We start from the raw sequence: 72,089 nt of genomic DNA, 5'->3' as shown, positions 1-72,089 counted from the left end.
TAAGAGCAACCCTGGCGAATAAGGTTTCAACACCATAAATAAGTGCAAAGCACGTGTTGCTATAGCCATATGCTGTTTTAAATGCTAAATTTGCCTCCTAATGTTTTTATCTCATTAAAAAATATTTGAAATATTTTAATCTTGGAGAAAAGCTTTAATCTTTTTTTAAGATTTTATTTATTTATCTTTAGAGGGGAAAGGAAGGAGAGAAGGAGAGAAATATCAATGTATGGTTGCCTCTCATGAGTCCCCTGCTCGGAACTGGCCTGCAACCCAGGCATGTGCCCTGACTGGGAATTGAACCACCATCCTCTGGTGCACAGGCCCACACTCAATCCACTCAGCTACACCAACCCGGGCTAAAAGCTTTAGTCTTTAGTATGTTTCTTAATCTTTTATATTTCCCCCTAATAAGAATCAACGCATGAAATGCTGATATATAACCAGCCTCAGATGAACTAATTTCGATAGACATGGCCCTTACTTCTCAATAGCAACATCAAAAATGTACTGTGTTTTTTCATCAAAAATGTCACATGTACTGTGACATCAGATACCTGGTTGTCAAAGGTAATGTTTTTCAAGGTGAAAAATTGTTTTATGAACATTTTATCCTTCTTGTAAATGAATCTAGGAAAGACAGATGAAATCAACGTGTAAGGGCATTCCTCATTGAAAACAAAACAAATTAGCTGTTAGAAAAGGACAGTAAAGGAAGATGCTGAACACTCACAAAGGCCCATCTTTCTTGGCCTCAATGTCATTGCCCTAAACTTCTTACTACCTGTCACTGTTGTTACCTCCTGCAATCAACATTTGAGATGAGCAATCCAAGTTGGAATGCAGTTAAAAATTTCCCAAAGTTATCACCATTGGAAATAATGAACACATATATCTAGTTTACACATAGCATGAGTAGCTTTCAAAGCATCCTAAAGAGCTTTGAGGATGAGGAATTGAGATCTGCGCTTCTGAATACAAACCCACATTTTTCTTGCAAGTATTTCTCATCATGATGAAGCAGTTTGATAACTCTGTCCCCTCACTCTCAAAGTTGCACTTGCAGGCTTTGATTTCTCTGAAGAACACTAGGAGAATTTAATGAACAAGAAGGTTAGGGACCCACAGCATTAAATAAATTATGAAGATCTGAGGACTGAAATCATAGGTCCTACCTTTCATTTCTAATAAAAACCTTTAACTCCTGGAAAAGAGGATATAGCCAAGTGGCACCATGAAAGCTCAAAGACAAGGAAAAGACCATAACATCCGAATGCAGATGACCTTCATCCCAGGATCTGGGTTTAGATATTTCAGTGCTCACAGGAGACACAAATGGCATTCTTTCTCGATCTAGCCAATCCGTACAGCACTGCTACTTTGGTCTGCATATCTCCCAAATGAATGAAACAAAGAGCAAAAAAAGCCATACATTAGTTTACTTACTATTTGAAATCTAATTTCATCCTGAAAAAAATTTTTGGAAGTTAAGTATCATTAACCTCATTTTATTGATGATGAACTTGGAGTCTAGAAAGGTTAAATAACTTACGTGGGGTCAGACCTCTGATAAAGTCGTGAAGCTGAGTCTTAAACTTTGAGCTTTAAAACCCAAGTTCAGTGACTTGTCCCCTTACTAAATTACAGATAGTGAATGATAAATGAGCAATGAACATGTCAAAAACTTGGCTAATTGGTATCGTGACTTATATAAAGGACAGTCCACTCGATTATCTGTTATCTAATAATTGATTTAAATAATGATTAATAAGTACACTCATGTTGTCGATTGTGATTCATAGAACAGAGCCTGTGCCATAAAATATTAATCACAGGAATATGACGGAAGAGACAGGGGATTAGTCAAAGGCGTACTAAACCGCTCTCCCCTAAGACAAAAGTCAACAACATGGAGACTATTTAACGACACTCTAGAAGCTTATCTCGGGGACAGGTCTACTGTCACATCCCTCTCCCCCAAAGCTGGCTTCTAAAGGTAGGAATTTAAAGGATCTCCCATGGCCCTAACAGAGACCCATCCCATTTCTTGCTGTTTCCAGGTCAAGGAGAAGCACACACTAGGCAGCCCATGTGAAACCAACCCCTTTCGCCCCTCTTGACACCACAAATGCAGCATCTTTAGAAGTAAATAAACTTCATTGTAATCAGTACATCCATGCCGAGAAATTTGAATAAAATGTGCTTTTGCTAAAAGAAAGAAATCGAGTGCTATTTTTTTCATTTATTGCCATAGATAGCTAGTTTAAAAAAACACTGCTGAATGCTTTAAAACAGTGTCAAATACTGTACCACAAAGCTCATGGCAAGAGCACGGAGTTTTCAGAGAGAAGACCTGGATTCAAGTTCTGCCTTTGCCGCTTGCTGTCCGTTAGCCTTCAGCAAGTGACTGTCTGAATGCCGATGGTCTTATCCTCAATATTTCAGAAGTTTGCTTTAAGGATTTATTAGCAGAATTTGCATTAAGATACAATATAAGCTATAAATTTACTATGCAGTCTAAATTATAATCAGTAGTTCCTAATTTAAGATTTTCATAAACACAGATTTTTGCAATTATTTTCTTCTTTAGAAATGAAATCAAGTATCCTCAAGGTCTGGAAAAACCAAGATGTCTTGTCTAAAGCTACTCTCACGCCAATCTGAACTAGAATCCCTGTTACGTTTTTTTGTACACTCAGTAATTTACAGCACTCCCTGAAGCCTTATTTTTTAAAGTAAGGAAATAAGGAAGAAAATTATAGACTATTGGCTTCAACTGTCAAGTTCCTAGCATGTAAGAACCCAGAGTATTCCCATATTTTTCTGCTAATCCCAGAGCCCTTCTACCCCGCTGTGCAACCTTGATTTAAATTCTCACACATCTGGGCACAAAAGGCAGCTCTTTCATAGTTTTTTCATAGATGATACACTGTGTTAAGTTTGTCACAAATTTGAAGGATCCCAGAGTACCTCCCAGTCTCCTTCCCATTGTTCGATTCTACCTCCACTAAGTCGCTTCTCTCTCCCCCTATCAGGACAACCGGTAAATCCATGCCCCGACCCTGCCCCGGGTACTCAATGAATGGTTCCGACCGTACTCAATGCCATTGGTATCTTCACTCTTCCCCAACTACACTCATTTCAGTATTCTTTCAAATAATTATGGTTCCATTCATAGAATAATTTCTATTGTCAGCTCTTAATACAAACTTTTCCTTCTTTATTATATGTATATTTAATTGTACAATTATTTGTTGCTTGTATCCCTATTTGGATTATCTGTTCTTATGAGAGACCATACCTGTTCTTTTCATCACTGAATTTCTAGTGCCTATACATAAATTTTCAGTATTTATTGGTTGAAACTAATAAATGAGAAAGAATAGGATCTAAAATATATGGGAAAGCAGAATATAATGCAAATAACTAGATCTACACTGAGTTCCAGGGACGTTCTCTTTAGGTGTTCATGCTTCAAAAGTGGGTTTCTCCCCATTTTCCACACTATTTACAGGAAGAGGGAGAAGAGGGGAAAGACGAGGGGGAGGAGAGGAGAAACCAAATACTTTAACGGTCAATATTTAGATTGCATTGGATGCTTTAATGAAATGCCTATTTTCCTCAGAGAATTCTTAAATGGTATTCCTATTTAGTATATTTAGGGAGATAGTCAATCAGTAGAGACTTCATGACAGGTATACATTAGTGAGAAGTCACCGAAAAAAATTTCTAAAAAATTTTTCTGAAACTAGAAATTTCTGAAACGGTTTTCAGATACTTTTATTAAGCTTGAACAAATAGGGACACTATTTATTGGCCTGAATGTGGAAATCAATAAAGCCCATTTGGGTCCCTGTTAAGTTTCAAAGAATTTCCCAATTTCTGGCTGGAATGAAATCAAAGTTTTAACCAGGTGGTGTATGCTTTTTCTCTCTAGATGATAAGAAAATCTACCAAATGTCACAATAGACTTTAATATTATGGGAAGCACATCTGCCACTTGGTCTACTTTCATTTTGATGAAATGGTTTGGGGTCAGCGCACAGTTGCAGCTCCTAAATGCAAATCACTGCGTGATCCTCGCACATGGGATTACATCAGTGCTTTTGATGAGAGGACAGAATCAATACAGAGGTCAAAAGTGCAGCATTGGGAGGAGAGCCGCAATCAGGCGCAGGGATTCCCCAAGCTTGCAATTCCCCTGACAGCGCGTGGCTGGAGCGTCCTTAATGTCCGGGGCGACCTACCGACCATGCAAAGCCCCGGCTCCTGAGGGTTTATCTCGACCCACACTCATCTCTGCACTGACTTGATTAGATTATGTTGTGAAGTTTGCCAACAAAATGCTGACATGTAAAACCAAACTTTCAGAAAATCAATACCAAATAATTGCCCAGGTCTCGCTGGAAGATAAACTGATCCTGTACATTATGTCCCTTCAATTCTAGAGTGTAGGAAGCCAGGGAGCGAAGAGAGCTAAGCTGTCCTTATTGCGCATAATACACCTTTATGTATCAGCAGGCAGCACAAATCATTCCCTTCCCTGCTGCTCAATGCCCAGTGATTCCATCTCTTCTATATTCATTTTTTGTACCAGGCTGATGCCCTTAAATGCTATGCTGCTGTCAGTTCTTGAATATCCCTTACCTGGCAGCCAAAGGGAGTGCTTAGGAATGAATCTCTTGTCCCCACAGTAAATGTCTCCTGGTGGTGATATAGTTTGATAAGTTTAAGAAATAGACCACGATATCAACCACACTGTATTTTCCATAAAATTATGCCCCACAGAATGCACTTTTCAATTTATTTTTATACTGAATGGATAAGTGATGAGGTGAAACAGATACCAAAGGCTCTTTGTTATTGCCATCTTTCGGTAAAACGGTTCCTGTACCAAACAATATTAAAAGTCCAGATATCAAGCCAATTATAAGCAGAGCATATGTGTTTGCTTATACTTCAGTGGCCAGAACTGTTCTGGTACAGAAATTGTAGCAAGAGCCGTATAATCCTTCACATTCTTAAACTTAATTTCCCCTCCCCCATTAAAAAAAAGATTTATCTTTTGGGTCATAACTGTGTGTCTTCTATATTACTGGTTCCAAAATGTGATTTCAAACTTAGACAACAAAGCAATGACCTAGGAAAAGGCAATTCAGCTGCCAAATGTATGAACTCATAATTCCTACTCCATACTGTCTTTTTTTATTATTGTGTAAAGAAAAATAAGTAGCTGAAAATATTTCAGTGAAAATAACAGACATGCCTATTCAAAATTCTTTGGATGCTAAAGTCCCACCAACCTTGTTCATCTCCAAGATATTGTATTCCCATTTATAGAAAAATCTACCAGATAATATAATTTGGAGATGCAGACAGAACAGAGAGGAAATCAAGGAATAAAAAGAAGCTATGTCAAGGTACTTTAGCATGAAATTGGCTTGAACAGGAGAAAAAAGAGGAGAGATTTTATAACTGATGCTGGAATGCATATTCACCTCCTTAGAAATATATTAATTTTACATGATTGCTCCTTTGCACTTTATGACAGAAAGAAAGACCCTGTTAACATAATTCCAGCTCCATAGTCCAGCTTCATCTTTAATCACATTAATTCAGTAACATGTTGTAATTGGAAGATGAAAGAATAGTGCTTATTTACATAAATATAAACGATAAATGAGCCATTCCTGAATTGAACCAAATCAATACACACTGCATTGTCATGTTGACCTCACTAGTATTGAGGTCAATAAATGTGTGAATCCTGAGAATAATATCCCATCAAAACCAGAGGCAAATCTCCAAGTCTCCAGGGATGTTTCCATCACTCCTTTATCCACTAGTCTGAAGCAAGCCGATGAATGGGCGACAGTGGTAGATAGATGGAATGCAATATTTGCAACAGAGAAAAGAAAGCCTGCCATAGGGATCCACGGGCTGACATCTCGCATACACTGTTGGCTGCAGCTGGGAAGGGTTAGTTAGCATGCTCTTACTCACCAAGTAAGTGAAGCACAGAATGGTGTGTTCACACGGACGTTTCAGCTGAGCATCCTGACTTGAAGATCAAGACTATAATTTATTAACAATTGGAAATCTGGTGCAGTCATGCCATATTTACAGCAACCCACTAGAATGTCCTGTGTTGCTACCCATTTGTGCCAGGTTATTGCAAATTGTGAAGACCATGTTTCTTGTTCTTATTAACAACTCTTGATGAATGCAATTACTTCACATTATCTAGAATTGCCTTAAGAAATAGGACTAGCTTAGGATTATAGAAAAGGAAAAAAACACCCTGCAGCCTATTGAAAAAAGAAAGACAAGATTGCTCTTATATAACTAAATTAAGATTATGCTTATACAGCAACTCCTAAATTACTACCAAAATTATGCTATTCCTCAATATCCAAATATCAGAATAAAGTAAAATCAATAAATACTTATTGATGATTTACAAATGCAGGCTATTCATTAGAATGGAGTTTCAGGACCATTTACTCTTTGAAGGCAATTTATCATCTGATGGAAGATTAACAAAACGAGGAGACTGAGAGAAATTAAAAAACTGGAAAAAGACACCAAAAAAAAAAGGATGGTGTATAAGACAAGACAGTTTGTCTATCTTATTCCTTAAGCAACTTGAAGAGGAGTTCACTTTTGAAAGCTAAAATATTATCCAAGTTAAGGAAAAGCATAGCCTCTATTTCTAACTGTGGGGAAGCTAAGACGTAATGGTCAATTTAAAAAGAAGAAGGGATGCGAAAGAGTTTACAAAAAAATATTTTAGATTCAATTTTTTTAAATATGCACTTTGAAAACACTATATACTTAACATATTAAAGCAATATTATTAATAGTAGGTATAATATTGAAATTATTGCTGCTTTATTTTTGATTACACATTAAGATTTCAGAAAGAAATAGTGTGTCTGGAATTTACTTTAAAACAATCCAGACAGAGAGAGAAGTGAGGGGCACTGTCTGTGAAGCAAGATTAACTATGAGTTGATAAGAGTTAAAAGCATTGATAGAGCCATGGAGAAGATTTATGACATTCCTCTCTAGTTTCATACATGCTTGAAATTCTGTATGATATTTATATGTATATAAATAAATATATTTATGCCTATCTTAAATACATACAAATTATAAGTAGATGTGTCCCTATATACACAGGTAAGCTTCTATGTATATCTACATATATATATATAAATTCAAATGTATATAACACACATTCTTATTAGTTAGACTACCAAGTAAGTTTATCTCCACCCAGCACTGAACACTGGTTCTCCAGTTTATTTGTTTTTTGACGGAAACTTCGATTCCTTCCGTTCTTGCTTGTAGAGTTAACCCCCCACTCTACATTCGCTCCATGACAGGCCTGTTTAGGTTTTGAAGACACGGTGATCACTGACAAGGCGTCTGCCTTCATGAAGTTTACATCCTGGAGAACACACTCATTTTTTAAGCACACAAATAATAGGCAAGAGAACTACAGATTGTGATCAATATTCTGAGGAAAATAAACAGAGATGGAAACTTGAGAAAGCCACTTGAAGGCAGGTGGCCAGAGAGTTCCTCTTGTGAAACTCTCTGAAGGTGGCACTGGAGCCAAATCCTCGATGATGACGCTGGGCCAAGCACATAAATGTCGGAAACTATGTACAACAGCGGGGTTAGCTCGAGTGATGACCTTAGATGGGAATAGGCATGGTATATTTAAACAACCAAAGAAGGTCAGTTTGGTTGAAACACAGGACTGACAGCCTAGGTGGGGAAGGAGAAAATATAGGCTTTGTCTTTATAAGTATGTATCATTGAATAATGTATATCCTTTATACAAATGAATATATAGGCCCCAAAACTCCCCACTCAGAGAGAAAGCCACAATTACCATACTATTCTTTCTATCATTTTTTTTCAAACTTTTGGATAACATAACGCAAAAAATGATAATATATATGTACAAATTTTAATCTCATTTATTTCACTTAGCAATATGGTGTGCATAGTTCCCTATCTCAACTATTTATTATACATTGCATTGTGTGGGTAATATATTTAGTCCATTTTTCAACATTTGGCATGTAGATTATTTCTGGGGTTTTTTTCACATTAGCCATAACACAAGATGAATACTTTCAGAAAGTTCTGTGTAAACTTTTAATGATAAAATTCTTAAAGCAGAATGGCCTAGCCAAAGATCACGCACACTATTCAAGACAAGGGGCTTACTTTTCCTAGAAGAGATATACATCAAAAGAAAGGTAATTGTTCCCACATTCCAGAAAACTAATTCCTGTTTTATTTCAATCCTAGATCTTCAAACATCTGTCTGCTGGCTTAAATCATTGCATAGTAATAATTCCCCCCAGGATGGCACAGAGGTACAAACTGACATGGATGGATCTTAATAAAATGTGCTGAATTCATCCCTCATATACAGAAAGAAAAGACAAAGAGGTGACAGGTAGAGAACAAGGTGTTTATTTTTCTCTTTTTTTACTTGGGGACCATATTTAACTTATGGGATAAAGCCTAAATTAACTTAGAGTCCAACAAAGTTGGAAGAAAACTTAAGAGTTTTCTTATTTAGATTCTTCTCTATCTGATGGAATTTGTCATTGTCCTAGTTAAATACAGTACTGTGAAATGAACACAACTTTATTTCCCAGGATCAGAATGTTGTATTTTGGTGCTGCATACAATTGGAAACTTTTTCTTCATCTTGTCTTCAAAAAGTGAAAAATTCATTTGTTGTTTTACTGGTTTGCCTTCAGTTTTCTCCCAATAATTTCATTTTCTCAGGTTTTGTATCCCTGGGTCTATGGGCCTCACACCCTAAGCTTAGTGTCTCAACTATTTTAGAATTCTTTATAAAGTCAATCCTTTGTTCCTCTCTCCTTTCTTGTTTCTTTGTTTTCCTTTTTCTTTCTTCTTCTTTTTTTTTTTTTTTTTTTGCTGCTACTCTCATTTTACTTGCATTAAATGGATATTTTCCTGGCCCTGCTCTTCTGAAGGGTAGAGTAAATAGGAAACTGCAGGAAGAGAGTGCTCCATCCATTCTCAAGATGGGTTCTTGACTCTAGCACTTGCTCGGAGAAACTTTCCTTTCACTCTGGGTTAAGCAGCCCTGGTACTCGCTTAAAAGCCAGGAACACATTGATTCTTTTTATCCCCCAATTTTTTTTATTTAATTATTTTTCAAGTACAGTTTTCTGTCTATTACTCCCATCCTATCCCACCCCCCGTGATCCCCCCTCCCTCCCATTTCCACCCTTCTCAGTTGTTGTCCATGTATCCTTTATATATGCTCCTCTAAATCCCTCCCCTATTTCCCCTGAAATTTCCTCCCCTCTCCCCTCTGGTCACTGTCAGCCTGTTCTCTATTTCAGTGTCTTTGGTTATATTTTGCTTGCTTGTTTGTTTTGTTGTTTAGCTTCCTGTTAAAGGTGAGATCATATGGTATTTGTCCTTCAACACCTGGCTTATTTCACTCAGCATAATGCTTTCCAGTTCCATCCATGATGTTGCAAAAGGTAGGAGCTCCTTCTTTCTTTCTGCAGCACAAAATTCCATTGTGTATATGTACCATAGTTTTTTGATCCATTCATTTACTGACGGGCACCTAGGTTGCTTCCAACTCTTGGCTATTGTAAATTGTGCTGCTATGAACATTGGGGTGCATATGTTCTTTTGGATTGGTGTTTTAGGGTTCTTAGGATACAATCCTAGCAGTGGAATTGCTGGGTCAAAAGGCAAGGTCAACATTTTTACTGATATGTCCTCTAGAGCAAGGAATATAAAGGAAAGAACAAACAAATGGGATCTCATCAAAATTAAAAGCTTCTGCGCAGCTAAAGAAAATAGCATTCAAATAAAAAGACAACCAACTGTATGGGAAAACATATTTGCCAATGATACCTCAGACAAAGGTTTAATCTCCAAAATATACAAAGAACTCACACGACTTCACTCTAAGAAGACAACTAACCCCATTAAAAAATGGGCAAAGGACATAAACAGACACTTCTCCAAGGAGGACATACAGAGGATCCAGAGACACATGAAGAGATGCTCAATATCGCTTGCTACCAGAGAGATGCAAATTAAAACCACAATGACACACCACTTTACACCGGTGAGAATGGCTATCATAAACAAAGCAATAAACAACAAGTGCTGGAGAGGGTGTGGGGAAAAGGGGACTTTGGTCCACTGTTGGTGGGATTGCAGACTGGTACAACCATTATGGAAAAAAGTATGGAATTTTCTCAGGAACACATTGATTCTTAAAAGAAAACCGAAGCATTTTGTTAGGACCAAACCATCTAAATATTTGTCAAAGTTAATTGAACTTCTTGGGCAGGGACTAAGGATTTAGTCGTGTATTTACAGAGACCCCTCTCTAAATAGAATGTGAGGGTGGGAGCAGGGGGGGGGCGGGGGAGCTGGGGGGAGCTACCTTAGGGTGACTGTAGTTCGGAGCCCAGGGCGCGGAAGAGGCACCCTATCCAGGGCTGGGTCTGCAATGCAAACCTGTCCAAGAGCGGGCTGGACATGAGTCAAGGCTTTGTGCACCACACCCAGTGGAATCAGCTTGCCCAGAACAGCTAGGACAAGGAGAAGCAGGCAGCCAAGGACAAAGTGAGGAGGCAGTACACGCCCTCAACAAGGCCCTGCAAGCCTGACCTGCAAGTGTACCTGCGGCGGAGCAGAGACAGTTCTACCCACCCAAGTAAACCAGACTGTGAGGAGTCCAGAGAAAGCAGCAGTAGTGGTGGCTAGGAGCCAGAGCCTTCTGGCCATCAACTCTTTTGTGTAGAATGGGAGGCAGACGGCAGAGAGGTCATATCAGTCACCGTGTGTCAGGACAACATTCCAGGAAGGGTGAGTGAGGAGGTGCCAGCACACAGGAGTCTGGATCCATCCATGCCAGTGGCCCTCGAGATGCACTTCAAGGAGGAGATTGAAAAATGCCACAGCTGATAAGGACCAGACTGAAGGCATTCCCTCCTGAGCAGCATCACTGCCCAGGGAGCGCACCCCTAGACTGGGGGTGCCAGGACCATTCTGGGCTGATCCTGAGACATGCGCACAAATACACACACGGCCCAGAGCTGCTGGAAAAGGGAATTACAGGGACGATGCCTGACCACTTCCCTTGAAGCCAGTCTTTCCTGAAAATTAGCCTGTTTGACCAACTTCATTTGGACTTTGTGAGAATTTTGTTTGGCTAAGGTGGTATTCCAGAAGCAGGGCCTTCCACAGGACTGAAGGTTTATAAGAGGCTATGCCAACAGAGTGCTGCATTCTAAGAGTTCATAGGCCCTGGGGATGCCTGGCCACTGCTACTTCACTCAGCTCCATCAGCCATGTTTGTTTCTTTCTACTGTGCTTCTGCTCATTTTTTTCATGTTTTCCTCAATCTTTTTTTTCACCTCTCTTCCTTTGTTCTTTCCTTCATCTTTTTGTCCCAGAGTCCATCAGTTCCACCCTGCCCCCCACTGTGGCTATGCACCTCCAGCTGCTCAGGGCCTAGGAGGTGTGGGGTCCTAGGGGTCTACTTTTCTGTCAAGCTCGCCCGGTAATCCTGATATCAATGCAGTGAGAGATGTCCATTTCCAGGCTGACTTGCAAGCATGTCTCCCTCCCTTTCCATGGCTTTTCAAGTTTCTGTCAGGCCCCACTGCTTCACACAGTCTAGATAAGGAGACTTAGGAAGATGACGCCAAAACTAAATTTCAAGGATTTCTTGCAGCAGAACCTGCCTTGGTTAAGGCTATAGAATTCTAGCTTTCAACCTCATCCTTAAAGGGGAATTATCAATACATGCTTGAAAGTGCCCCTCCAAATGTGATTTAACATTCTTAAACAGTTAAAGAGAAATTCAACAGCAATAATTGCCTGTTTGAAACCCTAGTTGCAAAGAAAAAAAGGCACAACACCACAGAGGAGGTGAAACGAACCTTTCTTGTCTGCTCTTCCCCTGTCCCATTCTTTCTCCTTCCCTGTCTCCCAAGAGTATTATCATCTCCCAACAGACCCTTGGAATAAAGATCCCAGAGAGATCAGTACTTTCAACTCAGTGAACATTTTTCCTAGTGCAAGGTTAAGCTAAGGTCTGAGAAACCCACAAGGCACCCTGCTCCAAGCCGCTTCTGTTTACCAGCACATTAACCTAACCTCAGTGACTTGAAATTGGGGGGGTTACATGAGCCCAGGAGTGCTGAAACTTCTTGAAACCAAAATCTCCTTGTCCCAGGGGATTCTCCCCATCAGGGTCTCAACATCAGTCTGTCTGGTCCATCCCCGCAGCTTTTCTCTTAGAGGGCACCTGAGGACACTCTTAAAGTACATTATTAAAATGCAGCTAGCCACCATGTACAGTGTCAGAGGAATGCTGGGAAGGTGAGTGAGGTGGATAAGTTAGAAGGACCTGCTTTCGAAGGAACCAGAGTGCTCCTGACCCACAGAGATGGCCAAAGGTTAAAAGGAAGCCTTAACCTTGCCCCTCTTGGGCTCAGTTCTACTTTAAAGGAGAAAGTCTGCCCTTTATTTATGCAGCTGGACTCCCAAGTGCCTTTTGACCTATAAGGTTGACTACCCTCCAGAGCTTCCTGGGTCAAAGAGGCTATACCGTCATCCCAATCTCCCTGCAGATCAGAGGACCAGTTATTTTAGTCTTCCAGCTCTGCAGTCGACTTTCTGACTTGGTCAGAGGCTCTCACTGGAACTCTTGGAACTCTTCCCAGTCTGGAAATGCCTTTGCGGTCCATCCTCTCACAGCTGGGTGCCCTGCTTCCTGGATTTATTATAAAATTTAGAAACAAGATGAGATGAGGAGGTTAGAGACAGATTTTGGCCTCCACTGCTGTTTTGTGAGAGGGGAAGCATGTACCTGTTGTCTTTATGTGTTTGTCATGTAATCCTTACACTCAGCCATAAGCATCCACTCCAAATTTCCCCAGTGATTGGAGTGATGCTGGAAGTGAACACCCGAGTAAACGCCTCCTCTGCCTTCTCACAGCCACCAGAATGACAGACTGGCTGCACTGGATATGTTGTGACATTGAATGTATAAAAGCCATATAGTCTTCTGTTTTCTCATTTCAATGTTTCTGCTATGTGGGTGAAAATAAAGTGAAGTATGCAAAGTACTTGAAAACACTGGAAGGAAGTTCCTTTTCAAAGACAGTATCCTTTCTAACCCATAAATATAGTTTTCACAGCAATAAACAAATAAAATGCAGTGAGTTCCTCAAGGCAGGGGCTGTTATTTTATTGATTCTTCTTTCCCCAGCCCACTGAAAAGAGCCTGGCACAAAGGTATACTAGAGATATTCATTGAATAGGTGATTTTTAAAAAATAAATGAATGAGTAGAATTTGTGGCACTATTTATAGTATTTATAAGGTATAAAGATTGATTTTCAAATTTGTGGTTTCAGATTATTGTATGTAAAACTGCCTGAATCTACTTCTGTCCTAGTGAGCTAGGCCTCATTGACCCACAAAGATCCCCCAATTATCTTTATTTGGAACTGTTTACATGCAAAAGCCTATGCTTATTTGTTAGTGACTATCTAAATTTCTCTATTAAAATATGAAGCACTGGTGGGGGAGCAGGGCTGGGAATCTAAGACAGAAAACTGTACTTGAACAAGAATTAAATTTAAACAATAGCTACAAAAAAACAAAAAATAAAATTGGTTGTTATCCTAAAAATGAATCCTTGTTATACAAAACACATTTACAATTGCTGCCTTACTACTTCAACAATCTACTTTGAAATCCAAAAACATTTCTTCAAATATAATATGCCATAAACCATTTGACTTATTAAGCATTAAATAATTTGGCTTTCTTATTTCTCAAGTTGAAATTTTTTTGACTAAAGTAGATAGAAGCCTTCCATATTAATTTTTTCTCAAAATGTTAGGTCATATGGCAAATGAGAATGAAAATAAATAACCCAGTTTGCTTTTGGAATTATTCTTACATCCTTTTAAGAACAGTCAAATAATTCTACCTTTTGTTAGGTAGAAATTTTTATTTGACTCAAGGGGATGCCTTCCACACTTTAGAAAGGGTTAGTTTGGTTTATTTAGCAGGCCCTCTTTCCACTGAGCATTCTTTCACACGCAGGAACAGAGTCTCTGGTCTCTTTACAGCAACCCCTTCATCTCCCTACCTCCACCCTGCTCCCTTGCTGAGAAGTGCCCTCCTCACACCTCCGATAAGTCTTTGCTTTGAGTGTGGTATTTCCTTCTCCCAGAAATCTTTATTCTGGACACAAATCTCTATTTCCCAACTACAAAAGATTATCTTCATTTGCCATTCAAAGAAGAGCCTGTCTCTGTGCCCCCATTTTTAAAATTATGAGCACGAGAAATGCCATCTCATCTTTAATTCACATTTTAGAAGTTTAAGGTCCAAAGATGAAGGACGCAACAGGGTATATAGGAGGATATTATCACTCTTTGTAGTTGCAGGAACAACTTTATTATGTTTATAAATGTGACTAAAATTTGAAGGTTGGCTTTCTATTTTTTCTGTAGTTAGCAGAAGATAATAGGTTTACAGTTGAATTATACCACCCTCATCAGGAATGTTCACAATTCTAAACATTGCCGTATGATCTTAGTGAAATCCTATTCAACCTGCGAAGTCCAGCTCACCGTGAGAGATGTGTCAATCATCGATTGCTTGTACTGTCAAGGAGCTCATTTGTCAGTTTAGCCATCTTGATATCCCTGCTTTTTTCTCAGGACGACTGCATCCTGTGTGAGCATGCTCCTTCTCGCTTCTTCCAATCCACGTGGTTCTGCTGGAACCCATCCCATTCCTTCATCAGTTTGTGACACAGGCCCCAGGAATCAGTGTGTTCCATTCCTGGGCCTCCATGGTTGATTCAGGAAGGGGCACCAGATCTAAACCAGGCCAACGTGAATCATTTCAGGAACTTTTATTGGAACTCTTGGGAAAGATGTGTGCTTTCCAATAGGATTGCTAAATTGAGGATGATAACCTTCTGGGGCTGCTGAGAATGCTAAAGAGAGCCAGCTGGACGAAGAAGCCAAGATAAAGGAAAAACGAACTGAGACGGAGACAGACAGAGAGAGACCAGAAACTGAGTGCTTAGCAGCCCTGATACTGTAGCAGTTACTGGCAATCATCATTAATGTTATTTGTTGGCAGGTCCTTGTTATACGCTGCACTGTGAGTTTCCTGAGAGTATCACTGATGTGCATCAGGGTTTTAAATTTGGTGTTCTCACACTTTTCTCAACTATCAACCATAAACACACACGTGAAATGATTTGATGTCTATTTTTTTCAATTCATCCTTGATGAGTGAGGTTTAATTTTATGTCTTAACTTGACTGGATTATGGGATGTCCAGATATTTGGTTAAACATTATTTCTGGGTACATCTATGAGAATGTCTTGGAATGAAAGTAGCTCTTGAATCAGTAGATGTCATAAGCAGTTTTCCCTCCCCAGTGCTGGTGGGCATCATCCAGTCTGTTTAGGCCCAAACAGAGCAAAAAAAAAGGCAAAAGAAAGAAGAATCCATGCCTTCCTGCCTGTTGGCTTGAATTAGCATATCAATCCTCTCTTGCTTGACACTATTGGTTCTCAGACCTTTGGGCATGGACCGAGTTACACACACCGCTGGCTTTCCTGGGTCTCCAGCTGGTAGGTGGCATATCATGGGATCTCTCAGCTTCCATCCTAAAGTGAGCCAATTCCTTAAAGTAAATTGGTATTTATAGACCTATAAATAGATCTATATCTATCTATCTATTAGATCTATAGATCTATCTATAGGTCTAATATATATATATATATATATATATATATATACACACACATATATACACTTAGTATATATATCTATATACTAAGATGTGTGTGTGTGTATCCTGTTGGTTCTGTTTCTCTGGAGAACCCTGACTACTGCAAGTTTTAGATTACTAATGCCATTCTAGAAGCAGAGAAATGAAATTAATTCATTACATACATGGATGCCTAAGGGCACTCAGGATGAATTTTCTTATAGACTCTCCCCCACCCCGAAAAAGGTCTTAATATTTTGCTGTGATTCCTAATGATTTCTATATTTTCATATACAAAAAAATTTCATTTCTTCCTATGCCACCCAGACCTTGTTTCTATACTCTGAACCCTAATAAATTGGCCTTCAAGCACTATATGTGCAGATGTGAGGTTATCACACGTTCCCCCAGAAGCACTCCTCTCCCTGGTTTTCCCTGCGGTGAATGTCACCAGAAAATGGCAGTCATTGTAGACCTCCTCCTCCCATAAACCTCCACAGTACTCATTCCTGTAGATTCTAATCCCCAAATGTTTCTTCATTCTACACTTCCAACTCAATTTCTATTGCCATGGCCTGACTTGGGCTCATTATTTGATAACCAGACTGTTTCAAAATGTCCTACGTTTCTCCTGCTGCTAGCCTCTATTCTTTCACACCCATACTTCATAGCCACACCAAGACCTTTTATCTAAAATATAATTCTTAATATGTTTTTCTTACCTCCCCCTACTCTGTCAAAGCCAAAAAGTTAGGATTCAAACCAGGTTTTCCTGTTCCAAAGCCTGTCTTCCTCTATATGCTATAGTATATTCCGAGTTCATGAAGAACAAGAGTTTTCAAACATGTTTTTAGCTATGCAGTCCTTGGTTTAAAAAAATAGGCAAGTTAAAGATGGAAAATATCAACTGGAGTTATTTTAGTTCAAAGTAGAGAACAATACCTAGGAACCATGCAAATAGCCTCTTGCACCCTCAACTCTCCATGGTATATTTGCAAATCACGGTCCCATTTTACAGATGAACAAACAAGGCCTATTGAGATTCAATGCCCTTCCCTGTAACCATCATTCCCACCTGTGATTCAGCTCTCTTCCCATTCTTCCCTGTTGACAGATGGCATGTAAACTATTATTTTGAAAATCTTGTATCATACGTATGTTCATGAACAGGGTGAAGTAATAATTTTTAAGTTGAAACTGCTGAAAACTTTTTAATAAAGCATATAATTCTTTGGTGATGTCAAATCATCATCCTTTTGATTCACCCTTTTTGGAAGTTTTGTTAGCACTTATTAAATTTTCTTGTCACTAGATTTCATTATCACTTGGTCTACCTAGAGCTTGCCCTACGTTGCAGTCCTCTGTGACAGCCTGATTATTTGTGATGAGCTCATCTGGCCTCTGGCTATATTACTTCTTATGGATAAGTATCCTGGAAAAAGGAGAATTTATTAATGGCATTTACTTTTAAATCTCCTTTGGATATTTATAATTTTGTATTGAGAAAAATTGACCTATAAAATTATTTAGTTTCAGGTGTACAACAGAAGTATTTGATATTTACATACACTGTGAAATTGTCACCACAGTAAGTCTATAATTGTGATCATTTTAATGGTTCCCCATTAAAATTAGACCTTTTTCTAAATTCAACTAAGTTTTTTAACTTTTACTGGAATTAGACCTTTAATGGCATCAGTTAATGAAGTTATATAGGTTTCAGGTGCACAATTCCATCATAAAATACATCATCTGTGTATTGTATAGTGTGTTCACCACCCCAAGACTACTTGCATCACTAACTATCCTTCCTATACCCTCTTCTCCCTTCCCGTTGCCTGCTTTCTCTCCGGTAATCACCACGCTGTTCTCTATGTCTATGAGGGGGTTTTTTCTTCACTTAACCCCTTTACCTTTTTTTTACTCGGCTCCCCAGCCTCCCATCCCTGATAGCTGTCAACTTATCCTCTGTATCTAAGAGTCTATTTTTATTTTGTTTGTTAGTTTCTTTTGTTCATTAGATGCCACATATGAGTAAGATACCACATATGGTATTTGTCTTTCTCTAACTGGCTTATTTCACTTAGTGTAATGTTCTCCAGGTCTTGATATGGACTATGTGTGTGTAGACGGATAGGTAGATGCCCCACCTTTTCTCTCTAACTCCCCAAATTCAGTTTATATGCATATTTTTCTGTGTTTAAAATATGATCTCTGTTCAGTAAAGGATGATGGTGTCATTTGAGATATATAACATAAATGCAAGACAGCTGTGATTCGTCTGGAGGACCAAGGAAAGGAAGACAAGCTCCCAGAACACAGGACCCAGGACAAAAAACAAGGAAATGAGGGCTGCAGACCAGGAAAACTAGGGAGGCTTCTTAGGAGGCAGGGATGGTGTCAAGGAACTTCGAATCCAGGGTCAGAGAGCAAATGAGAAAGAATCGTTTGTGCGGGGCTAGATTAGGATAAATATGTGAGAAGACAAACTTGGCAATGACAATGTAATTGAAACGTTTCTCTGATGTATAGCATTGCTGCATTACCAGCATAGGCTTAGGCTAGTATAAATGGCTACACATTTGTCTCATCTTCCTTGCTCCTCCAGTTCCAACCTGCTGACTCTGTGGGCTGAGTCAGATAGGACCCACCACTCACTCAAACTTGCCTTGACTGCGAAGTCACACATTCTTAGGTAAAATCACCATTTCAGCCAGCAATGTAATCTCATGTCTAGATGTGACTCTAAAATAGTCTTTAATTAAAATGACGTTCCATTCTAATCCTGGGTTCTGAAGAAATTTTAGTGGGTTTTTCTTACAAAAAAAAAACTGAACAATTTTTTTCAGTTTCTACCAGAAACATTACACGTAACAGTATTTTTCTAAAACATCAAATATCTATCTTAGTTTTTATACAGTGAGGTAGAGAATATTTGTTATACATTTTCCCTATTACCAATATTAGCTATGATATCCCTAGAGTGAACACAGAGGAGGTGCTGTGATAAACAATTCAAACACTTTTTTGGTCTGTGCCTTTTGTGTAAGTACCAAGCCACCATCCCTGCAGTCCAGTCATCACACCAATTCCAAACATTGTATGACTACCCTTAATAATATACTGTCCCGTATTTTCCATACAGTGCTCTCAGACCCAGAATTAAACTAAAAACCCATTGAAGGAAAGACAGCCCTTGAGTGTTTGCACAGTCCAGGAAGTCACTGTATCTTTTTGAATCAAAATTTAAATTAATTTGCTTTTTCAAGACCTACCAAAATCAAATGAGAGAGAAATCCAAGCTATAATTTAATCCAAGAGGAAATCTTAAGCTTTTTAAAACCAACAAAAAGAGCATTTCATAAAGAGGCTTGGTACTAATTATATTTTGCTGACATATGCCAATTATATTCAGCAATATTGTTCTCCCAGCCGGTTGGGTCACGTAACAGCCTGAGAGAACAATGATGCTGAATTAACAATTGCAGTGAAAGCTTTCAAGAATCTCTTACTCAATTAGATGCTGACAAATTTACCTGTAAATCATAAAAATTATATGAAATTTAAATAGTTTCATAAAGTGCATGTACTTCACACAGTTAACACAATAGCTCTGAGATATGGAGTCCATTTTTATATATTTATAATGTTCCTTCCTTATATTTAAGTGACTTAGCAATCATGTTTCTTTAGCCATTTCATCATGTAATGTGTGTATTAAGTTGTCTCTGCCAGACATTCTAAAGTAATATAGAAAATATAATTCAATAATTCAATGGCTTCCCAGTGATGCCCAGTTGTTTTATGATTACGGACAAATCATTTAACCTTCAGAAGACTAGTTGTGTTATATGCAGAAGCAAAGATTAACCACAAATGCCAAAATTAAGCAAAAAGATAAATGTTATTATTAAGGATTCATGACTGATAAAGTATTAATATTTCTGGTGAGGTACCAGGACTGAGCCCTACCATATGCATTATAGCTTCATCAGGAATGCAATGCTTAAATTTATAAAACAATTGCTTTTTATTAAATGATTATTTAAAAAAAATAAAAGAATGTCTCCATAGCCATTGTATAGACAGAAAAGTTGAGGCATAGAGTTGGGATTGCATGATAGCAGTATCTCATAGAAAGTTCCACACAGACTGAAATGGACTCTAAGAGCTTCTTTGGACCCCATACTAATCACTCTCCTTTAGTAGGAAGTTCAAAGTTTGTTTAACTGTTGAGAAGACACAGTGACAAAAATCTTAAGGAATATAAGGTCAGAATCTCACCCTGGCTGGTGTAGCTCAGTGGATTGATCGAGAGCCTGCGAACCACATGATCGCGTTTCGATTCCCAGTCAGGGCATATCCCTGTCTGGGTTGCAGGCCAGTTCCCAGCAGGGGACTCACGAGAAGCAACCATACATTGATATTTCTCTCCTTCTCTCCTTCCTTTCACCTCTAAAGATAAATAAATAAATAAATCTAAAAAAAATAAAAATAAAACAAAAAAAGATCAGAATCTCATATACCTATATCTCACTCATTTGATGGACTGATTTAATAATCTCTCTCTCTCTCTCTCTCTCTCTCTCTCTCTCTCTCTGTAAGTAGTTGTATAATACATCTATAAATGACAAACTTCTTGAGAATAAGAATTATACAATTGTAAGTCCTTAACATTGTCAATAGGTTCTTGAAAACTGTGACTTTAAGTGAAAAGTCATATAACTAAACCAAATTTTGCCATATCCTAAGTGACAAGTGTTAGTAAGAGTTTCTATAGCATATGTAGCCACAAAGACATCACCAAACTTTGAAATAAAGACCCAAAATATTTCTAATATTAAACATCGATAAAAATGTGAGCTATATATACATTTAATAAATATGAATAAAACTAAGTAAGATTATTTTCCAGCTACTTATTCCATCACAAGGCCACTCACACCCACTCACGCTCACGCAGATGGGGACAATGTAGACACACTGATTCGCCTCACATGCACACCTTTCAGAGGCAGGAGGAAACCCGAGGATGAACCCAGAGGAAACCCACACAGACGTGGGAGGGTGTACAAACTTCACACAGACCAGGGTCCTAGCCTGGAAACAATTGTTTCCTCAGCACGGTTATAATGGAACAATGTTGACTGAAATGACTTTATTCAAGAACCTGCTATATGTAGCTTGCTTAAATTACAAACCGTAAAAATATTATCATCTCTAATTGAGGCAAACTTTACTAATTCCATGTGAAGATGGTTGTGGAAAATTTCTGGTACTTCACTTTTAGGCTGACTTGATTTAGCATAAAAATCAGATTGAGCAAGACAGATTCTGATCTTCCTTAAAATTTTATCTCTTAATTATTTTTCTTTTGACATTATCAAAGTCAACCACATTTCAGATCATTTTTATGTACTATAATATATATTTCAAACAAGAATTATTAGAGCAACATTATATATAAAGTCTTCAGAATAGCACGGATTCCTATCTAAAGCACTCCTGGGCTACACCAAGAGAAACCGAATAATTTAACAGGAACTTTGGGGAATTCCAAGCTAGCGATGTCGTTTCCCTTTGAAATAAGCATATCTCTATATTTCCCCATCTTATAAGCCCTTGTGAGTTTCTCAGGATACTTTCTATTTTAAAAAATATGTCAAATCCAGATCAACAGAGATTTCCTGTCTATAATCATTTCTCAAAACACAGATTCTGGCTACTGGTTCAGAAGTCAATTAGAATGCTTATGTGGGTTGTGGGTACCCTACACTCCATCTCATTTACACGATCTTTTGGCATTCCGGTAGATAAAAATGGCTCTGGAGCCTTTACTTGATTTTGCATCTTGACCTTGACCACTGTGGTTTTAGAGAAGCCCTTCTTCCTTGTGCTTCCAAAGCAGCCATTGTGCTGGCAGATCTTTTGTGACTTGAGGAGACTTAGGTCATGAGGTAGGACCCCTTTTCTGACCTAATATCTTTGTCTGGCTTTTTCTCTTAAAACTACCTTATGCTGACTTCCATATTTGCACTATCATTCATTTTTTCACTCTCATCACCCCCTTCCCTTACTTGCACACACACACACATGCACACGCACACAGAGGAAAATCTATATGTGTCAGACATTCAGCAAGGGAAAGACAAAGGCACTGAGTTAATTACCCATCATTTACTGCTGCTGAGAAGAGCAGATGGCAGCAGACGATATGTAAATGGCAAGGGGCAGTGAATTATTCGATTTTTTTAGATTAATCGCCGATGACAAAGGAAGTGATTACAGGCTGTGACATTTATACAAATGTATACAGTACATCACACTAAAAAATAGAGCTTAATATTATTATAAGGATGTCAGGCATATGAACACTATTGTCACAATACAAAGAAACAAATTTTACAATAACCCAAGAATATGCTCTCTCTTCGCCTTAAAATTTGAGGGACCCCTAAAAAACAAGATGAACTCAAGTCTAAATATCATGAAGTAGTCTCCCAAAACCTAAACAAATTAAAGAAGGTACCAAATATACTGTTTATTGGTTCATGAAACATAACTGTATTGTTTGCTCACAACAGATCTGGTGCCATATTACAGTAAGGAGACTGTAAAACAGAAAAGGTGCTAATAAAATACAGACTAGAAATAAAAATTAAAATTAAACATGTTGTTCAGCTGTGAGGCCCATTTGTGTGATGGGGAGGAAGAACCCACTAACAAGGAAAAGAAAAAGGATTGTGTTCCTATTACATTGAAATTCTACCCTGTCTGATATACACAGAGAAAATCTCCCAATAATATTCAGGGTCAAAATGAAGAAATGTGTGTCCAAGTTGTCCTTCTAAGTGATGTACACATACGTATAAACATGAGCCCAAAGCACAGACGACAGGCCACACACACACACACACACACACACACACGCCGCCTCCTCTTTGCAGGAGGGAAGCACAGTAGCCTGTATTTTCTGTTGCTTAAATAATTAATTGGTACATGAACAAATCAGATGCTTTCTTTTGCAGATCAGAGAAACTGCCCCATCATCAAAATGTTTTCCGTCCCCCTGTTATTAAATCGATGTGGTACTAGTATTATTGAAAAGAGAGAGAGACAGCCATTGAGCCACATATTTGTTCCCAGAAAACAGTTCCTCTCCCAGGAAGAGAGGTTAGCCCCACGTATCAGCACAGAGAAAGGTGGGGCAGGGGGAGCTTAAGGCACGTTTATTTATACTCTTCAGAAATATTTTCCAAACATGCAAAGCAAACATCACCAAAATTACTGCTGAGTACGTCACCATTATGCATTCTGTGTGGACAATAGGGTCATTCGTGCCTGTGAGAGAGAGAGAGAGAGAGTATGTGTGTGTGTGTGCGTGTGTGTGATAGAGAGAGAGAGAGAGGGAGGGAGGGAGGGAATCATCCTCCCAGTATGGAAGGGTGGGAGTGCGTGGGGGAGGGGCATTATTAGTCAGCAGCAGCAGCAGCACTAGATAGAGCATTTAAGTCTGCCAATCCATTTTGAATGAACGTGAGTTCAGGAATAAAGTGCAGGCAGAACCAATCTGCCTGAAGAAAAGAAAAGCATAAAATATTGCACAAAGAAGGGAGAATTTCTAGGGCGGCTTTAATAACAACCCAAACTGGCAGGTACGCAAACCAAGACATTAGCTTTGTGTGCTCGTTTTAGAAAATATTATTATTTTGTTGTTTTTTTCTCATGTAACCATACAAAGCAATACTCATAGATGCAAATAATGCTGATCTCTGCCTTGCTGAGACATGGTGGGGAACACCACTCTACAACTTTATTTTGAAATTTTACCTGTATATACATCATAAAAAAGCATGCTTGGACATAAGTAATTGTTATCTTTCGTCAAAATGGAGCCCAAAATGTAACATTATCCTTACTCAGCATTTCACATGTTGTTAATGTAAGAATAAGAACTTTGAAGTATTAATAAAGGCTGACCACTACCTGGAAAAGTTATGTAAATCGCTAGGCCCATAACAGAACAGGACAATTATTGTAGCAAAGGATGCTGTGGAGGCCCTGCTCCATGTGCACTCTGCCCTCTGCACGCTGGGGCAGGGTGCCTGTAAACCGAAGTGCACCACGGACAGGTCAAAACAAGCCAAACAAAATAGCTTTCCCTGCATTCGAAAGGGGAAATAGTCTAGAAGATTTTACACGTAAGCAAGAATGTTGAGAGTACACGTCAAATTTTGCAATTTCAAAACCGTAGCCCTATGAAGTCAAAGTTGTTAGCTGTGGAATCTTGAGCAGGAAACCCCTGAAAAGTCACCGTGTTCCAGTTTCATTTTATACAAAACTTAGAACACACATTTATTCACTATGAAAATTATATCAAAAAAACCTTTATTTAAAAAATACCTAAAAAGCCTGTAAATAATTTTGGTTGAATTTTCTTTGGATTTTATTAGAAGCCTCTCTTCCCCAATTAATACAAAAAGAAAGTAAAAGATTAGTGATGATCAAACTGCTCTACATGGACACTCAGGTTGTCACTGTGTCTAAAGTACTGTTTTAGCAAAATGTTTTATAAGCAACAAACACTGAAAATGCTCTTAGAGATAATCACACCAAATTTTATTTGCTTGATACCAGATTATAGTAAGGACACATGTCATGAACATGTTATTCAAAATAAACAACAATTTGTGTATTCATGTTATCAAAGCAAAGCAAAATCTTAGCAGGTAAAATCCATTATAGTAAAAACAATTACATACCTTTTGAAGAAACATAGATTATAAGTACAGACTACGTTAATACAGAATTACATAAAAACAGATAGATTAAATTAGTTCATTATACAGAGTTTATGGACTAATGGCTTACTCAGAATATTAAATTGTAAGCTGCATTTGTGTCTGAGAAGATCTAGAAGGAAACAATTTTTTGATAGTTAGTACAGGCATTTATTAAAATGCCAGCATTTCTCAGCGACATTTAGGGAATATTTTAAAAGGATAATTTTGGAATTTTAGGTAAATATATTTCAGAAAATATATCTAAACTTCAACATTATTTATTTAAAACAAACGTTCGTTAGTTATACCATTAAAGCACCTCTGCATCAAATGAAATAAACGTCTCCAACTGGCCATCATACGAGTCACATTTTTAAAAGCTGTCTGCTCATAGAGTATGATGACCCCATGCATTCTGAAGAGCATTGAAAGAAATCACACAAAATACAACGTTCTTTAAAATCAGAAGACTACGATCTATAGTCTAAAAATAACCTATGGTTTTAGTTTATTTTTTTCTGTAACTTTAATGAATATATCGTAAGCGTCTCTGACCTGAAAACAGAATTAACAGCTAGGCCTAACATGAAAAGGAATACTACACAGTGTGCATAGGTAGAGAAATGAATTCCACTGGAGCTTATTCTAAGGCCTTTGTACTTCACTTTTATCAACAGTATCACTTGCTTTTGTAAAATATTTTAGTAATATTTTGCATGGTGCACACATACAAACATATATTTTCTGTATTAAATATTTACAATGCATTTTATGTACATAATACATCTCCCTATATCAACACTAAATTATTTGCCAACAGTGAAGATGAAAAGTCTCAAAGAGAGTATGAATGCAGTAGCTCCTTTTGTCTTATAAAATGTAACTGAATGAGGTAATATTAATAGTACTTCAATGCCTGCAATATCTCTAATTTGCCTACTTTCTTATTTAGAGATGGTGAAATGTACTTTGTCTTTGAAAAGAACATCAGTCCAAAGAATTATGAAATCTTGTCTTGTAAGAGTAGAACTTCCATTTAATCTTTGGATGATTCTTCCAGTTCAACTTAACTGACTCCATTTTTATCAGTTCTATTTTTAAGGATAATACAGAATTGACTATAGCAACCTAAACCCAAGTAGTTTTCTCTCATTTTCTTTTTGCTCTATCTCAAACCCATAGAGCCCTCTGTTGGAAGGATTTCACTTTGCATCCCACTGCCCCTTTTTGGAGGACAGAGCATGCTCGGAATGCTAACCTTTTTTTTTTAATTTTATGCTAACAATTTTTATTTTAGAAAGCATGGGACATGAGATTCCATGTCGCTTCCCAACACAACAGAAAATCATTTGGTGTCAAAATAATAAAATATGCAAGCACATGATACCTTTGTTCCAGAAACTCCACTCTGCTGCGTCAGTTCGGGGAAGGATGTTAAAGTAGCAAGCCAATCCTCGTGCACCACGTTCTTCAGTCAGTGAAACACTTGGATGCTGTTTTTGCAGAAGGGAGTTAATACAGGCGTCCTTTGGTTGAGCCCGTGAGAGCGATCTAAAGACAGGAGATGTACTCATTGGGCGAGTAATGATTTAAATGGGATCTAGAAGCTTTTTAAGTGTTAAAATATTTATACATTCATTTGCAACAACAATATTTTCCTATATTTAAAAAAGATGTCATCCAGAGGGAAGATTCCTGAACTCCTAAGGGTTATTTTTTTTTTAAATATGAGGCTTCTTGTTTAACACATTTTTAATATCAAATCGAGGAGAAAGACTGTTGACATATGAGGGTGCCAACTTCCTTGGACAGCTCGAGGCTCCCATATGCTACAAACATCCCTGTGGGTCTCCTGTAGCTTTCCTCAACTTATCCAGACTCCTATTTGGTTTCCACAGTGGTGGGTTTCTCAGCACTTCCCACCATCCTTATGGCTGCTACCCTCAGCTTCAGCCACTTCTCCTCAGAGAACCCCACTGATCCAGCACAGCCCTGCTTCCTCTCACCAGAACACGGCACATTTAACTTTATCCTTTCTACAAATCACTGTGGCTCTACATGCTAATGGAATGACTTTTATGGATAGTGTGGCTGACTTCTTGGCTGGGTCAGGAAGCATCTTAGCTGGCATCGAATAAATAATTTTTAATGCGCTGTCTTCATGGAAGCTCCCTGTATGTGCAAGTGGCAGATCACCAGATTTAGAAAGCCCTAAAAGGTTACCCAACAATTTATAGAATTTGCAAAGTATGAAAATGCATATTTCAATCATATTTTGGGAAAATTTTGGCAGATCATCTATCAAAAAAAGGGAGGGTATGTATACATTGGCTTGTCTTCTCCCAAAGACACTTTGCTTATGTGATATAAATTTTTATTTTACATCAAACTAATTTACCTCCAAAAGTGCTTTTTTTTTTTTTGCTAGCCTCAGGCAAAGGGCACAAGGTCTATTTTTTAAAAGATTCAATTATCCCACATTATTTAAGAAGATATTTGAAAGCAGGCTTCAGAAACCTTCCCTACATGAAAAAAAAATGCGGATCTTACCCCTAAGTCAAACTAAAGCTTTCCTTTAAGACAGAGCCAAGCATATGTAGCCTTTGATAAAACTAGTTGAAAGTTTATATAACACCTATCTTTCTTCCTATATATTTTAGAGGACGTGAAAGAAGAAGCATAAGCCAAGGGGACAAATCTGAGGTAGTCATGAAAACAAACTATAGCCCATAAGTCAAAATTTGGGAAGGGAGTTTGGGAACAAGCTCAAAAAGACCACGGTGACTGCTCTGCTCCATCTGTTCGGCAGAGACTCTCATGTTCATCTGCTACAGGCATTTACGTGCATTACCTCATTCTGTACAAAGACAGGGAGCAGGTAGTGGGGATAACTGGTGAAGGAGGATTTGACATTGGTAAATACGGGCAAAACCCATCCAAGGTGTTTCAGATGATGAAATTGGAGTGAAAAGGTCAAAAGAGTATGTGGCATTTTAAAAACGATTCCAAGACTAATCTATAGAATTAGAAATGGGATTTGGAGGAAAGGCTAGTTTTCCTAACCTTGAAATCATTTGCATAGTCCTGGATTGTTTTTTTCAGTAACTGTAAAGCAAGGATTCCAGCTATACAGAGAATAATACTCAAAATGGCAACCATTTAATTTAACGGAGGAAACCTCAAAAAAATTAGACTCTAAGCATTTTTATATGTGTGTGTGCATATACACACAGGTATACACCTATGTGTATGTGTATACATGTATCTACATATGCACATGCATGTAAGTATATGGGTTATGTGTGTACAATACATGTGTGTGTGATGTGCATGCATGCATACACATCAGCTGATTTGGCTACTTGGTCCTGAGTTCCTGAGCTCAGAGCACATAAACTTGGAAAGGCGTGTTTCCCTGGTGAGCAGATTCCCCTCTGGTCTCCTGGGTGATGAGAGAGGCACGCCTGTGGCTCGCATTCAGCAAAGGCCAGGCATTGCAGCAATTGGACTTGCATCATCATCTGGACAGACCCGGGTGGCATTTGTTACCTAGACCTACATGCTGAACTGGTAAACCCTCTAGATTAGTTCTTTAAAATGGGTCTTTAAAATTCCATGTTCTGCATGGAATTTCTTTTTTTTACTGGTTAGGCCTCCTGAGTTGAGTTTTAGTTCAAAAATCAAATGGAGATGCCTCTATCATTTGCATCTTTGCACCTGAAAGTCATCATTTCAAGAAATAACATCACTTTTGGAAAAAAAGTAGTTAAAGAATAATGTCTCTTTTGGGACACACATAGAATGTTTATATATGAGAGAGCATCACATACTGAAAGCAATTTGCTTACCACCACCCTGAACTCCTGATACAGAGGAGCATCAATGATTACAATCAATGATTAGAATGAGGGGCATATATGAGTGAGCTCATATGGTATTTGTCTTCTCTGACTAGTATTCTCATATGTGGAACTTAATGAACACACTGAACTAACAAGCAAAATAAAGACATACTTATAGAGAGAGAGCAGGCTGACATCTAAGTGAGGGGGGCACGGCATAGGGGGAGGAGGGATTGAGCTAAAGGGAGGAAGGACTCATGGACACAGACCATGGTGGAGTAATTGTTGAGTGGAGTATAAGAGGACTAGATGGTAATGGGAAAGATACAATTAAAATATATAAAGTAATACAGTTGGTACAAAGGAAATAAAATAAAATTAAATTAAGTCACTGTGTCTAAAGAAAGAGGACAGTGGTGATATGCACTTACTGTCTCATTAAAACGTTTTGAGATAAGATCTCAACTGACTGTAGTATCAAAGTATCTGATACCAACTTCTATCTATTCTTGTACCAGGTGGCAAAGAGGAACACATGGGTTATCTACATCATTAATAAGGTTTTGCAAATATGTATTTTAACTTTTTATCTAAGTAATGGGAACATTACTTTATACACATACATATGTATTTTCAGCATCCTCTGAAATCAGTTTCAGGATGGGAGGAGTTGCCTGGGCCTCTTCTGTTTCAGCGAAAGTATTTGGTGAGATCACAGGAGGAAATAACCAAAGCATTGATAAGATGTATGATGGTATTAGGTTTCAACAGGCTAAGTTTTAGCAAATTAGATAAAATTTGATAAAATTAGATAAAAAGAGAAATATCCATTTTGAAAATTGTCCTAAAATCATGATCTTAAAAATTTCTTTATCCAGAAAAAAAACCTAAGGATTTGTTTTTTTTTTACTGAGAGAGTAAATAGACGTTCAATATAGAAACCTAATTTTAAGTGGCAACCAGATAAATTTCTAAAAATGAATAAAAAGCATGTCCTACTGTTTTTCTAAGTTTAGCTAAAGAAATATCCAAGGAGAACATTACTATTCAAACTTCTTTCTTTTCTTTGTAGACTCTACATAAAAAGAAAGCAGTAGTGTTCCAGGAAACATGTTCATCGCTAAGATTTATCCGCAGAATTCTAGAAAGTGCTGGGAGTTGTCCCCCTCCACTGATGATGTATAACATGATATAGTCCTAAAAGCCTGGATTAATGTTCATCAGAAACACCTTCCTGTTAGTCACTAAGCTTTTATCCAGCATCCTCACACCCCATTTTTTTAATTGCAGGGGGAAAAAGGCAAATATATCTTTAGCGCATAAGCTGTTAGAAGAATTCTGTCTGTATATGTGAGCACAAGGGTTTAAACTAGGAAAAAATATGCAAGGGCCCGTCTTCCTGCCTCTAAGCTCTTTTTCCTCAAGCCATGCTGGCATTTCATCAATAATCTCTGTTAAGATGCTTTATGCATCAGTTCTCCCCTCTCTTTAAAAGTCTCAGTGATGCGAGGTCAAGGGCAGAATCCTTGGCTTGGCGTTCTAGGTCAGGTTGCCAGATAAAATGCAGAATACCTGGATAAATCTGAATTTCAGAAAAACATCAAATAAAATTTTCTGTTATAAGTATGCAATATTTTTGACATACTTAGACCGAAAAAATTACCCCTTGTTTACCCAACCTTCACATTTACCAGCACATCCTAAATTATTTGCTAAATCTGGCCAAGACCCACTGTCCCTACACCTCTTGTCAGTTACTTTTCCCATGGTCGGAGAACAAATTCTCTGCTCCTGCTAAAAGAGGGCCCCATGTTCCCCACACACCTGCACGGCCCAGACTCCATGCATTTGTTCATTGTTGCTTCTCATCAGCCTGCCCACCTTTCCCCACTGTCTACTCATCTTCAAGGCTCAGTTCAAATTACATCATTTCCATAAAAATCTTTCTTCATTATTCCAGAGTAAAATGCTCTAGCACATTAATGAATCAGTTTTGCTTTGTGGCTTATATCCCATGGTTTGCTTTCAAATTTGATTCAAAATGCCGATGAGGTTTTAACTTTCTCTGACTTGGGTTCACAGCCTCAAACAGTTTGTAGGCCCCATGAGGTAGGGTTGCTATTTCTATGGTACATTTGCGCACTGATCCCAAACACTCGTTTGAGCAGAGTTTACGTTCTGGAAGGAAAGCAGAGGTGAAAACTGAGGTAGGAGAGGCCTACTATGAACTGGAAGTTTTACTTGTTGTTTTATTTCAGACTGACATTACAATGACATTATCTTCTCCATACAATTGAAAAAGTGGAGAGTCTAGGAAGCAATCGGTACTGGTTGCTTACCGCACGAGTAACAGAAGCAGAACATGAACCCAGGTCTGACTTCTGAGTCAACACCACACCACCGCCTCCACAATTGCTGCTGTCACTTGCTGCTGCTGCTGCTGCTGCTGCTGCTGCTGCTGCTGCTGCCACTAGATTTTGAGTGTCGGTTTGGAAGGCTCAGGAAATGAAAGCGCTAGGCAGGGCAGCTGAGGTCAAGTAGGCAACAGGCACATTGTGGGAAGCACAGATTGCAGCTGGGGCGGACTCTGCCATCCTGGGAAAAGCAAGAACAGCTGGGGCAGCAGAAGAGAAAAACTCATTGCAGGGGGTGAAGAAAATTAAGTGAAACAGGAGCAGAGCTGACTCCACATTTGCTGGTAACTAAATGTTTGCAAGCAAACAGCGGTCCGGAGCCAACCCGGGCAGAGAGGCTGGCCTCACGCTTTCCCTGTGGGCTGAAGCAGTTGGGGTCTTGGAGAAAGGATGAAGGAGAGAAGCAGCAAGCAGAAGCCCGAAGTTGAATTCCCAGCAGAAGCTAGGCATTTATGTGCAGTAATTGCCTGTAGGTCAGTGGATTCTTAGGCAGCATGAAAGCTTCCGAAAGGTCAGTGAACATTTAAAAAAATTCAGGGCACATTTATGCCCCACTACAGGCTCCGGGCTCAGAAAGGGAGAAACGTGGTGACTCTCGGGTCTGGGACACCCCCGCCCCCCCCCACCGGTGCACAATGGAAAAGACCATTTACCAGAGAAAGACACTTGCTTCACTGGCCTAGTCTCCTGGAAGGCTTGCCTAGTGATAAATTTCATTTATGCCTCCCTACTGCTCGGAGACCTGCACAGTCAGCATGAGTTGAGTAAGATAAGAACAAGGGCACTGCATCTCCTCCCTCTTGCTTTTGCAGGTTTGTGATATGGAGGCCTATCATTTCACCATGTTTTGTATAACTAAATAGGAAACATTTGGAAGAACATTCCAGAGAACTTCGACCTGCCCATTTAGTAGCCCCCGCAGCTAAGAGTAAGTGCAAACTGTGGTTGTCAGGAACAGCAACGATTCCCCCACACTTCCAAAAACATTATTATAAACTCGCGATCAGCAGACATTACAAAGCAGCGTTGTTTTATTGTCAGCTTTGAGAAAATCAAGGCTTCAGACTATCAAATTGGAAAAGCACACCAGTGATTGCTGACACAGCCACAATTAGGGCACCCAGGTGCAGCCAAACGATTCTAACTCTTCTTTGTAAAGTGCCATACTTTCTTATACTGTATAGATAGCCACACCAATAAAGCATCTCATTGTACAGAGCGTGTCTCGTCTTCACATATACACAAGCACACTTCCAGTCCACAATTATGGAATATTCCATTTTATGTATTAGAAAACTAAAATCGGGTAATTTTTAAACCCTAGATGTGGTTTAACCTATTAGTAGTCTAGACAAGAAGAGTGGCCCAAAACTAAATTAAATGCACACGTTATTATTAATTTTCAAAGACGTAGAATCTGTAAAACCTCAAACAGCTAAACCACCCTCAGCAATTGACAAAAGCTTGGTGAGTGAAAAACCCCTGCGCAGTCATAACACTGCAATTTCCCTACTTAGGACCCTGGGAGTTCTGAAGTACTTCTGACCTGGAATACTTTCCTTTTCCGCCCATTTGTCACTCTTGCCGATGGCCCGAAGGTTCACACTTGGGGCATGGACACGGGACTGTTTGGAAGTAGTACAAAAATGAATAGCAGTTATAGGAAGGTGAGCTCCTTGAATTAAGCTCCAGTTTATTTGTTTTAGAAGCCAGAAAAATCCTTCAGCCATTTCAAGGGCACACAGATATACAGAATATGGAATCTTGCTAATAAAGGGCAGCAGGCAGCCAATCACACCGGCTGGCGAGCAGCCACTGGAGGTGAAGTGATTCTCTCTAAGCTGAACTGGGAACCAGGTTTCTCTCTCTCTCTCTTTCTCTCTCTCTCTCTCTCTCTCTCCCTTTCTCTCTTTCTCTTTCTCCCTCCTTTTCTCTCTCAGTGTGTATACCACCAAGGTCAGGCTTATCATATAATCTAAGAGCTAGACATTCATTCTTTGCCTCTTCTAAAAAAATATGCTCATAGGTTATAAATATCACAAATGGACTGCAGGACTAGGGTGCACCAAGGCCTAGAGAAGGTTACCCTTACTTAATTTGCTATCTCATACGCATGAAGAGGGTAAAGGGAGGATGTTTAGATGAGAGGCAGCAGTGTTGCATGACCAGGTTACGGGGTGATCTGATCACTAGTCTCAAGTACACAAAGGGCATTCTGTAAAGGTGATAGTGATTGATTGCTCTCTGTATTGGCAGAGGACATGACAGGAAGAAATGGGCCTGAAGATAGAGTTTGGTTCAACATAAAGAAAAAATGAATTCAACTTCAGGTTGATCAGACACAGAAGTGGCTGACGGGGTATGTGGGGAGCTCCTCAGAGCAAAATACCTTCCTGGTACCTGAAATCACACCTGCCTGAAAGAACTTACTGCTTGTTCTAGGTGGATGGTTAGAAAATAAGAATGTAATGCAGAAACTAAATACTATGGTAAATTATATTATAATGCCTACAGTGTTTATAATACAGTGTTTGGTACTCATTTATTACCACCAAAATAAATCGTGGGTCACCACTGAGCTCCATGTGGTCACTTGCCCTATTAGCTGCATATGGTACAACTTTTCACTCCCTCCTCCTTGAGATCTACATTCCCTTTGCCACTGAAACATCACTTTTGTTGGTCTTCCATCTTCGTTACCACCCTAGCCCCCAAATGTGGACTTACTCAGCATCAGTCCTGACACCTCTTGCCTTCTCTGGCTATCCTCACCCCATAGTCGATCTCCTGTTCCGTGGTTTTAAATGCAAATTACATTTTGAAGATACCTATGTTTATATATCCAACTCATGCTTCTCCTGAGCTCCAGACTTGTATATCCAACTGCCTACCCTATGCCTCCCCTTGGATGTCTAATTAAGAGAAGTCTAATAAAATCAGTCTCCTAATTTCCCTCTTTCTTTTTCCCTCCCACCATCTTTGCCATCTCTCTGAATGGTTACTTCATTCTTCCAGTTGCTCAGGCCCAAGCCTGTGGAGTCATTCCTATGCTCTCTCTTTCTCTCCACCCCATATCTAATTCATAGCAAATTCTTCCAGTTATACCTCAAAATATGGGTACCACTTAATCCTGTCGATGGCTATCCTGCCGCTAGCCACCATCATCTCTTGCCTTGGTTATTGTAATATGGCCCTAATTCATCTCTCTGCTTCCACCCTGCCAGCCTATGTAGTATGGGGTGATCCTTTAAAAATGTGTTAGTTCACATCACTCTTCTGCTCAAATTTTGTATTGGCTTCCAATTTATTCATAGCAAAGCCGAAGTCCTTTTTTTCCCCCCCAATTTTTTATTTAATTATTTTTCAAGTACAATTTTCTGTCTATTACTCCCATACCATCCCACCCCCTGTGCTCCCCCTCTCCCTCCCATTTCCACCCTTCTCAGTTGTTGTCCATGTATCCTTTATATATGTTCCTCTAAATCCCTCCCCTATTTCCCCTGAAATTTCCTCCCCTCTCCCCTCTGCTCACTGTCAGCCTGTTCTCTATTTCAGTGTCTTTGGTTATATTTTGCTTGCTTGTTTGTTTTGTTGTTTAGCTTCCTGTTAAAGGTGAGATCATATGGTATTTGTCCTTCAACACCTGGCTTATTTCACTCAGCATAATGCTTTCCAGTTCCATCCATGATGTTGCAAAAGGTAGGAGCTCCTTCTTTCTTTCTGCAGCATAAAATTCCATTGTGTATATGTACCATAGTTTTTTGATCCATTCATTTACTGACGGGCACCTAGGTTGCTTCCAACTCTTGGCTATTGTAAATTGTGCTGCTATGAACATTGGGGTGCATATGTTCTTTGGGATTGGTGTTTTAGGGTTCTTAGGATACAATCCCAGCAGTGGAATTGCTGGGTCAAAAGGCAAGTCCAATTTTAGTTTTCTGAGAAAATTCCATACTGTTTTCCATAATGGTTGTACCAGTCTGCAATCCCACCAACAGTGGACCAGAGTCCCCTTTTCCCCACACCCTCTCCAACATTTGTTGTTTATTGCTTTGTTTATGATAGCCATTCTCACCGGTGTAAAGTGGTATCTCATTGTAGTTTTAATTTGCATCTCTCTGATAGCTAGTGATATTGAGCATCTCTTCATATGTCTCTGGATCCTCTATATGTCCTCCTTAGAGAAGTGTCTGTTCAAGTCCTTTCCCCATTTGTTAATTGGGTTAGTTGTCTTCTTAGAGTGAAGTCCTGTGAGTTCTTTGTATATTTTGGAGACTAAACCTTTGTCTGAGGTATCATTGGCAAATATGTTTTCCCATACAGTTGGTTGTCTTTTTATTTGAATGCTGTTTTCTTTAGCTGCGCAGAAGCTTTTAATTTTGATGAGATCCCATTTGTTTGTTCTTTCCTTTATATTCCTTGCTCTAGAGGACATATCAGTAAAAATGTTGCTGCGTGAAATATCTGAGATTTTCCTGCCAATGTTCTCCTCTAGGACTTTAATGGTGTCACAGGAAAGCCAAAGTCCTTGTTCACTGTATTACTGTGTCACAAGGACTTAGGTGACAGGGCCTCTCTGACCTCCTCCTCTATTATTTTTCACCTCATTCCCCCACCTCCAGCCATGCCGGCCTCCTTACTAGTTCATCACACCAAGTATGCTCTCACCCCAGCCTGGAACTTTCTTTTCTCAGAGATGTACCTGCCTCACTTCCTCCCTTCAGATTCCTGCTCAAAGGACACTTTAATAGTGAGACCTTCCCTGACTATTGTAAATTGGCAGCCCCCACCCCAGACCTATGGCCATACCCCTCTCCTCCTTGTCCTGCTAGTTATTCTCTACATCTAGGATGACCATTCACTTTATCAGTGAAAGGGACATTTATGTAACTGAAAGGAGGCAGCCTTAATGACTATGACAGGTGACAAATAAGTCGGGACTTTTCCAGACAAAGCAGGATATATGGTCCATACTACCATATCACAACCAATGTACCTCCAAGAATCCAGAAACTTTTTGTTCACAATATATCCCCAATGCCGAGAAGGTAACTGGCCAAAGTAGGTGCTGAATAATTTGTTGATAGAACAGATGTTTTCAAAGGTCACTGCCATGACTTGTTGACTTGTGGCATGGCCTATAATCTATGTCAAAATCCAACCCTCCCTATGTCCTCAGAAGTGTCTTCCCAACACACATCCCTATTTAACCTTCCGTGTGTTTTCATTGCATTCTGAGCAAGCCCAAACTCTTCCACCGGGCATCCAAAGCCCTGAGGTAGCATGAGCCCATTCTGCCTTTTCCAGCTCACTTGATACCACACCCCCTGCATCTCTTCCCACGCCATCTGACTTGCCCATATACCCAGAGCAGCTGCAGCTCCTGTTTGTCCCTGCTCCCTGGACAGGGCTAGTTTTTCAGCCTCGTTCCTATGCTAAACCTCCCCCTCCACCCGGTTCCCTGCCCCCCTTTCCATTATCAGTCAAAGTCTGGCCCTATTCCATCCTAAAGTCCCTTAATACTTCCCAAACCCCAAGTAAGTCAAGTTCTCTCATTTCCAAATTTGAGAATGCTTAGTGGCACTTACTCTTGGTTTATTACAATATGCTTTATTAAAGCCGTTTATATGTGATTATTAGAGATTCACAAGACAGAAGCTATGTCTAATTCCTCATTGTAACCCAGCAGGGCCCAGTAGAGGGCTTAGCTCAAAGAAGGAGCTAGAGTCGTATTGATTTGGCTGGAAGTGTGGTACGTGGATTGTTTAAAAAGCAGTTGGAGAGGCAGGATAGGAATTGTGTAACATTCATGTGTAAATGAAAAATACATGTGGAAGTGAACACGAGAATTTTAAGAAAACAAGTGATGAGTGAAAAAGCCTTAAGAAATGTCACATTTAAGGTAGAAGTGTTGAGTATGAGTAACTTTTAAGAACCATTTGCTATTCATAATCTTTTGTAACATAAATATATACAATTTGACATAGAATTGAATGAATACCTTGCATAATGGTAGAAATCTTTTCTCTTTTCCTGGCATACCTAGAACTGATTGCTTGGCCTTGATTATTTGGTCTCCCCATGCAGCTGGATTTCAGAATGGACCCCATCAGAATCCACATGCAAGAAATACGTGTCCTATTGTACGCAGCTCTATGCCAGTGACTTTAGGGGCAAACGACACAATGCTAAGTGAAATCATTCCTCTAAGCTATTATACAAATTTGCTTGATCCACAGCCCTATGTTGGGGTTGGGGGAAAGGCTAGGTCTCAAACAAATTTAAAATGAAAATTAAAAGTTAAAATGCAACCCCACACAAAATCAATCAATTTTTGTTATATTAATGGCTATTGAAACAATATCATTACGTATAGATCTGGGATAAGTCAAACAATCTTGCAAGTGAATATTTTATTTGCAGCTTATGTGTAGATCCAACATGAGAAAAATTTCAAACTTTTGGAAACAGGCCACAGAAATCTCCATTATGCCAGGACACTAGGTGAAGTTTCCAAGGACAATAAACCACTTTAGCCTGACTTGCACCAATACCTAAGCTATAAATTACTTCACAGGCAATTATATCACCGAGTTCGCCTGTCCTCTGGCAAGGTGACTGTTAATGTATTGTCCCACTGAGCAAGCAAAGGTCTAGAGTGGGAAATGTGTGTCTTAGACGAGGTTGTTAAAAGGTACGTTCAGGTGTGAGCAGCCTTCTCGGCATTATCATCACAAGCACAGCCGGTGCTTCTCTGGTGTTTCTGCGCAGACCCCGTTGCCTTCCTTTTGTTCTGTGTGGAGCTTTCATTAGGGAGCCCATGGCAGCATTTCCCAGGTGCGCTCCTGTACAAAGGGCCTTCGTTCTACCGGTGCCCGGGCGTTAAAGATAAAGGGCCCAAATTACAGTCAGAGCTGTGTTTGTGGATAAGTGAGGTAGGGAGAAGGTGATTGGACTGTGCTGCCTGGGTAATCCTACCATGAATTCATGAAGTATAGAAAGAAGCTTTAGCTAAGAGAGAAGTCTGTATAGATCCTTGTGTTTCTTTGCCTTGAGAGACAATGGGCAGCCTCCTAAATGCCCTGCCTCCTTCTGCAAGTAGGAAAGCTTTTTAAAATGCTGGTTTCCCAAGCCAACAAAGTAGTGATGCTATTTAGAAATATAGCTATGTGGTAGATGTTATGCGGCAGAATGATCTGTAACACTTTGAGCCCTGGGTCATTCACCGTGGTCTTCTATCAGTCTTGAGAGTGAAGAAGAGGTAAATTAATACAACAGCCAGTCTGTGGTGCAGGAGCATATGCACTGTTATATATGGTACATGCACTGTTCTGAGCACCCCGTACTCATTAACTGATTTAACCCTAATTCACCTATAATTATATCCTGTTTTGCAGATGAGGAAGCTGACATACCTCAGAATTATGTAAATGATCCAGACTTACAAAGAGAATGACAGAGCTGAGATTTAAAATGTACGTAGTCTAACTCCGGCACCTACCTCCTCGGCAAATATGCTCTGAAGATAGGATTTTCCCCTAGTGAACAAATAAAGTTTCAATTAAAAAACAGTATGTCAATATATAATAATAGATATTATTTCCTCCTTTAACAAACCATTTTAACCCTCCTCCTTCTCCATAAGTCATTTGAATTCTCACCTGAGTCTGTAGTGAGGCAGCTTGATAGCATTAAAACCTATTTCACGTTTGAAAAGGGCCGAGGGACACAAAAATTGTCAGCAGCCAATCAGACTGCCAGGCAATGCGTGAAAGTGGTGAAGGAAGAAGAGGAGAATGTAAACAGTGTTAATATTGATTGAATGACTCCACAAGTTTGGGTAAGATGTCCAGGGCTGTGTTAATTTCCTAAGACTGCTGTAGAAGGGCCGTCTCCGAGAAGAGTTTTCAGAGCATCAGAGTGCAGGCAGTAAATGCGCTTGGCAGATGGAGTTCATTGCCAGTGGAAGAGCACCCAGAGCTGCCGATCTTCTTGGGCTGTTGACTATTGCATTTATCTTATTTATCTTTGACTATGTTTTTTTCTACTATTTGGCCATACTCCATTCCATGTCAGACTTCCCCAGCTGCTGATCTTAGAGCTAAATTTCAGCCATAGTTTAACACAATAATGAAGAGCATGATCTTTGAAATAAGTCTAACTTAGGTTTGACTTATTTGACCTGATCCTACTACTTACTTACACTGTGCTTACTTATTTATCTTTCCTTAACTTTACCTCACGTATGAAATTGGTATAATATCACTCGCTTTAGAGAATTGGTATAAGGATTGAATGAAGCAGTAAATAAAGTTCTATCATCATATGCTTGAAAATAGGATTGTTACATATCATAGACTCAAAAATATTGTTATTTTTATAATTATTATTTAAAATCTTGTGTCTAGCCCTGACTAGTGTGGCTCAGTGCTGAAACGTCCCCAGTTTGATTCCTGGTCAGGGCATATGCCTGGGTTGCAGGCCAGATCCTCAGTTGAGGGCGTGCAAGAGGCAGCCAATTGATGTTTCTCTATCTCTCTTTCTCCCTTCCTTCCCCTCTCTTTAAAAAATTAAATAAAATCTTACAGTAAGGAACATTTTTAAAAAATCTTTGTCTATTCTGCTTACCTGTTTCTGCAAACAATCTGCCCATTTTCATCCTTTTCACCTACTCTTAAACTGAGTAGCTTACAATGAAAATGTATTGTCTCAAAGTTCTGGAAACTAGAAACTCGAAGTCAAGGTATCAGCTGCACTGGTCCCTTCTGAAGGCTTTGATGAAGTCTCTGTTCCCACCCTTTCCCCTAAGCTAGGACTCAGCTGTCTTCTCCCTATGGCTCTTCACATCCTCTTCCTCTGTGTGTATCTCTCTCTGTGCTCATATTTTCCCTTGTGTCAGGACACCAGTCATAGTAGATTAGGCCCCCCGAAGGACCTCATTTTAAATGTATCACCTCTATAAAGACCTTTTCTCCAAGTAAGGTCACATTCGGAGGTACTAGGGGCTAGACTGCAACATGTGAATTTGGAGAGACACAACTCAACACATAACAAGGTCATAGAGCTGCTGAGAGGTATGGCTGGGATTCCAACTCAGGTTTTTCTGATGCCAGGAGGTGTTCTAGTCACTGCTATGCTGCTTTGCCATTAAATATTCATAAGTAACTTTGAACACCAGTTTCTGGAACCATCAATAATCTACATGAGACTCTAAAGTGGTAAAATATCCAAGGGATTTTCTTTTTGCAAGTAGACACATTTAACTCTGTCTCTCTAGCATCCCCTTCCTCCTGTGGGAAAGAACACCCACTGCATTTCCACTGGGGAACTGACTCCCCACATACTATGTGTACTGGTCAACTGCCAATCTCAGCACCTCCTCCCACACCCAGATGCAGGATGGACTCAAACTCTCAACTAGCACCTCTTTACATTGGATCTGAAGATGGCAAAGATGCGATCCCAGATTTTTCAGAGGTAATGTCCCCACCACATGAAGAAGCCTGAATTGAAATCCAAGGCTATGAGCATCACATATAAGCCAAGCGAAGAGGTTGACAGAAAATGAGACAGAATAGACCATGAGATAGAGACATTGAGGTCAGAAGCCCCTCCAGGCTCTGGTCTCATCTACCCTGAGATGAGCTCTATCTACCCCAGCCTTCGAATGGGTTGGTTATTTAAGTCAATAAATCATCCCAGTCTTTTGTTTCCTCAATGTACTTTAAAGAATATTGTACTCACTTGCACCACTATTGAGTGGGAGTGAATAAATCCTGAATTGAGACATGGAATTTATAATATATGAGATACTGTGATATGAAGAAACATTTCAGAAGTATAATTCATACAGTCCTAGATGAGGAAGTAGTTTAAGTATTTAGAAAGGCCATAGCTCCATGTTTTCCATTTGTACCATAACCATTTTGACTCATCATTTCACACAGTAAACCCCTAGAGCGAAGCATCAGATGGTTAATCTATTTTATGATGAAAAAGTAAAAATTAATACTAGTCAGTATGTGGCCTGCTATCAAACTGCTGTGACTAGTGGTTACATTTTTTCAGCTCATTGTCACAAATCATTTTTTAGACCAGAGATTCAAACTATTTTATCTAACATTTTAAATAAAATTATAGTGTATTCTCTGGAATTAAAAAAATTCGGAACATGTTGCCAAAACAATAAAACAACCATTCATTATATAAATACCTTTATTACCTGGTCATATTTTTCTAAATTAATCTTAAGCTTATTTCCCAGACTCGTGCTTTAAAAATTAGTTTTATAACCTGTATCTTAGCAAATAAAATCACAATTTTCAGAGGTATAACATCTTCCCCAATAATGACAAAATAAACAACTTTTAAACATTAAAATGCTAAAACTCCTGGTAAGAAATTTTATATCTCCAATACAAGAACACTTTAAATTATGTAAAGGATCATATATCTTCTCCCAGGAGTATTCTTCCTGCCAATGTCACATAAGGAAAAAGTTAATAAATAATATGTTCATGCCGTGTGCAAAGTGTTTTAGGAATAGTTCACCTGCTTAGAAGCAGCGTATATTCTAATGACTGAAAGAAGATTAAGAAAGGCCCATTCAAACTTGACTGTTTTATATTTATGGAACTATGTACACCGTGGGTGTTCCAGAAATGTTTATCTAGTGGTTACATTTATATAATGGATCATCTTTAACAGAAACATACTTCCAAAGTGCTTAGAATAAATAACCCATATTATATATACGCAGGTGAGGGGATGGATATAGGAAAAAGCTGTGGCCATAGGCATGGATATTGACATGTACACACAGATCTGGACATCAGGATAGACATAGATGTTGGCCTATAGCTATGTAAATGCAGTTAAAACTGTCAACATAAAAATTCGGGCACAGTCCTATGTAAGAGGGACTTCTAGTTTTCTACTTGGAGTAGACATCTGTTAGTTCTCTCTCTCTGTTGTCCCCTTTATCTTACTGGACACTCTACCTCTTTATCTTTCATTGGGTAACTGACTCTCTACCACTGCATGGTCAAAGTCAACTGCATGTCACATTGCATGTCCTCCTACACCCAGACACAGAGTGGCTTTATAAACTCTCAACCAGCACCTCTTTCCCTTGGGTCCAAGGGTTGTAAGTATGTAATCCGATTTCCCCAAAGTAATGTCTTCCCTCATAAACAGAAGCCTGAAGCTTGTGATTTTGAGAACAACACACAAAAGCAATGTGGAGAGACAGAGAGATGGACAGAGAGATAGACAGAGTGTCTTGAGCTCCCTGGCATTCATCTGTTATAGCTCCCAGATTGTAGTAAAAAATAGCAAAGACAAGGGAGAAATGATGTTTGCAATTTCCAAAAAGGAATTTGAGTCTTATATGAGGAAAAAGATGTTTTTCCCAATGTTTGGTTCGAGTCTTCTGCAAAGCATGAGGGGAGCTATGAATATTGACATAAGAGAACATGAAATTTTATATCACCAAAGTCTTTAAATAAAAATTCAGGGTTTCTTTGTCTAGATGATACATCTCAGTGTTTCAAAAACTCATCTTTCTCATTCAGAATTTAGTTAAAATAAGGAATAATATGTAAAAATAGGACTTAGAACTATAAGGATGGGATGTTGGGGGAAGGCTAGAAATACAGAGATCCCTGTCCTCAGTATCCTCTCTACAAGATTTTTACATCCATACTTATCACTCACTTATGCTATTATTTTAAAGAAAAAGAACATTAAGATACACACACAATTAATTGTAAAATAAGCTGAATGAGCATGTGGCTATTCACCATTCAAAAACAGAAAACAAAACTGGTCTCTAAAACGAAAAGTCTTTAGCATTCAATGTTGGCTAGATAGAACTAAAGAATAGGAAAAGAACCCAGGTAATTCACACAAACTCTCTGGAATAACCCAGACATTCAAGTAATTCAGAAAAGAATTTCCTTCTGGGAAGGCCCCCAGATGCTCTCTGAGCCTCTGAAAATTGCCTCTAATAGAGACCGTGATCCTTCATTTTGAGATTCAAAGGAAAATCAATAATATGCTTGTGTCCATGAATTTCTATCAAATGAAGTAACATAAAAAATAGTTGTTCAGGGTTAAATTATTTTACACAAGCTCCTTCTCACCTCAACTCTTTAATGCTAAGTAAATTGTCCAGGTAGGCAACCAGAGCATAATGTAATTTCATTAATAATTGCTATAGTTTGATATAGACTTAGAGTTAAGCACATTATAGGAATATATATATATATGTATATGTATATATATACCTCTAAAATGCTTAATTATAAGTTATAATTGTCAGCACTTAATGATCAATATTTTAAAAGTAATGTCTGTGGTTGCTGCATGGTTATGAAAGGGAGTCATTTACTAGGTCCCTCTTCTGCTACATTGATTAATTTATTCTCAGTGTGGTAAAAAAGAGATCTTCAAATGGACTTAGCTGACTTTCTGGGGCAACCTGCCTTTAAAAAACTCCCAACTCTGCCTTGTAATGAAATACAAAAATTACCATAAGAAATAGATTTATTTTAAGGGTGACACCAACAATATAAATAGTCCCAATTTATGATGGTTTAACTTAATGATTGTTCAACTTTACAGTGGCGGGGAAGCAATAATCATTGAGTAGAAACCATACTTCAAATTTTGAATTTTGATCTTTTCTTGTGCTAGTAATATGCAATATTATATTCTCTGGTGATGGGGGACAGCAGCAGCGATCCCCAGATCCCAGTCAGCCATGTGAGCTTGAGAACAAACAACGCACACTCTGCAGTGTATTCTCTGTGTAGAGAATTTTGTCCAACTATAGATGAACTAAATGCTCTGAGCACATTTAAGGTAGGCTGGGCTAAGCTGTGATGTTCCATAAGTAAGGTGTATGGGATGCATATTTGAATTACGATATTTTCAATTTACAATGGGATATCAAGGAGAAGCCCCATTATAAGTCAAGGAGCACATCTATTAGCATGTGTAAAATATTCATTTATACCAGAAATGATTAACGCTATGTAATTCTTTTTCATGTGGTAAAGATTGCACTATCAAAACTTGAGAAATTGTTAGTAACCAAGAAAAATATTTAGGCTACAACTTCAAGAATTGTATCTGTTTATGAGAAACACACTCATACAAACTCAGAAAATATGTTGTTACCCTTCTAACTATTGAAGCCATGTAAATATCACTTTTTAATAGCATATGTATTTTATAGGCTGATATAACATAGTGCAGTCTTAGTCCCAGTGCTATTTTTTAGACCTTTAGACATTTTTGCTTATTTACCTTATTGTATTCCTTTTTAATTTTTTTATTTTAAAGATTGTATTTATTTATTTTTAAAGAGGGGGAGGGAAATAGAAAGAGAGGGAGAAAAACATCAACGTGTAGTTGCCTCTCGCACACCTTCTACTGGGGACCTGGTCTCAACTCAGGCATGTGCCCTGAAGGGGAATCAAACCAGCAACCCTTTGGTTTGCAGGCTGGAACCCAATTCACTGAACCACACTACCCAAGGCTTATTTACCCCACTATATTCTTCAAAATAACAATATATAGAAAGAAAAAGCAAATCAAAACTAATTCATTCGATTTAAAGAGGCAATATACCATATTCCCATCAAAGAGACAATTAAAGTCCCTTCAGTAATTGTCATAAAATTGTTCAACCATGTTAATAAGCTTTCTTTCTAAACAAATTCAAATTCCCTTCTAAAACAAATACCATCAGAATCATTTTCAAATCTCCACTAAATTTTAATAATGTGCTGAAGTGTGTAAGAACGCTTGAATGTTCATAGGTAATTAATAGGTTATGAGGAAAGTTTAATCTTTCTTTGAGGTCAAATGGATATTTTGGAGCTCCACATATGACTATCAAATGCTGGTGGCTAGAAGTCTGCACGTAATTTCTCCCCGAAACAACTCACTATTCCTGCCAGAGACGTCAGACGTGACACTACCATCCATGGGCAGCTGACGCTTCTGGTCTGCCAGTGTACGGCAAACCCTAGAGGAACACATTACAACACCTCTCCCTGCTGAGGCTGCACACTGGGTCCCCAGACCTCACATAAATCTCGAGGTAGGAGTTCCAGCCACTTATAAATCATCCCCAAAATTCCCATAAAGACAAGTCATTTTACAAAACAGCAACTCTGAAACCCACCTATGAAAGTATCATTAAATCTAGTCTTCCTTTAATGATTAGGTTTAATTAATGACAGAACAGGGCTTAAAGAAGGCAATAGTCTATTGCTCCCTTAGGCAGACAAAGTTCTATGGTGGGCAGTTCAAGGCAGGGGGGCGGGTAGATTCCCCTGCTATCTATCTATCTATGGGGGGGGGGGGGTAGATTCCCCTGCTATCTTACAGCTCTACTGTCTATTTTCAGCACATACATTTACTTCACTACCCAAACGGGCTCCTTAGGATCCAGCCCTCCTGTCTTCTAACCAGAAAAAAGAAAGAGTTTAAAATGAAATTTCACCCTGGCTAGTGTGGCTCAGTGGACTGAGCACCGGACTGTGAAGCAAAGGATCACCAGTTCAATTCCCAGTCAGGGCACATGCCTGGGTTGCAGGCCAGGTCCCCAGTAGGGGGCACATGAGAGGCAACCACACATTGATATTTCTCTCTCTCTTCCTCCCTCCCTCCCCCTCTCTAACAATAAGTAAAGTATTTTTAAAAATTAAAATAAATAGGCCCTGGCTGGTGTAGTTCAGTGAATTGAGCGCAGGCCTGTGAAGCAAAGGGTCGCTGGTTCGATTCCCAGTCAGGGCACATGCCCGGTTGCAGTCCAGGTTCCCCAGTAGGGGATACATGAGGGGCAACCACACATTGATGTTTCTTTCCCACTTTCTCCTTCCCTCCCCCTCTCTCTAAAAATAAATAAGTAAAATATTTTTAAAAAATTTAAAATAAATAAAAATAAAGTTTGACTCTTACCAACAATAATATTTTGTGGAAGGTATTATATATTACACTTCTGCTTACGTCTTATTGGCCAAAACCTAATCATTTGGCCATACCTACCACAGGACGCCTGGAAATAGAGCCTTTATTGAAGGCAGCCAACAAACACTCAGGGGAGTCTATTGCTAAATAAAAAGAAAAGAACAACTATTGAGAGATTGACAGTCTCTGTGTCTTCCCTATCTTCCAAAACTCTTTAGAATTTAAAAGCTAATGGATGCTATTAACCAAGCAGATGTCAGTAAGCAACTTAGAAAATTTAAGGATGGAGGAAAATTTTAACTATAATTTTAGGTTTCTCACTCAGGCATCACTGTAAAATCATCTTTAAATAAATGAAATCTGAAAAAACCTGTTATGGCAGATACTTTACAAAACAAAAAAATTATTTATGAGTGAAACTGCACTCAGTTTATTTATGTAGGAAAGATTTCTAAAAATTATATGCCTAAAAACTTATCAATTATATTCCATTAGAAAAGACCTAGCCACAGCTAATCTTATAACTGTGCACAAGAAATTTCTATAAATTCTTCATTTAACTATTACTTGATGTTAGAAATTACATTTCTGTGAAAATAAGTAGATTTTGAATTTTATCTGTTGGGAAATCAACCGAAGATCTGAAGCAGATGATGACATTGTGTTTAAACAGTGACTAAAACTACAATTTGTCTAGCAGTTATACAGTTTGGCTTTCATTGAAAAAAAAAGTCTCTTCAGAAGTAAATTACTTGAGCAGAAATCTTTATGGCATGCGATGTATGGGAGGCGGAACACAGAGTCGATGGTTTATAAGAAAGTTAATTTTGCCAACCCAGTTATGTTCTCGAATTCAGAGTTTAAAGATGGAAATCAAAATACACATAACCCAACATAAATAAATAGTAAGATATTAATGTGGCTGAAGTGTTCATACCATCTAAAGTTAAGTTCTTTCAAGATAAAATTTCCACTGAATATACCTGTACTTATTTTACTTCTGGTCGGTGTCCCACTAAGATAGGGCCTCTCCTATCATCCCTACTCTATCTCTAATCTTTGTTCCAATGAATAAATGTTCTTAGGAATAAAAATCAAAGAATTCCTGGAGAGATTAATCAGGAAATTTTGACCAAGAAGAGGTCATCGTGTGTAGGAAAGAACAAGTCCATGGCAGCACCAGGACCATCCAAGCTCAAGCCAGATTGGGGTCAGAGCAGGTCCAGTTCCTGAAAAAGACAATACAAAACTCAAAATGGGAGCTGACGAGCAAGCATCGGGAGCCACGGTAACCACTCCCTGAGCCCTAAAAGAAAGAAGAAAATGTGTAGTGACTCTGCAGCTGGTATCAGTTCAAGCACCAGGACAACTGTGCTGAGGAGACCCTAATAACGGACTTTCCAGCTAAGACAATGCATTTCGTTTACACACTCCTGTTAATCAGTGCACACTTCTGGGTGAGTGCTGCTGGAGTTGTTCACTCCCTCATTTATTCCTCTGACATATATCCACAGTTTGGACATTTACAATTCTAATCCCAGAGAAACAACGTGAATGAAATACACCATGTTTGCTTCTGTGGAAACCATAGTGTGTGTGCGTGCGTGCAACACAGTATCTTAGAAAGGAAATGACACAATACTTGACACAAGTATTAGAGTGCTACTATATAAATGGAAAGCATGGAAACCATATACTCTTCCAAGAAGCAGCTATTCCAGAGTTGATGGTGACCCTGGGCAGCACAGGGGCATAGGAAAGACTTTTTAAAGCAAAGTGACATATAAACTGAGACCAGAAAAGCGAATAACAATACTAGAGAAAAAGAGATTGTTTTTTTCAACTTGAATACAGAGGAGTTTGAAATAAACTTATAGTCTGATGTTCCAACTGGTCAAAAGGATTATTTTCCCCATCTACTAATAATTAAATGCTGACTGTATTATTTTCATGCATCCCACAAACAGTTTCCTTACCCCTCATCTGTATTCAGCACTGTCCAGGCAGTACGTGTGCAGGGAAAGGAGAGGAGGGATCCAAGAGGTAGCAGACTGTGTCTCTCAAACATTTTTGTTGACTCTAAAAGTCTGAAAATAAAAACATTAAACATTGATATAAGGATGAAAGCATTCCATTACTATTCATCAGAGTCACTGCCTAGCACCGGCACCATGTCCCCCAAGAGGCAGCCAACTATACTGGTTATGAACATGGACTCGGGAGCCAGATCTTCAAATCTTCACTGTCATCTATCAGTTATATGAGCAGGACCAAGATAATTAACCTCTCTGGAATTCAGTCTTCCCTTCTGAAAACGCGGGTAATAATAATCGTTTCTACCTCAAGCAGTGGTTTGAGGATTAAATGAGTCAATACATGTAAAGCATTGAGAACAGCGTCTGCTCCATCGTAAGCAGTCAGCAAGGGTTGCATATGATTATAGTGAAACTTCCAGTATAATCATCCTGGAGCTCAATTCACTCTATGCTACTCTGAATAAATAGCATTCTGTCAGTCTTGGCGCTTTTACCCAACCTTGGACAAAGTCACTTAAACATCATTAGCCTGAGTTTCCTCCTCTGCAAAGTGGGGGCAATAATACCAGCCTCACGAGATTGTCTTGAGGGTTAAATAAAATTGCAGATTGAAGGGCCTAGAGGCTGCAAATTGCTACGCAATTGTTGCTTGTTGTTATTATCTTGCTCTTTTTAACCCTCGTCCCCAAATTGGCAAGTGCTTCTCTCTTTAGGAGGAAGACAAAAATGAACATGCACACATGACTTTGACATAATGCTTCCCGCTCTCCACATAATATAAAGTGGATGAAAACGCATGCCTCCAAATTGAGAAGGGAAAGAACTTGACATCAGTTTGTAAATGCAAAAGCTGAGATAACTTCAATGATGAAGAATACCGGAAGCAATACCCTTTTAGTTCCTGCTGTTGGCAAATGCTGCATTCTGTCCTGTGTGCACTGACCTTTCTTCAAGCAGCATTTGGACAACTGAGAAATCAAAGCACCAGCAGCCCCTCACCTGCAAGCTTCACGTGAGTCCCACCTCTCAACTCACCTGAGTGCCTGTCATTGATACTGGTACAGGGCAGCCACATTTGCCTTTTCTTTGGTAACTCATTCCAAAGAGAGAGGCTTGGAGGAATGGAGAGGGTTGACTGGATGGGGCCAGGAATTGACTGATTTATATTTAACTGCCCATATACTTGTTGAATACTATGTGTCTGGTAGCATATTAGTCTCTATGGCGTTTTTAAGAATGAAGTTAATAGAATACCGGGCCCAAAGGGAATCACTAATCCTGGGGGGAGAGATGAACAAAAACACAAATTATGCAAGTCAGAATGTGGAATTGGTGCTGAAACAAGTGTAAATAAGAAGGATGGAGGCTCAGAGACAGTAATTTAATCTGTCTGGACTGGTGAGAATGGGCTTCCCAGAAGAGAGGACATTTCAGGGGGGACATGAAGAATGAGTAGATTTCCCAGGTGGGAAAGGGATAGGGAAGAATGCCAGGTTGAGGAACAGGAAGTGGTGGCCCAGACACGTAAGAGAGTAACTTTTATCACTAAAACAGGGAATTGAGCAGCAAGACAGGGACATGGGGTCTGTGATGGAAGCAAAGAGGAAGAAAAAAACGAAGACCAGGAAAGGTCAGGCCCCAAAGAGAGATCCATGGAGAGAGCCAGAAGAAGACATTGGGACATGAGTTTCTGACCCCTTGAGAGGAGGACACATGTGAGTCTTCATTTTAGGAGCTATGTTCCTCTACTATGGACGAGAAGCTCCAGGCATCCATTTCTTTCTAGAAAGGAGTCACCAGCAACTAACGGGGCACTGAGCTTACCAGCTGGCTCGATGCCCACAGTCAGGGTGTGCCCAAACGCTGCAACACAGACACTGCAGGACTCAGGAGCTGGGTGATCCCCCCAATCCCACTGCTTGCTCACAGGGACCGTGCTGCTGCCTGGACCAACACTGACATGAAGACACTTTGTCATTTGATTACCTGCTAACTAATACTGCTTGACTTCTCTGGTACATACATATGTATATGTGTACATGTGGGTATCCATATTCATACTTATTAGGAAACCTGTGGTTGCATTAGGGTATTTTATTTCTCTCATTTCAGATGAAGTATTTGTATAAAATGGAAACAATTAATTTCAAATGCCTCAGTCCCCGAGGAGGAAGACCAGCTTCCTCCAGTCAGCCCTGAGGGAGGAGCTGGCTCCACTCTCGAATTTTACAGTTGATATTGTCCTTTCCCTGCCTATTCCCATTCCCAAGAAGTTCTAGAATTTGCCTGTGGTTTCCTGCCACTTATTCCCCAGATTCCTTCCCAGAGGAACACACAGAGAGAGGGGCAGGACAGCAGGCAAGAAACAGATTGCTGAACCGGCTCATTCCACAGCTGTCCTATTTATTTTTTAAGTAGTTTAGACAAGGGGTGGGGGGAAGTCGCAGCTCCAAACTAAACCACCACACAGCTTTTTATAATCCTCTGTTACACTCTCTTCAAAAGCTGGAAAAATTAAGGTCCCGGTGATTCAGTGGAGCCCATTGGATCGGCAGATGTTCCACACTCAATGGCGTTGTGAGGATTCTGCTTTGAATGTAGGGCCTCAGAGTGAGGGCAGCCTCTCCCGATCACCGATGTTCTTTTTAAGTCTATCCCATTCTTTTTTGAAATTTGGAGAGGAGGAATTACTATAATGCTTGTTTTACAGACTAGAAAATTGTGGTCCTGGAGGAAGTAGCCAGTCGGTGAAAGAACAAGGATTGACCACTGGTCTTGCTTACACTCTTCCTATTCTGTCTAAGAAACTGGCCCAGACCCAGAAAGGTGAGGGCATCTCCCTGGTTGTAATTCAGTCAATATTTATTGAGTAGCTACAGTTAGAGATTCAGAAAGACACAAAGCAGTATTTTAGAAAGCCATGGCCTCTCAGAAACTTTTATTCTAGATTCAGAAATAAAACATAAATTTATGAAAATGCAAAGAGCTAAATAACAACGTGTGACCAGAAAATTCCTCTAGGGCCTTCTTTCAGGTTTTCCTAATCACTCAACATGGGATGTTTCAAGTATCCACAGTGGTCCCTGTGCGACCAGCACGCCTGTTACAGCATGCCTCAACTCCCACGCAGGGAGACGATCCCACAAACGAGGCCGACTATACCCCCCGCATGCTTTAAAGCACCTGCTTTTCCCCACTTCCTGCAGTGTGAAGGCCAACCACTGGTCTTTCTGATAGGGCTCTTCACTCCAATTCCAGCTCACATCCATAACTTCCTTTCTGTAACTTCATTTCCTTCCTAAGGCTGCTGTAAGTAGTCACCACAATTTAGTAGCTTAGAACAACACACATTTATGACCTCACCATTCATTCTGAAGGCTTGGAGTCTGGAATGGATTTTGCTGGGCTGAAATCGAGGTGTCAGCAGGACTGAGTTCCTTCCTGGAGGCTCTAAGTGAGAATCTATTTTCCTGCTTTTTTCAGCAACAGGCAGGCTACACTGAGGAGTTTGCACTTCGTTCTGTAGTTTGCACTACAGTGGGGCATCACTGTAGTAGTTTCAGTAGGAGACAAATGTAATCCATTCTGCATTTTTAAAAACTCATTCTGGATGCTGTGGGACCAAGGAATTGGAGGGATCCAGAGAGGGAGCAAGAAAACTGGGCAAGAAATGTTTGGAGAAGAAGATGGAGACACAACTGAAGAGACAGGAAAAGATATGAGTGATCTTTTAAGGCAAGGCTACTAGATAACGATTTCTAGGCCATGTTAGGTACTCATTTGATATGGTATTGATACAGTTCAATGAAAACCTGTGTAGAGTTCTCACCAGCAACAATCAACTGCTCAGAAATAGCCAGGGCAGACACAGATGGTTGGATTTATCCCAGTTTGGGGTTTTGCCAAAAAATATTATGGGTGGAAAATATGGTGAATGAACATGGGCAAGGCAACTGAGGGTTTTGGCAAGGGAGTGATTGTAATGACTTACCACTGAATCCTCACTGATAAGAAGGCAAGTGGAGCAGGAGGAAATAGGAAGAAAATAAATGGTAGAAGTCTATAGAATGATGCTTCCAGAGTATATTTCAGCAAGTGAATGAGAAGGAGGTTGGTGGGGGAACTGGACCGTTTTGTTTTGTTATTTTAAATGTAAATGCCATATTTTAAATTATGGCAACATCTATAATGTGGGAAAAGATGGCTGAGATGAAAAGCAAGAAAAGAGTTGGTTACTAAAGATAAATGGTCAAGGAACTAAGAGGTGACCCCTGCAGCTGTCCACGCAGTCTAAACTCAGGATGCACAGGGAGTTGGTCACCAAGAGATTACTGGCACACCACTGAAAGAAGAGAGGTGGGTGGTTTTGCCAGGTAGTATAAGGTTCAAAGGAGTAGGATGGAGTTGAATTTTTCTATAAGGTAAAGCAAAACTAATGACCAGAAATGCCAGTAAGGATTGAGGAGGGTGTGGAGGCAACTTTCCTCCCAAGTTCTCCTGTATGCCACAGATGAGAGTAAACACCACTGAGACATGGACATGATCTGCTTGGCGAGGAGATGTGGCCAGTTTCCCAGAGGAAAAAGGACTTGAGCAGTGGCCAGTTTCTCAGGGGAAAAAGGCAATGAGCCCCCTCTTCCAGGGGCTTTTATTGGTTTGTAATACACAGGAATACAGGGTGGCAAGGATCAAAGAGTAGATAACATTTCAAAGAAATCTGAGGGCTTAGTCCGAGTCAGAGTCTGTCAGGCAGAGAGTTTTAGGGTTTCCTGCTTGAACCCTTAACATACGACTGAAAGCACTCTTAACAGAGCAGATTTCACAGGTTTATCAGGAAGTCTTTGTGATGCCAGATTGTTCCCCAGGACATGCTCCAGCAAGGCAGGGAGCTGCACCCCTCCCCAACAGGTATTCAGGCTTAAGGGGATTAGAGCCAGGAAGCACTTCTCCCAGAGGACATGGGGAAGTTGGGCTTTGTCAAAGCCTGGGGGCAAGAGTCCATTGCTCTTTGTTGCAGCCCCCCAAGTCCTTCCATGATGGCCTCCCAAGTGATTGTGTCTGGCCTAGGTTGCCCCTCCTCTGAAGAGTCTTACCCACCAAAGACTTCTGACCATGCTTTGGGGGCAAGGAAGAAGCTGAGGCAGCATTTGCTACCAGAGACAAGCTTTGTCTCCTCTGGCTTGAATTCCAGAGGTCACTTAGCCACAGGGGGTAGAGTTACAATTCCTGAAACCAGGCAGAGAGGTCCACAACAGGAGGCCACTGACCCCAAACCTCAGCCCTGACTTATTGTGATTTGAGAAAATAAACTTAAGAAAACCAACTCCTAATGGACCAGGTGGGCATCAACTAAGGATTCAGGAGGTGGAAACAGCATTCATAGAAGAGTCCGAGGATATGGGGAGGATTGCTGAGTGTGGACAAGAATGCCTGTCACATGGTAGATGGTGAGACGGAGGGTCCAGAAGGAAGAGAGGACTGGATCGGATCAGAGGACATATGGAGTAAGAAGATGAGGTTTATCTGTTTATATCCCTCTTACCAGTAGGTAGTAAGGGCTTACAGACCAAGGATTTTGTCTACTTTTCTATGATTTCAGAATAGTTCTTAAAATATCGGGTGCTCAGTAAATGTTTGCTGAGAGAGTAACAATAACTACTAAATGTCAAATGGTATAATTTAGGTGATATTCAGAGGAAATAATCCTATGGCACAAAAAAATCTGTGGAGGTAATACCATATACTGCATGATTTTGAGCAAGAATGCAACAATGAAACAATATAAGGAAAAAATTGAGGAGGGAGTATCTGGAATCAAAGAGAACACAAATATTGTATCATCATCTAGGTCTCATTTGAGAAGTGAAGTTATTCAATACTTATGCTGAAATTTCCACATACTTGACAAGAAGTAAAGAAGCCAGCAAGTGTCAATTCTAAATTTTCTCCTCCGGAGACACTGGGCGAGAAAGGACTAAGGGTTTATTTTCTTTTCCATCTGGGAAAGGTTGGGTGCAATTCCTTCTGGTTTATTTCAGCATCATTTCTCAGCTGATTGGAAGGATTATGTGGAAGTGGGTTTTTCTCCACCCGCCAACAGAGTACAACGCAGCCTTAGGCTGGAGGCTTCTCTGCCCCGTAAGACCTAACATGCCATTTTGCTCAGGAGGATTGCTTCACGGTGACTCGCTGGCCTCAGGGAAAGTCACACAAAAGATAAAAAGGAAAATGTCACTTGTTAGGTTAGTACCAAGGAATTAGTGCCAGCAGATAATTTGGCAAAGTGTTAAATGTCACGGAGATTACAAAAGGGGTTGGCATCAACACTGAGACCCGCAGCCACATCCCTGAGCCCACGGAACTGCGCCGTGACTGTCAGCACCTACAAAGGCAGGCTTCCCTGGGGGAGGGAACCAATGATAACGGCAAGCTCTGATACAATGAAGCAAAAAAAAGTGGGCTCTCTGCTCCAAGGGGGAAAAGTGAAACTCAGAATAGAAAGACCTGCCTGGGTGCTAGTCTTGCTGCTGTATTAGCTCTTGGAACTTGGTCTTAGCTGGTGCGGACTTGACTATTTCACCTCCCGAATGAAGTGGTTGCATGGAGCAATGTACAAGTTCTCTTATAGTTCTAAACTCTTTGGAATGTATATTAACTAGGAAAGCAATTTCCTTGTTTATTAGGATTATTTAAGGCTGTAGAAGTCACCAGAGCTATGTGGGGTTAGTGGAGGTCCGTGGGGAATGTTTTTGAAGAACAGGGCCTGGTTAGAAGAAGCATCATAGAGTCTCCTAAGGCAGGTCAGACATGAGCAGACTTCAGCCAAGAAAATTCACTCACAGAAAAAAAGTACATCGATTGGTGTCTGCGCAGCCTGTACAATTGTGGGAACAGACGAGTAAGGGGAAAACAATGGCTCACCTAGTCACTAATTCTGCAGATGTAATTCAGAGTTCAAGTTGATTTTAGAAGTAATGGGAAGTCACTGTTCATTTTTGAGAAAGGAAGTGACATTATGTAAAAATCCACTGAGGATAAAAAGAGTGAGGGCCCCTTGGAGAAGCCCTGGGGCAGGACACAGAACCTTTCCTGGGTCTACAGACATGGTGGTCTCCCACCTCCTGCAGCCAGGAGGCCTTCCTGGGGGAGGAAAGAGAGCAGAGCACTCAGTGACTTTGCACAAAGTCACGGGCTGGAATTCCAGTTTCCTGCCACCTGGATGCAGCTCTTTTCCAGCAATCCCTGCCCCCTGCCACTTCCCTCACGGAAGCCTTCCCCCTTTGTCTGCGCGTCTCCGAGAATAGAATGTCTAAATTTCATGGGTGCTGCATTCTAAGTGATCCAAATAAAGGGTTGGGAAACGGGTGCATATCACAGCTGAAAAGTGTTGTGTATCACCAGAAATAATAGGAGAGAGGCAAGAAAGGTCCTATCTTCCCTCTCTCCACCCCCAGCCCCAACAGAAGACTAACAGGGATTTGCCGGAGGGGAGAGGGAGGGAGGGTGCAGCCTGCGTCGTCTTGCTGTGCTCAATTTGTATTCTAGCCACACACCGTCCCATCAGGGGGAAACGCTCCCCGCACACACACGTGTTCAGGATATCAGTGTGATGGATCTGAGCGAGGGCCCCTCCAAACACAGTGGCCATCTGCTAGGCAAAACATAGGGGTCTGACAAGCAGCAGCCATTCAGACCCGTTGTTGGGCCACATTATTACATATTTGACAAGGGTAATGAGGGGCTGTCATTAACCTTACATGACAGTTGGTACAATGACACACTAAAGCAAGGACAAAGAGCCGAACTTCGTAAAAAGGCACCTACTTCTCATTTAACCCTGGAATTATGTGACGCCATTATTCCTGACGGAGGCTGGCAGGCCTGGGGTTAATTTCCATTTCTGTGTCTGCTTGTTCTCTTTTTAAAATGTCCCCCTCGTATGGCACTGCATTATTTATCACAACACACTGAGTTAGATGCAAGAACGGAAAGGGTGTCCCGGAGAAATGAACAAACAGACAGATTTTATGAGCTCCAGAGAGGACTGGAAATGAGGCTTCTGAACTCTGTGATATTCGAGAGGCAACTGTTACCTACCTATAACATTTCTCAGAATTTTCTGCCGGACTTTTATCAGATGTAAAGGAATAAGATTGTACCGGAACATAAATATATAGTTGCGCTAGCTTTTTCAAGCCATAGACAAACCCAGGGGCGAAAACGTTAATAGTTTTGAAAATTCAATGTAATTATGGAATCTAATTTCATGAGATTGTTGGAAATATCCTGAAGAGCACCCTATGTTTTGTTCTATTTTACAGTAGAGGCAACCCAAACCACGAGGTAGTTAGTTAGTCCCAGCACCCACCATCCCCCAGAGCTGAAGAGGCGACAACCACAAAGCACCCCTGCCTAGCTCCGCCCCGCCCGCCCCCCACCCATGGGGTCCTAGTTTTCAGAGCCATGCCTTCTCCCAGCTTCCTCTCTAATTATTCAAGTTTCATTAGCGACAGAAAAGTTTTGGTTTTTTCATTTAGTTATTTAAGCTGGTGCTCCTCTGAAATACACACCTGCACGAGCGCAGTGTGTACTGCTGCTGTTCGGGATGATTCTGCTTCCCCATCGGGAAAGCTGGTTTTGTGGGCCATGCAAAGCGTTCCTCCGTGGTATCTGCTGTCTGCTTGACATCACGGAGCCACTGCAGTGATGACAACCAATCATGATGATTTGTTTCAAGTGAAGAAACTCATGGAGGTGGCCCCAGCCACGGGGGGAGAACACAGTAGAAAACAGAGAGACCTGTTTCAGTTAAAAGACCTAATTGTCCACATCTATTTACATCTGGGTACCACCTGCCTAAATGACACCAACCCATGACAGTCTCAGAGTCTGGGACTACCAGGAGAGTCCAAATACCTAACTATTTTGGTCTAAAATTCAATCTCTCCCTTCTGTCATGCATGCAAAGTAGAAAGATTGATGTGTGCGTGTTTAGGTAAGGTATCTGACTGATACCTGGTTTAGACCTGAGGTATTCCCATCTGGTGGGCCTGTTGGCATGGCCCGAGGGGACTGGGGCCTTGCTCTGTCCCTCAGATGGCATGGGATACCAGAAAAGCACAGCATTTCTTTTGGCCTAATTTCCTCAGCTGTAGAATGAGGAGGTTAGATCTGATACTATCAAAAATCACTAGCTCTGTTTTGGCCCCAAACTTTCAAGTTCACAGCAAGGTAATACATTTTGCTGATTGTCCAGAAAGTGTCATCAGCTCTTTTTGAATGTAATCAGCTCCAGACAAAAAATGAGTGTAAGTTATTTGAGACAAAGGAACAAAAAAAGAAAGAAAAAGAATAAAAGATGCCCCACACCCCTAAGATACATACACATCTCGTGTAAGAGCATAAAAGCTACAGAAATGGCCCGAGTTAGTCACAGGCAAGGAGAAGGAGATCATGAAGTGTGCCTTTGGGCTGAGATAGGACTAGAGCAGAGGCAATGAGAAAATATTGGTGCCATACTAATGTAGAAGGTATTGTTGTGTACAGCCATCTCATATTCTTTATTATCTGGGGCTCGATAAATGAATGAATGAATGTATGGGATTTTTAGCAGAAAAATATAAAGACTGTATAAAATGCAAATCATCTATTTTTCTAGATGCCAAATTTATGATAGCAGAGCATCATCTCTTCCTAAAAAATTGCCAGTTAAAAGTAAATAAATGTTATTCATAGATGAGTGGATAAAAAAAGTTTGGTACATATATACAATGGAATGTTACTGAGCCATAAAAAAGGATGAACTCTTACCATTTGCAACAGCATAGATGGACCTAGAGGGTATTATGCTAAGTGAAATAAGTCAGTCAGAAAAAGACAAATACCATATGATTCATTTATATGTGGGACCTAAAGAACAATATAAACAAATAAACAAACGAAACAGAGTTTTAGACGCAGAGAGCAGACTGGTGGTTGCCAAAGGGGAGGGAGGTTGAAAGACTGTTGGGTGAAGAAGGTGAAAGGATTAAGAAGTCTGAATTGGTAGTTATGAAATAGCCACCGGGATATCAAATACAGCACAGAAAATACAGTCAGTAACGTTGGGTGACTCTCTGGTGCCAGGCGGGTGCTGGGAATATCAGGGGGTGGGGGTCAGTTGGCAAAGTGTATGATTGGCCACTGGGTTGTACAGCTGAGACCCATACAAAGTAATATTGAAGGTGGATTGTTACTTAAAAATAAATAAGATAAAATGAATAAAATAAAATAAAATAAAATTTTAAAGTAGAAAGATATTTTTTAAGGTAAGAGAAAGAAAAAAAAAATCCAGAATTGGCCAAACTAGATTTGACCTTGAAAGTCTGCTCCAATGTAAATATCCCCTAAAGCTAGATGGGTTGTGTATCCTGTAAGAACTTTGGCTTACCAAGTTAATTGTCATGGCTATTGAATTATCGTAGTTTCCTTATTGGAATCCTGACAAAACTGCAGTTTAAAAATCAAAATGAGAAACAACTTGAGAGCACTGTGAATTGAAAATCAGAATACTTTGAAGATGTACTGGTTACAGATAAAAGTGTTAATTTTTCTTATGAAGAACACTTGTTTTCACTCCTATTCATAATTTCACAGAGTCCAAGAAAAAAAGACCGGGCAACTGCAGATTGGACCAGATTAAACTTCCATGCAGGAAAGCAAACCAGCTGAGCAGAACTTTTTATCCTCTCTACAGGTATTTAAGTGTCCACAGCTTAGTGTTTTCCTGAACTGAACTGCCAATTAAAAAGTTTTCCCTGACAGCCCATAAAACAGAGTCATAACAATTGTCCAAATAACTTATTTATAAAGAACAATTAAAGTACCCTAGGACCACATTGTAATAAAGTTTAGCTAGCATGCTGAAATGTGTATCCATGTAAACTATATAATTAGACTCACATATTCCAATTATGTATGTGTTCCCTACGTTGTATAGCAATTTATACATTCCATACCTTTTCACTATAGTCCATATGTGAAATGGGACAAATGCTACTCTCCTACATTGCTACTGTCAAATGAAAGCAAACTGGGGCTTAGGTAAGGAGAGACCATCCGAAAGTCTGCTGCAGTAGAGAGAGGGCGGGGACAATCACAACAGGGGGAAGGAACACTCCAGCTAGGGGATCCACAACTTTCTCAAAGGTCTGGAAGAACAGAACGGGTGTTTTTTTTATAAGGAGGAGTAAACAAGGCAAGAAACAACTGAGTGAGGAAGCCAAAAAAGCAGGTGGCGTGATTGGAAATTTGATCAGGAAATGTGTTGTGGTCAGCCCATTTTCAGCTGGGAGCATTCATTAGGGAGTGCTCCACGTTCTAATGCTTGTTTAAGTTCAAGGGTGGGTCAAGGTTCAGGGTCTGTGGAAAGGGGAGGAGCCTGGCTATTTTGGTCAAGTTGACAGGTACTTTGTTGGGATTAGTCAGTAGAGACAAAGACTTAAGCTAATCATTCATGAGGTGAAGAATGGGACTTTGGAAGAGCTGTGTCTGCCCTTGTCACAGGTAAACTTGGGGGTCATCCCTCAGCTTACCCAAGCCATGTGGAGACGGGGTTCTTTGCAAAAACCCCAGAAACAAAGAAGGGTGCGGCATTTCTTTCTCTTTTCTTTTTAAAAAATGTTTTCATGGTGGTAAAATATATCTAACATAAAATTTACCATCTTCAACTTCCAACTATAAGATGAGTAAGAACAACTTTCAAAAATTAAAAATATCTCTTAGGGATATAATAGTTAAACACAATCATGATAATAATGTTGTATGATGTACAGGAAAGTTGTTAAGACAGTAGATCCTAAGAGTTCTCATCATAAGGACATTCTTTTTCTTTCTGTTTGATTGTATTTATATCAAATAATGGATGTTAACTGAACCAATTGTGGTAACCATTTCATGTGTATAAATATGTGTAAATCAAACCATCACGCTGTGTTTTAGCTTAACATTATACAATGATGTGTGTCGATTATTTCTCAGTAAAACTGGAAAAACATTTTTCATTGTGGTAAAAAACACATAACATAAAATTTACCATCTTAACCATTTTGTGTACAGTTCACATTATTGTACAACCAATCCTCAGAACTCTTTCCATCTGGCACAACTGAAATTTTATGCCCACTAAACCATTCCCAGTACTCCTCCGCCCCAGCCCCTGACAGCCGCCTCCCACTTTCTGCTTTGATGAATTTGACTGCTCTAGGTATCTGTGTAATTGACATTACACAGGTCTTTTTTATTATTTTTATTTTTTTAAATATAGTTTATTGATTATACCATTACAGTTGTTCTATTCCCCCCTTCATTCCCCTCCACCCGCACACTCCCTCCCCCACCCTTCTCCCCCCTTAGTTTATAACCACGTGTCTCAACTTCTTTAGATTCTATATTTCCCCCGCTATTCTTGCCCTCCCCCCTATCTATTTTCTACCTACCTCTATGCTATTTTCTGTGCTTCTTCTTCCCTTCNATGATGTGCCTTGGTGTGTTCCTTCTTGGGTCCAACTTCTTTGGCACTCTCTGAGCTTCCTGGATTTCCTGGAAGTCTATTTCCTTTGCCAGACTGGGGAAGTTCTCCTTTATTATTTGTTCAAATACATTTTCCACTCGTGGCTGTTTCTTTCCCCCTTCTGGTACCCCTATAATCCAGATGTTGGAACGTTTAAAGATGTCCTGGAGGTTCCTAAGCCTCTCCTCATTTTGTTGAATTCTTGTTTCTTTACTATTTTCTGGTTGGATGTTTTGTTCTTCCTTCTGGTCCACTCCCTTGATTTGAGTCCCATTTTCCTTTCCATCGCTATTGGTTTCCTGGACATCTCCCTTCATTTCAATTAGTTTAGCCTTCATATGTTCCTCTAATTTGTGACTAAGTTCCTCTAATTTGTGACTGTACTCTACCAATTCTGTGAGCATCCTGATAAATAGTGTTTTAAATTGGGCTTCTGAGAGGCTGGCAATCTGTTGGCCACTTAGAGTTATTGGCTCTGGGACTTTGAGTTCTTGCACCATCTTTTGGGCTGTTCGTGCTTGTTAAGTAGCAGGAACGGAGCCCTAGGTTTTCAACAGAGCAGGGCGACTCAGTCGCTGGGTTGTGACGTTGTATGTGGGGACGGGGTCAAAGAGGGACAATGGCTTCCCTCTGGTGCCTGCTGCCGCGACCCCCACCAGCACCGCAGCCACCACCGTCACCAGGCCCACACGCCTCGCTCCACTGCACGCGAGTGTGCCACCGCTGTCAGCCCTCCGCCACTGGGTTCGCGCTCTGGAGCCTGCGTGGTCCATCTCACTGCGCGCGAATGTGCAACCTTGGTCAGTCTGCCCCGCACCCCGACTAGGTCCAGGCTACCTTCGCTCCTAGGTCTGTCCTTCCCGACCCTGCTCCGCTGCTGGCTCTGCCTCTCTTACCGTCCCCGTTGATTGGTTCGTAGCTGTCAGACTTCCGTATAATTCGGTTTTCTGGTCTCTGGGTGTGTCTTAGTTCTCCAAAACTTTTGTTGTATCCAAACTTAGTTGTGGGAGAAGGCACAGTGTTTCCACCTATGCCTCCATCTTGGTGGAAGTCCTACACAGGTCTTTTTTAAAAATAACTAGCATATTTCACTTAACACAATGTCCTCAAGTTTCATGCATGTCATAGCATGTGTCAGCATTGCCTTACTATTGAAGCCTGAATAATGTTTTGTGCAATGTAAGTACCACATTCCATTTATGCATTCATCCAAGATGGACAGCTAGGTTGCCTTTGCCTTTCGACCACTATGAATTATACTGCTATGAACATGAGCACACAAATGTCTCTTTGAGATGCTGCTTTAAATTTATTGTGCATATGTACCGAGAAGTGAAATTTCTGGATCACACTGTAATTTCATTTTTTTTTAAGATTTTATTTATTTATTTATCTTTAGAGGGGAAGGAGAGAGGGAGAGAAACATCAATGTATGGTTGCCTTTTGTGCGTCCCCTGCTGGGAGTTGGCCTTTAGGGAACTGGACTACAACCCAGGCATGTGCCCTGACTGGGAATCGAACCGCGATCCTCTAGTTTGCAGGCCAGCGCTCAATCCACTGAGCTATACCAGCCAGGATCATTTTTTATTTTTTGAGGAACTGCTGTACTGTTTTCCACAGGGGCTGTACCATCTTACATTCCTACCAATAGTGCAGAGGGTTCTGTTAAAGAAAGTCAGAGCCTGGTACTAGTCCAAGTAGTAAAAACGGATTTTATTTAGAAACTATTGCAATAGGAGAAAAGAGACCTCAGTATAAAACTGGGCTCAATGCCAAATACAGCATGGAGGAGAGGTTCTTACAGCAAGAGTCAGGGTGGGCCTGAGTGAGTTGAAATGACGCAGGAAAGGGAGAGTCTGGCTACAATGAGTTGACAGGATTCTTACTGGAAGCAGGTCATTGGGGTCAGAGGTCATCTGGGAGAACATAGACCATGAGGAATTAATCAGATGCATAGCATGATCTGATAGCCAGGGTAGAGGATTCTAGCTACACAGATTTAAAAGGATTCTTATTAAAACTAGGCAATGCAAAGACAAACCTGGAAGCTCAAACGTCAGGGGCCTAGTGAGCGGAGGACCCAGAGGAGCCTGATGGAAGTGTAATCCAGGAGACAGTTTGTATCTGTTACAGTTCCCTCACATCCCCACCCACACTTGCGGATTTTCTGGGTTTGGGTGGTAGCCATCCTAATCAGTGTAAGGCGATATCTCATTGTGGTTTTGATTTCCATTTCCTTTCTCATTAGTGGTGTTCAGCATCCTTTCATGCGTTTATTGGCATTTGCATATCTTTTCTGGAGAAGCCTCTATCCAAGTCCTTAGTCCATTCTCTAATCCTGTTATTTGGTTGGTTGTTGTTGAGTTGTAGTTCTTTACATTTTCTGGATGTTAACCCCATATCAGATACATGATTTACAAATGTTTTCCCATTCCACCAGTTACCTTTTCACTCTCTTGATTGTGTTCTTTGATACAAAGAAGATTTTTAATGTTGATAGCCCAATTCATCTATTTCTACTTTTGTTACCTGCGCTTTTAAGGGATAGCACATAAGGGATAGGGGGAGTTCTTAACTATCTGTGCTTTCCAGGAGCAAGAGGCTGAGGTAAAGTTAACAATGCTGAGTATAATGCTCATTCTTAACTGTTATCATCAATCATCAAGGGGGAAAAGTGGAAAAGCTTGGGATCTGCAGCCCTTACTACAACCTAATATTCAAAGAACAGAGTGACATGGTCCACTGAAGCCCAATGTGAAGAATCCCGGAGCACATGCAGGACAGTTCTCCTGACATGCAGACAGTCCCCTAACACTATCTGGACAGAGGATGCACACACAGGGGTCGGGTGAGCGAGACACACAAGGAAGACTGGGTCTTCTGCCTGCTGGCCGCTCTGAGGAGAAGTAACCTTTCTCAGCCCTGTGCTGTCCATGGGTCAACCTCAGCTTCTTCAGGAAGCCCCCCCTCTCCAGGGAGGCTTCGTCTTGACTTTCTTTCCCCTCCGCCCTCACATAATCCACTCCTTTTCTCTTCTCCTCCCCAGGCTTTCAGTCATTCTTTCCCACATCCTGGGAAAAGATGTTCCTGTTCTACCCTCATCCACAAACTCTCATGTACTTTCACTCTTTCAGCAAAGTGCCTGGGAAATAAAGAAAAGCCAGTTTAATCAGTTGCTCATGAGGTCAAGGAAGATAGACATACACTCTGAAGGCTGACTCCCACCTCCTTTATTTTTCCAAGTCCCTTTCACTCCATTAAAGTATCTCTGTGTTCTTGCTTTGGCTTTCTTTACAAAAAGCTGCCTTTTACCATTCAATTCCACCTGCGTTGGACCCTAGTGAAAGGAGTGCAAATGCCCAGGAAGAAGATGAGGGACGTGAGAGAGAGTGAGAGACAGAGGGAGAAACAAGCACTGAATAGCAAGTGTTCCACTATCCATTCAAGAGAAAGAACCCAAGCCAAGAGCCAGGAGTCTTGGAAAGCACGCCGTGTGTGTGGCTCGGCAACCAACAAGGGCAAAGCTTAGCCAGTTGGACAAGAAAACACAGAACACCTGGTATGAAGAAGTCATGAGAGAGGCGAAATCAAGGCAGAAAGCCATGGAGTCACACACACAAAAAAGAGAGAGCAAGGGAAGGCGAGTAACGTGGGACATTATTCTAGGAATGGGGATAATACAAGCAAACAGATGGAGAGGTCCCAAATCTCAGCCAGTTCATGTGTGAAGAAGAAACTCAGAATCTCGGGGAGGTGTACAGACTCATCTGTACTCCTCCAGGAGAAATGGACTCATCAGGCCATTTCTTCTGTCCTGCTGCCAGAGGCCTGCTTCTTTTCCTATTCTCCAATATTATAAGAAGTATTTAAATTTTCATCTGGAATTTCTAGTAATGCAAAAATAAGACTTTTGAAAATGTTAAGTACTAAAGATACTATAAAAAGTAAATTATTTTTCATCTCCAACCCAATTTCCTTTTCTGTAGAGTCAATAATTAGGAATAGACACTTGTGCATCATTTCAGAAAAATTTGAATTTATATATAGGCATTTATATGAAGGTTATATTTATGTAGTATTTTGCATCTTATTTTGTTCATTTAGTAATATATTTCAGAGAATTTTTATTCATTGGCACTTTTTAATCTCCTTCATTCTTTCAACAGTTTCACAGTATTCCATTGTGTTTATGCTATTTGCTTACCCAGTCCTCTATTGATCAACATACATTCACTGTGCCCACTCTTTTGTTATTACTGTCCTGACCCAGGGCCAGCAGCCCACAATACCCCACAATGGCATATTGATTATTTCGAAAGAAAGGTACTTGAAAAGCAGCCAGGACAAGGAGGGCATGTTGACCCTCCTTTGTCTCCTTGAACACATGACATACATCAAATAAATCTTCCCTGTGAGGGTACCCTCGTTGCTCTATGGGGGCTGAGAGAGACACCCTACTTGCTAGAGTTAAGGAATTCAGAAGTCTGTATTTTTTACTATTTCATTACCCTCTTTCTACCCCCGTTTAGATTCCTCACTAATAATACCCAAACTTACATTTTTGGTTGTGTCAATTCTTCACAAATTTATTGTAGCTTTGTCTAAAAAGTACAAAAAGGTGAGTGGCTTGAGTATTTCTCTGAGTATTCTTTATGATTTTCTACATGTACACGTTAAATTGATTTTTCTCCTGTTGATCTGGTCTTGTGTCAATTTTATTATATTTCTAGCCATAAAAACTCAAGATGGGTGGAGGGGGCCAGAATTCTTCCCCTCACCAAGATTACAAAGCTCCTGCTAACTTATATATTCTTAGAAATGCATGAAAATGTCTCTATAAGTTTTTTTACAATGGAACTTCTTCCCTAAAAATAAATACACTTACAATTTAGAAAGCACCAAAAATCTCTCAAAAAACATCAATTTGCATTTCCATTAAAAGTATATAAGAAGTTTTTTTAAATTTTAATTAGAGTTTGCATTCAACACTTTTTTATGTTAGTTTCAGGGGTACAGCACAGAAGACATACATTCATATGGCTTACCAAAAATGTTGTAATAATTAAAAAGAAGTGTATGAGCATGACTATTTATTTATACAGTATCATATCAACATTTTTGATCCTGGCAAACCTGATGTAAAAATCTCTCCTAAAGTTATTTATTTATTTGTTCATTTATTTGAGTTTATTGGGTGATATTGATTAACAAAACTATACAGGTTTCAGGTATATAATTCCATAGTCCATCATCTGTATCCGAGTATTGTGACGTGTATTTGGCATCCCAAGTCATGTCTCCTTCCATCACCCTTTATACCCGCCTCACCCCCATGCCTCCCCTCACCCCCTTGCTGCCTGGTGAGGACCATACTCTTGTCTGTGTCTGTAAGGTTTCTTTTTTCTTTTACTAATCCCTTTACCTTTTTCATTATGAGTGAGGTTGCACCTGTTTCATATGCTTATAAGAGACCCATAGCACTCTCATGAACTGTTTTCTGCACAGTTTAAAATTAGATTTACTACTGTTTGAAGGAATTATCAGATATTAATGAGGGTAAGCTTAAAAATCCTATGTTACATTGATCACAGATATAATTCTTACTCTGACTTTGTTTACAGGATTTAGTCAACAATTCTTTTTAGTTTTGTGTAATGGTTATTTTATATTTTAAACGAATGGTTTTTAAGTATTTTTATCTTGCTTAGAAAGAAAACCTTTCCCATTTCATTATTATATAAACATTCTTCCACTTCCTTCTTATAGTTTTACAGAATGTCTTAGAGGATGCAAGGTGGAGAATCGGTTTAATTTTAACATTTGAGTTGCTGGCAAATACAGAATTCATTTTCAGAATAAGAATAAATTAAACATCCAGATTTTCTTCCTCAATGGCAGCTGATTGAAGTTCCAGTTGTGTCAGATTCTGAATTCCCTGTTCTCTGTTCTGGGCCTGGGCACTGCTGTCCGGGTCTCACCGTCCGGTGGCCAGTGCAGGAAGCGCTGTGTTACGACAGTCCCGTATGCGGAAGATTCCGGGCAGCCCCAGGACTTTATTTTCCATTCAAAACTTCTATTTCCCGGAGCTCCAGTGGCACAATCGGTTAGCGCGCAGTACTTAGAAAAATTCTATTTCCTTTTGTTTCTTTAATGGATTTTAGAGCTGGCTTTATTAGTTATAAAAATAATTCAAAATGAGTAAGTTTTGTTAATGTGAGTCTACTAAGTTTTAAATTAATTGAGGGAAAATTTACATCTTTATACTACTGAGTTTTCTACTCAAGCAAAAGTTACAGCCTTTTGTTTATTCAAGTAAAGTTGTTTAAAAAGTGTATGTATATCCTGTATATTTCTTTTTAAGCTTATGAATAGGTATTTATGTTTTCATGGGACATTTTCCATGCAGTGTTTTCTTTAGACTGCCTCAGTTGGCAGCTGGGCTCTGGACAGATAGGGATGATTTTTAAGTTGAAGATGTAGCTAGTCAAATTAATACTTTCCCTAATTTTTTTCTAACTAAATTTTAGATGATTAACTCGGGCTGTCCAGAAATACAGTAAAACCATCTATAGATCATTGTAATTTCTCTTCTTCATTTTTAATGTTTGTGCCTCTGATTTTTTCACCTCTTCAAATACTGTTGGTTGGTGCTTCATGGAAAATATTACATGAAAGTGGTGATAGTGGAGGTTGACTTTTATATCAATATTATAAACCAAAGTGGGTAAGTGCAGATGGCTAGGGTGGGGGGGAAATGGAGACAACTGTACTTGAACAACAATAAAAAACATATGAAAAAAATAAAAGTGCCTTTTTGGTACTTAAAAAAAGAAAAAATAATTTGGGAAAAAATATTTTTGCTATTAAATTTGGTAAACTTTGAAAGAGTTACATTTCTTTATAATAAGTCTAGAACACAGAAACCATTTGTGCAGTATAAGTCAATTTTTATTTGTTAGTATTTTAGTATTAAATTGTATAGCTTTTGAGGAAGCAGATCAATCCTTTCTTATTTTTATGAAATATAGTTGCACCTGTGTTACTTAGCTTCTTCATTCGCTGCTATGTCTTCATTGTTGCTGAGCTTTAAATTAGTCTTCAATTGAACCACAGTTTGTAAGGGTAGTAGTTGGACACATTGAACCTTGTGAATAATTTACTTTAAAAATGAGGATGGATTGAATGCTTTTTCCTTAATATCTATAGGATGTATGAGTTAAAATTAATATTTTCAGAATTATATATTACAAAGAGGCTATGTTTTTATATTGGAGAGGAGTAAAAATTTTAAGAAAATTAAACATATATATTATAAGTAAGATTTGTATATTTTCTTTTATTCTTCTATTTCTGCCAGGTTTGCTAAAATAGATCATTTCCTTTATGATACCTTTTAATGAACAGTCTTGTTTCTGTGTAATTAACGTATCATTTTTTTCATTTGAAGTTAGTGCCATCTGTGACTCCTTCTGAAATATTTCTCTGCCCTAAAGTCATAAAGTTAGTCGCTAACATTTTCTCCAGAAGTTTTAAAGTTTTACCTTCAATGTTCAATTTTTAATCCATATAGAATTGATTATAGTGTATATCTCAAGGTAGCAATCCAAGTTCTTTTTTTCCCCAAACTGATAACTGACTATCTCATACTATGTATTAAATATCCCAACTTTTCCCTTTTTACAGTTCTGTCGCATGTATTTGTGGCACCAGAGGAGCCATGGATGTACTGAGCACTGGCTGATTCTTTCAGTACAATCTGAAATGGAAACAGTGATAGTGGGCATCTTCTGTGCCTTCTTACTGATATTAAAGGGAATGTTTTTAATACTGTATCATCAAAAATGTAACCTGCCAACAAAATTTTTAAATGATCAGTAGATTTGAATAAATATTTAATCAAAAAAGATACACAAATGGCAAATAAGCATATGGAAAGTTTATCAACATCATGAGTCATCAAGAAAATACACATTGATACAAAATAGGATTCCTCTCTGTACCCTCCAGAACAGCAAATAACCATCTTACAAATTTGTTACATGACGTGTGGAACACTTACTGGTTTCTGTTATTATTTTTATTATTCTACACTTACCCTGAAGACAAAAGAGATCTGGTAGAGGTTTTTGCTGAGGTGCAATACAATTATAATTGTCTTTTTAAAAGATAACCTTGGCAGCAACGTGAAGGACTAGAGTGAAGTAATTTTAGGGGTGCAGAGGCCCAGAAGAAGGAAGCTGTTAGACACACTCCAAAGGAGAGAATGAAAAGCTTAAACAACAGCCGTGAGAAGTAGGGGAGCAGATTAAACAGCCATTACTGAGAGAGAACCTGATACAGTCTCGTACCTGATTAGATGTAAGGTGTCAGGATTCTAGAATCAGCCTATTGATAGCGTTGCCCTAACATACTGCATATTGAAATGTAGTAAAAATTGCATAAATCATATCACTCACTCATCACTCTAATATTAGGGAGCAATATTAATGAGGTTTGGTTCCAATTAACTTGGGAACTACTGAAGGATAATCTTGAAGCCTTTTTGTTGTGTTCCATAAAATGTTGAGATAAACATAATTAAATCCACCAATAACACTTCCCCTTATAATATGTACCACATGTGGTACAGACACAACGTACTTGCAACACAAAATTGGCACATCAGCTCAGAATACACAGGAATGAAAAAACATGAGAAACAAGTTTTCAGCTCAAACAGCAATGTCAGTTGTATGCGCAGACACCCTAAAAATGGAAAAGAAATTTCATGCATTTCGAGCAGGAGGACTGGGTTTATTTCATGTGTTTAGCATATCTTGACAAGTTGAAAAAATATATAAAATGTCTTCCCTTAAATTTAGTCTAAAAGACTAAGCATGTGTTTTCAGATGGGTAACAGGGAATCGTTTTTCCCTTCATCTTGGTCAGCTCTGGTGCAAAATGTTTGTTTCTGCCCTATTGCGAAAGCTCTTCTAAACTGAAGAAAATCTTCTCAAACAACTTTTATCTTTATCTTTTATTTTTTTTAATTGGTTTTATTGGGGTGACACTGGTTAACAAATTTATACAGGCTTCAGGTGCACAACTCCACAACACACCATCTGTGCCCGGCGTTGTCTGTTCACCACCCTAACACTGACAGCCTCGAGGATACCAAACTGCTGCTTTTGTCTCTTTAAAATGTCTTTTTTGATTATGTGTAGACAAATATAACTGAGGGGGGAAGTTATATAATTTGGTACATTTTATAAATGTTTGCTTGTACAGCCCAGCTTGAAACATCTTGGCCCCAGTTTGTACTCAAAGGGAGAGGCCGCTCCACAAACTGTGCCTCAGATACGTTTACTTGAACAGTAGCTCCCCCAATGCCAGAATTATCAACAAACTTGCCCCCAGTTTGTGTTCCTATTACCACGTAACACTCGATTCCCTGGGACCACTGAGCATCTTCCACCAGACTTAAGCATGAATCATGGAACACATAATGTCCCAGGGCAGACTTCTGGAAATAACACACACTTCCATCTTCCCGGAGGAAGGATCGAATTGACAACCTAATCCCCAGGAAGATCATTTCTAAGGTAGGATGTCTCTCCCAGGACCCAAAGTCAGCTATTTCAGTGAGTGGTGCATCACAGATAAACACTTTTCGCTCTTCCATTGACCCACTTCTTACTATTTGATGCATAATTAATGCTGAGGTCAGAGTTGTCCCATTCTCAAACTTCCTGCTTTGCCACTCCTGGCTTTCCTGGTGACGGTTTAAAGTGCTGCACAAGCATGAAGTGGTAGCACCTGATTTGGAGGGAAGGGGAGATTTCTGTATCGAAAGAAAATAGGCCTTATGGAAAGGGAGATAAAAGCTGAATTTGCCATACAAAGACCTTAATTTCAGCTGATTCAGAACCTGGGTCTGATATTTACCTTTTCTGAGTCGATATGTCTTCTTGTAAATGAGGATGGTAGGAGGAGCCCCCTCCAGTGCACACACATAGGATTTTGGTGAAAAGCAAACAAGTTTAAAATTGAGAAGGAATTTTGAAAAGAGTGAAACATTTGGAAATGCAAGAAATGGCATAGGAATCAGTTTTCCAAAGACAACGGTGCCTCTACACACAACTGTGGACTTCAGACCAGCACCCAGACCAGCCATTGGCATATAAAACAGCTTTGCCAACAGCCAACATGTAGTACTATTCATACACTCCTTTACACATGGGTTACATTCTCACATGTAATTGATTCTATCTGATCATATTAGAGTGAGAAAGTTGCTGCTGAAAAAAATTAATCTAGATCCTTTTCTGAGTGTATTCTTCTGGGAAATCTACAGGCCTGTGTGTGTGTGTGTGTGTGTGTGTGCGTGCATGAGTGAAATGTTCTCAGACACTGATACTGTTGACCATGGTCTCTGGATGACCATTAATGTCTTCTGCAAAACTTTCAGGTAAAACTTTATGTTGCATTGCCCCGTACATACTGCCCAATACAGAGCTCACACCAGGTGAATAGAATCATTCACTCAAGTGTTTTGACATCCAAAGAAAGCACTGTCTAGGTATTGATTTTATTTTCTAAGGAATTAAATCTGTCCATTTAGAAATTGCCATCATATGATTGCTTGCTTTGAAATTTTGCCAAGATAACAGTTTTCATCATCCTGCTCTCATGTAATCTGCGACCTATTTTGTTAATAAATAAATAGGTCGGAACCTGGGCATTAGCTCAAATTCAATCACCAGAACTTCCAGTAACTCTTAAAATTATTCTTAAAATTACTGAGGACTTTGCTTCTAGAATTTATCAGCATCATATCTAAGAACATCTAACAAATCACGACATACCACTTTAAGTGTAATCATTTAGTAAAATCTCTAGCGATCACAGTCCTATGCTAAAACAAGCAAAATCTATGAAAGGAATAATATAGAGGCGCCCAGCAAATCAAGGTGTATTAACTACTCTCAGATTTGAGGACTACTCCTAGTTATATAACTTAATTACTGTGTGACCTTTGAAAACCCACTCAACCCCCCAAGTTCTGGATTTATAAGTGGAGACATCTCCCTGACTGCTTTACAGAATGAGGAATGTGTCTGAAAGTCCTTCTTAAGCAGCAAATTCCTATCTATCCACAATTAAAGTGTGATTATTAATGGAAGAGCATAGCAAGAGGTGTTTTTGTGCCTGCTGGCCTCTATTTGCAATTGTTACTGTGTTGTTGCTTTTTAAAAGGCACATTAAGAAGTGTTTTTTGCCTGCAAGTCTCAAGACGTGATAATTTATCCACATCCCCATTCTTCACACCCTGGGTGAACATTGCTCAATGTTTCTTCACAGGCTTCGCAAGACCAACTTTCAGCTGTAAATGTGAAACAAAGCATAGGCTTGGGAGAGGAAACATTATCCTGATTGAATTTGTTCAAGTGTAGCAGCGTTCCTGTTGGGCTTATCAAACAACCAAATGCATAGGCACCAGGCTACAAGTTCCATGTTTTGTTCGCTGCTGTGTCTCCAGTATCTAGAATAGTGGCTGGCACAGAGAAGGCATAAAACTTTTCCAAATCAATTAATTAACACCACTTTAGTGCCATTGGCACATCTACCTGCAAAGGGTGTCGGATATGTACCAT

This window comes from Sturnira hondurensis, unplaced genomic scaffold, assembly GCF_014824575.4.
Source record: "Sturnira hondurensis isolate 20B ecotype Veracruz unplaced genomic scaffold, ASM1482457v3 Scaffold0010128, whole genome shotgun sequence".
In the NCBI taxonomy this organism is placed as follows: Eukaryota; Metazoa; Chordata; class Mammalia; order Chiroptera; family Phyllostomidae; genus Sturnira; species Sturnira hondurensis.
Note: the sequence above shows the minus strand (reverse complement) of the source record.